General features: G+C 43.0%; 2 protein-coding genes and 2 pseudogenes across 2 annotated transcripts; all 4 read left to right on the forward strand.

The window, feature by feature from the left end:
* Positions 1–19,065: 19,065 nt before the first annotated feature.
* On the forward strand, positions 19,066–20,106 carry LOC118104628 (annotated as a pseudogene).
* Positions 20,107–23,820: 3,714 nt separating this feature from the next.
* LOC124851577 (tripartite motif-containing protein 16-like) lies at positions 23,821–25,650 on the forward strand. The gene is given in 2 exon segments (XM_047339453.1): positions 23,821–25,319; positions 25,321–25,650. Coding segments are annotated over 2 exon segments (1,671 nt in total). The 5' UTR covers positions 23,821–23,978.
* A 4,390-nt stretch (positions 25,651–30,040) lies between these two features.
* On the forward strand, positions 30,041–32,055 carry LOC124851134 (tripartite motif-containing protein 16-like). Its single transcript, XM_047339452.1, has 2 exons — positions 30,041–31,225; positions 31,289–32,055. The coding sequence occupies exons 1-2, from the start codon at positions 30,175–30,177 to the stop codon at positions 31,846–31,848; spliced, it is 1,611 nt and encodes a 536-aa protein (XP_047195408.1). The 5' UTR covers positions 30,041–30,174; the 3' UTR covers positions 31,849–32,055.
* Positions 32,056–34,940: 2,885 nt separating this feature from the next.
* Positions 34,941–36,862, forward strand: LOC124851576 (annotated as a pseudogene).
* The last annotated feature ends 16,586 nt before the right edge of the window (positions 36,863–53,448 follow it).

Consider the following 53,448-nt stretch of genomic DNA (forward strand, 5'->3'; position numbering starts at 1 on the left):
ACAGTCCCACATCTTACACAGGTCCTGAACACCGCCTTGTGGAGGACATTGATTATATCTGGGGACATGTTCAAGTCAATGTCCTGACTCCCCCGCCCATGTTTTTCAAACAGGTATTGAGTGAGGTGTATTGGATTCGCCACAGAACAAGTTCACTTTGGACTTTGCAAACACTGAGTGACGAACTGTCAATGACGAGATTGGATATACATCTTTATGGGTTTCGTCTGCTCTGTTGCACTGTTGATCTCTGAGACCGAGATCCTACGATGGGCTCAATCTCATTAAAGCGGAGGTCACCTCTGGTGTAGTCACCGCCTGTTTTGAGAACCACCAGTTCATCAATGGCAGGAAATTCATCACTTTCCTTTATGTCCGTTACATATCCGTGCTTAGGACTTAGAACAGACACTTTTGTCACTCAGCTGACTCGCCACTAAAGGGTCAGTTGTGACGCACCCATAGAGTGACATCGGTAAGGACAGGGGCGTTTGCAGGTGAAACTCTGTCCTTGGTCTCTGTCAGAAGTAGAGACTTACACTATCCATCAGAGACTTTGACTGACTCACTGCCTGGACTTAGCCCCCACTGAACTTCTTCCTGACTGTGTCCTCATCTTGCGTGAGCATCGATGCGTGGCTAAAAACTTTGCAAAAGCTTCTTGATCCTCTTGCCCACTCCTTTCCAACACTTCTTGTGGCTCTTTGAGGATTTGGAGCTCTCTACTCGAATTAAGGATCTGACGCTTTCTCCTCACTAATTATCTGATAGATTTTCATCTGCAGCAGCTTTAAACTCCAGAGAAGATTCAGATATCAGCCCACTCAGGTCAGATTCTGACATTTCGTCCACAAGGGGTTGGGCCTGATGATGTCGCTCACCTCCTTCCCGATGATTTCCTGGACGGCCTCTACTTGTCCTATAGTCACTGCTGCACTGATGATCTGAGATGATGTCTGTCACACTGTCTGAAGAGGTTATGTTGTTTCTACCAGAAGCTTTGTTTAAAGATCAAACGTCTTTTGACTATGCAGTCTTGGCTTGAACGCAGCTCCCCGATGTCACAGATTTCTTCAACACTTTGCAAAGACAACTGACCATTTTCTCAGCTTGTTGGGTGTGGTCTGGTGACACTGTGGCGTGTCCAGCAGATTCTGTGCTGGTGGAGCTGGAATGCAGGCTGGCGTTGACCCTCTCTGTCACCTCCTGCAACAACTCTGTGAATTGATCCAAACTCTCAGAGCTGGTTGAGCTGCCCGGGTGCTAAACTTTCTTAGCAGAGTGCGCTTCCAGACTGGACAAGACCTTTTTCACAGTCACGGATATTGCCATATCCAAGAGTCGTAGCAGTTTGGAGGACACAGTCGATGTCATGTTCATCACAAGTTCTGCCAACAGAAACTTTGTGGCATTGTTCGGTGCTCCCTTTAATTTTAACTCGCCCACTCGTCCGGGCAGTAAGCTTGGTGAAGACATTATCAGTCGTGCGGCTGAATAGCTTTGACTGTTATGTCGGGTAGCTCCAATTCAGTAGATGTATCCATTGTGAAGCTGAATCTTCTGGGCGAAACTCAGAAACTAAAATCGCATCTCCATTTATTGCAAGTCTTACAAGCTCTTCTTAATTAATCCTCTTCTTAGTTTGGTTTGTAGGCCAGTGGCAACTAACATCTAGGATATTACCACCACTATCAAAGGCATGTTAAAGGTCATAGCCAACGGCCTTTAGTCTGGCCTTTAGCTGTGCCATGTGGTAATATACACCTTTGATCACCTTGTTGGTTCAACTATCTGCCTGCATTTGTCATATGGTATTCCCATTGCCCTATGATAATGCAAAGTTAGTAGTATGCACTCACATTGGTTGACTGACACCTACCAATAAACCGAACAAAGAAGCAGCAGCAACGGGATTTTATCTTCATTTCAATGAAATGCAGAAATCTGCATATAACAATACAATAATAGTAGAATAAAATGAAGATTTATTGAAATAAACTGCTTCAGTTCTGTTTTGTATGAAGCAGCTAAACACTCCACGAGTGTTTCAGACACAATGGAATCCAGACATTTTCCTGAAATCTTCCCAAGGGGCTGTGTTTGAGAAAGCAATGTAATTGGCCTGTTGTTCCACATTTTCTGAACTTTTTCCTCCCAGACCCCAAAGAGTCCTTGTGAAAAATAATAGCTGAGAAGATAGCGGGTGAGCGTGTTGATGACGCCTTCGTACAGGCGACAGACGTAAATTGGAAACATCAAATATAAAATATCCCAGGATTGAAATGAGAAACCATACATGTAGAAACACAAACGAAGTTGTAAATCAAAGAAAGACAAGATTCAAGAGCATTTAGTAATAGGGGCTAACTTCGTGTCTATGGGCTCATAAAAACCACACATCCGTCATGTCCTGCTTCCTGCTGCTCTACGAGCCACCGCTCACCGGATATTTTCAATAATGTTCTGATCCCTGTTGAAGGTTAGAACACATCTGACCTGGACAATATCCACAAAGCTAGAGAGGAAAAGTAAAGTCTCAGAAATCTGTCCAGACCCAAGTTTGGGGTATATTATTAAAAAATAGAATGTCTGATTTGTCATATCATCTCTTTCTTTGTAGGGTCTGGAAACGTAAGTGTTTTATAACTGGACTATATCAGCAAATTAAAACCAAAATCAATTAGCATTTCGCTTGGCAGAATGATTCCCACAATAAATGGTTTGTATTTATATAGCGCTTTTAGCCCTGATGACAACTCAAAGCGCTTTACAGTTCAGTTTCACATTCCCGTCTCACAGACACATTCATACAGTGCATCTTTATGGGTGCACTTTCATTCCATGAGGGGAAATCTGGGGTTCAGCATCTTGCCTAAGAAATATATCGGTATGCAGATGGGGGAAGACTGGGATCGAGACGCCAACCTTCTGGTTAGAGGACGAAGGTTTTGATTCTCAGCTACAGACGCCCAAAAGCACTGCATTCATTACTAGTCAACAGAAGCCTTCTTCAATGACACTCACCTCATACTTGTCAAATATGAGAATATCCTATCGAAGTGGACACCAGACAGAGCCGAGTTTAGAAAATATTAAATCATCCATCATTGACAATATGTCAGGAGAGCAAATGTTAAATCTGTCTTTTAATGCTATGAAAGGGACAATGTTGTAAATATTCAAAGACATTTTCACTCAACTGCAAATTTGGGTTTGAACTAATTGTGATGCACGTTACTTTATTTTAGAGAGAAGCTGCAGCTAATAATTCATCATTGAAGTCGTCAGATGTTTCATACGATGATATTCAATCAACTGTTAATCATGTGACCAAAAACACTGATTGATCCCATTTGAAAACTATTTATTTAAATGATTATTTTACAATCAGAATAATTGATTTTCTGTCCAGTTAAAGTATATTTGTAGATTTTCCAGTGAGTGACGGTTCAAAGTGGTTATGTGACTATTTATTATATGTATATGACGTGTATTCATCAACAGGTTTAATAAATGTCAGTATTAATGTTGACTTTGTACATTTTGCCTCTTTTATTTTTCAAGTTTAACTTAAGTTTCATCAGTTTTGTTTCCGTATATTCACACAAAATGTTTGGAGAGATAAAGTGTGATGTAACCTCAGCAATATAAAACCACCAGTCTGAATAATAGGTCTTTTTATTAACAGACATCATGTAAATGTCACAGAAACAAAAAATGTTGTAGTCCATTAAAAAAAGTGGGTTGGACTGACAAAGACTCTCCTACAAAATAACTTAATGAGGGAGGGGGTAAAAGACGGAGGTTGTGCTCGGGATACTCAAATGCTGCCATAGTCAGAAACTCCCTTCCGGTGGCATTTACTGTCGTAATGTTTAGATTAAGGGTCCTGCCATGGCAGCGCCGAGTCAAGGGAAGGGAGGGAATGTGTACATTTACACTGTACAAACGGGGCATGTCACAAAGCAGATCAGAGTTAGCCAAAAGCCTCCTACACACTTCCGAGACGCGCCGGAGACCGAGGAGACAGGAACACCTGACTCCTGCTAGTACACGCACAAGCCAGAGAGAGAGAGAGAAAGGTTTTCTTTGTCTACTACCACACAAGCCACACCTACAAAGTGTTTGAATAGCACACGTGAGCCGGGCACTTAGAGATCCAAGCCCATGACACCGAAACAGGCTGGTAGGCAACACAAGCAAACAGAACAGAAGCAGACACAGAAAGTGAAGCACCATCAGAAATAAGTGACAGTGGATTAAGAGAAAGAGAGGGTGGGTTATATAAGCAGAAGGGGGCTGTCAGTGTGTGCCTTCACAACAGCCACACAGGTCACCATGGCTACGTAGTTTTGCTTTTTTGCAACTGTTGCTTAGTGAAGAAGAAGACAGAGGGAGAGGTGTTGGAGCCGAGATGTTTCCCAGAGACATGGCCTCGAATCTGAAGGAACAGAGAGTGAAACTGAAAATATACGCCCTGCAGAAGGTGACTGAACTCTGCCTCGCCTTTAACTTCACGTCCTGAGATAGACACAGGTGACAGGGGAGGAGGGACATGAACAGTGTTACTGGACAGGGTTTCAACACACTGTAGTGTGTGTGATGTGTACACATATATATTCGTGTGTGTGTGTGTGGAATGCGCTCTCTGTAATGAGAGATATTATGTTTTCACACGACTCTTTATGGCAGCAGCTGCATCTCAGGCCTCGCTCTCCCGGCTGGAGACGTGCCCTGCACCCTCCAGGATGGGCACGATCAGGTTGTCTCCTTGGACATCAGGTCCAGCATGTGCTGGTTGTACAACAGCTCAGCTTAACACTGAGGGGGACAGAGTTTTAGAAATAAGAGTCTGAGACTCTGAAACAACTTCCTGAGGAAATATAGCAGGCCGAGTCAGAAGTTTCCTAAATCCAACCTTCAAACGTACTGTTATCGTACTCACGATTTGATCTAATTCTAGTTTTTAAAGTGTGGTCATGATTACATTTCTGTCACCTGCAGTGTTTTATACTTTTACTCTTCATATACGTATATTTTAATGTATTTTTACTTGTGTTTTTCATTTGTGAAGCTCCTTGTAAGTTGTTTTTATTCCATTGAAAAGATTCGTTTGCTTGAACTTTGAAATGTGGAATCTTTTACAACCTGTGCTGTTGTGAGCTGAAACGTGACAGTTCCCAGAGCAACTATTCACTTTGAAATGTGATAACACAGATAAAAACTCTCCAACAGCTCATCGTAGTGAAAAGCAGTAAATCCTGGAACACCAACAACTTCTTCCCCTCAAACACAAACCAGCCCTCCAGTCAGGATGTGCCTGTGTTCTCCTCCTCTTCACAGACGTGTCAGGTGTAGGGACCAGTGAACAACAAGCTGTGAACTGTGGGAGATGAGTCACTGCAGGGAGTGAACGAGAGGGGGAGGAGCAGAGATCTATTTCTGCTCAGAGGAGTGAAACTGTTCTACAGTCACTGGCAATTCAGCTGAAAATGGCGCAGCAAGAAAATCAACTGGACAGAGAAAGATTCTGCTGTTCGATCTGTCTGATCTACTGGAAGGATCCGGTGACTACTGTCTGTGGACACAGCTACTGTAAGAGAGCTGCATTAATACCCACTGGGACAAAGTGATAGAGAGGAAGCTACAGTTGCTCCTCAGTGTGACAGACCTTTCACACCGAGGCCTGTCCTGGGAAAAGCACTAGTTAGCTGGTTTAGTGGAGGAGCTGAAGAAGACTGGACTCAAGCTGCTCCTGCTGATCACTGCTATGCTGGACCTGGAAGATGTGGGCCTGTGATTTCTGCACTGGGAGAAAACGGAAAGCCTCAAGTCCTGTTTGGTTTGTTTGGCCTCTTATTGTGAAAAAACACTCAGCCTCATCTTCAGTCAGCTCCATTGAAGAAGCACAAGCTGGTGGGAGCCTCGGAGAAGCTCCAGGAGAACATCTGCTCTCATCACAATGAGGTGATGGGGATACCTGCCGCACTGACTGGTGTTATGTATCTGTTATCTCTGTCGGCGGATGAACATAAAGACCACTTACACAGTGTCACGCTGCAGTCGACTGAGAGGTGCAGAGAGCTCGGGCTGAGGAGACAAGCAATCCAGCAGAGACTCCAGGACACAGGAGAAAGATGTGAAGCGGTTTAACAGGAGGAGGAGGCTGTCAATGGTTCTGCTGATAAAGCAGTGGAGGACAGTGAGAAGATCTTCATTGAGCTAACTCGCCTGCTGGAGAAAGAAGCCTGATGAAGCAGCAGATCAGATCCCAGCAGGAAACTGAAGTGAGCTCGAGCCAGAGAGCTTCAGGAGAGACTGGAGCAGGAGATCACCGAGCTGAAGAGGAAAGACCATGAACTGAAGCAGCTCTCAGACACAGAGGATCACAACCAGGTTCTACACAACTACCCTCACTGTCACCACTCAGTAAATCTACACACTCATCCAGCATCAGGACTGGCCCTCTGAGGACCTTTGAGGACGTGACAGCAGCTAAAATACAGGTCAGAGGTCGACTTTACAGATATCTGAGGAGACAGAGACAGAGATTTTACAGATTGTGTCTCAAGTGGATGTTTTAATGCCACAACCAGAGCCAGACCAGAGCTGACTTCTTAAAATATTCACAGGAAATCACACTGGATCCAAACACAGCACACAGACATCTGTTGTTATCTGAGGGAACACAAAAGTAAAGTACATATGAGTGAAGATCAGTCTTATTCTAATCACCTGAGCAGATTCTGCACGACAAGGCCAGGTCCTGGGAGGGAGAGAGTCTCAATTGACGGGTTAATGGGAGGAAGGTGGGGGTGAGAGCAGTTGGTGGCAGTCACAAACAAGAATATCGCCAGTAGAGCAGGAGACTCACATGAATGTAGATTTGGATTCAGCTGATAAATCTGGATGTTAGTTTGTCATGGAAACAGTTATAACTTTTACAACAGACCAGTGACTCCAGTGTCAGGTCCCTGGTCCTCCAGAGTAGGAGTGTACCTGGATCACAGTGCAGGGGTGTTCTTGTCCTTCCTACAGAGTCTCTGAGCCACCATGACTCCTCCACAGAACCAGACCACATTCACTCAGCCTCTATGCTGGAAAGGCGGCTGGTTATGGATCCACATTTGAGTTCTGTAAACTCAACAGACTCGAGACATTAAAAGCAGTGGATTAGATTCTGTGTTTAAATCTTTAACTTCTTTGTCTCCACGCTTGTTGATCAAAGTTCGTCGCCGTAGGACGTTTGCTCTGTACAGAGATCAGCTGTCAATCAACACTGACTTTCCTTAATATCACACATATTCAGTTCTCACTTTGTAAAGACAGAAATCATAATTACACTGACATGAATGTGTTTGAATGAACTAATGCTTTTGCTGTTGTTTTCAAATCAATGTAGAAATCAGGCTGTGTGATGTTTTAGAAACTGTATTGATCCTGGATGCTCATCAACAGTTTCTGATTATTTGTTCTTTTCTTTTCCACATGGGAGATGAGGTGAAACAAACTGATTGTGTGTCCATGAACAACAGGTCAAGAGTCACTGAACAGACTTTACTTTGATGAAATGATCAATGAACTCAGAGCGCCAACATGTCCAAATAGATCAACTGCACTTTATTTCAGGCATTAATATGTTTATTAATCTAATTAATACATTGTAACAGTAGTAAAGTGTAAAGGTACCTTCCAGACATTCTGTGTTGCCCAGATACAAAGACCATAATATCCTAGTCATTTGCAGCATGGACCGCAGGAGCTTCAAACTCATGAGTGATCGTCTGTGCCAGTGGCTCTTGTTGATTCATGTATGATAGATTTGAATTGATCATTAAGGATTTAAGTTCTTCTTAATTCTCTTTTCTTTCTTTTTCTTTTAATTTTGTTGGGATTTTAATAAAGTTATTAAGAAATTCATTTTTTGTGTTTTTAATTATTTCATGTGTTCAGAGATTTAAACATGTCATTCACACAGTACATGTGACACTTCTTTAATATTAGGTTACTCTCTGCAAACAACTTTTAAACTTCATAATAAAACCACGGATGTATTTAGGTGAATAATTAGTAACAGTCTTTTTATTTGTCTCAGAAAAGTGAGGAGCCTCTCGACAGAACAGAACTCTGCTGCCAGGATTCTAACCAGAGTCAACAGGTTGAAACACGTCAGGGCCTGGTTTTAGCCCTTTACACTGACCTCAGCTTCTAACCAGTTGAAGCTCTAAAACGACTTGTAAAACTCTCAATGCTCTGACTGCTCAGTTTATCACAGATCTTAATCCTTGAGATCCTCTGGCAGGAGACTTGAACTGATCCAGATCTGTAGCTAAACACTAAGACAGAGTTTTTGAAATAAGGTTCAGAGATTGTGGAATAACCTGCCTGAGGAAAGTGCAGCCGCTTATTTAACTTCCTTTAATCAAAACTCAAACTTACTTTTTATCAAAGCACATTCCACATTTTACTCTAATTCTAGTTTTATTATTGTAATGTAGTCATAAGCCTAATTCTCAGTCATCTTTAAGATCATTGTCCTCTAGCGTCAGACTTTTAAACTAGTTGTAGCTCCTGGTGTATGGTGACACACACATTTTAATATATTTTAGTGTTGGGACATGGTATTTGTGAACAGTTCGGCCTACATGTGTAGTCAAAAGCCTAAGGCCGTGTCCGTTCTGAGAAAACCAGAGCAGGGTCTCCCAGGGTGTGGCAACGTCACACAGAGGTGGAAACGAAAAGCTTTCAACCTTATTAATACTCTGGGCTCCCATGATCTGAGTCACCAGGCCAATATAAGCCATGTCTACCCTTTCTTCATTCTCTTTCCAGACACCTCTCGAGAGGAGCACACCGCTTCTCTTCTACGCCATCTCGAGAGGGAGAAGGGTGTCCAGCCTCTTTCCGATCTTCCTCTTTTTCCATGAATCCTCTCAGAGGAGAAGGGTGGCGGTCCAGCTCACTCTTCAACTCAATCAATCCTCATGGAGGAGAGTGGTGCAGCTTGTGGCACATCTCATCAAAGGAAACCTCCCTCCCAATCTCTAGCTCTATCAACCTTCAAGCAGCGACACGCTACGTCCTGCCGCCGGAGAATTTCGAACAGCCACTGAGCTGCACAGCCCAACAGAACCACAAAGGCAGGAGCCACAAACCAGCAAGACGACTTCAGAACTTAACAGCACAGCAACTCTTTTTTCCTTCCATGGACGCAGTAATGACAAATCTGGGGCTTAATAATTATACTAGGCTAAGCAAAAGACTGTTTATCTGATTCCGTGATGTTTATAAGTTTGATTTGTGTTATTGTGATATTTTTGGTTATAAGTTTATTTGAAAGTTAATGTTAGTTTGTTATGCTCTTCACAGTCTTTTCTTGCATTTACTGTGTACACAATTTCTCTAACTTGGCACCAACACACACACAGAGTAGACACATCAGAAAGTAATCTATCTCTCTGACCTCGCTACATGTCGTGAACATCTTAAAGGGGGAGTCCACATTCTAGAGTGGCCAGCCGCCATTTTGAAGCAATGGACTCACACAGACAGCACACACACATACTCAGATACATATCTTTATTAGTAAGTACACTGTTAGTAATTTGTGTTTTTGTTAATTTTTATTATATTCATAATAAAATGCTTTTTTTTTCACAAATGTTTTCAATAATGCTGCATGGGCAATTCTCGCTAACCTCACACTGTCAAGAACCTCATATCCTCCAACTTAGCTAACTATCTATATGGTAATTTTGTTTAAAGTTATTAATTTTAATTATAACAGAGTTCCAAATTTGTAGTTAGTACTTATGAGACTTAATCAAATTGGCTATTCTTCCTCTTTGGAAGGGAGGTTCTTGAGGTACCTTAATCAATTAAAGTTATTATTTAATATTAATATTTTAAATACATTTAATGGCATCACGTTTAATGCATTATTGCACAACATTAGTAGTTTAACAAAGGACTAATGGATTCTTAGTGCCTTTTTATGTATTTATGTATTGTTATGATGTGTATGGGGTTCTGTGTGCATTGGGTTTGCAAACCAAAAGTCCCTCGGGACAAGGGGAAAGACTTTAATTTTAACCCAACTTAACATTTGGCTATAATTTTTTAGTTTTTCATTCTTCTATGAGTGAGTCAAGTTTTTGTTATTTTTACGAGTTTTTCTTTATTTGTTCTGAGATGTGCTTATAAATAAAGAAGTGATTTATTATTATTAAATGAATTTTACTTGATTTGATTTTAATTGTTACTGTGTGTTGTGAATGAAGGAGAACACTTGCCTTCTCACTGAAAGGCCTTCAACACCAAGTGTGAAATATACAGGCCACAGAAATGCAGTAAATCCTTGAAACACCAACAACTTCTTCCTCAAAAACACAACCAGCTCCTCCCAGTCAGGATGTGTCTGTGCTCCTCCTCACAGGTAAGTGTAAGAACCAGTGAACAACAAGCTGTGAACTGTGGGAGACAGCCACTGCAGGGAGGAACGAGAGGAGGAGCAGAGATCTGTTTCTGCCCAGAGGAGTGAACCTGTTCTACAGTCTCTGGCAGCAGCTGAAATGGCGCAGCAAGAAATTCAACCACAGAGAAAGTGATTCTGCTGTTCGATCTGTCTGCATCTGCTGAAGGATCCGGTGACTACTGTCTGTGGACACAGCTACTGTATGAGCTGTATTAACACCCACTGGGACAATGGGGAGGGAGAGAGGAAGCTACAGCTGCTCAGTGTAGAGCAGACTCTTCACTAAGGCCTTCCATCCTGGGAAAAACAATTTAAGTGTTAGCTGATCGAGGAGGAGCTGAAGAAGACTGACTCCAAGCTGCTCCTGCTGATCATCAGCAGGCGACCTAAGATGGGGCCTGTGATTTCTGCACTGGGAGAAAACTGAAAGCTTTCCTGTCCTGCTTCTGAATTGTTTGGCCTCTTATTGTGAAAAACACCTCAAGCCTCATTCCTAGTCAGCTCCCGATTTAAGAAGCACAAGCTGGTGGAGCCTCGGAGAAGCTCCAGGAGAACATCTGCTCGCCACGATGAGGTGATGAAGATGTTCTGCCGCACTGATCAGCAGTGTATCTGTTATCTCTGCTCTGTGGATGAACATAAAGACCACGACACAGTGTCAGCTGCAGCAGAAAGGACTGAGAGGCAGAGAGAGCCCGGGCTGAGGAGACAAACAATCCAGCAGAGAGTCCAGGACACAGAGAAAGATGTGAAGCTGCTTCAACAGGAGGAGGAGGCTCGCCAATGGCTCTGCTGATAAAGCAGTGGAGGACAGTGAGAAGATCTTCACTGAGCTGATCCGTCTGCTGAGAAAAGAAGCTCTGATGTGAAGCAGCAGATCAGATCCTGCAGGAAACTGGAAGTGAGTTTAGTCAGAGAGCTTCAGGAGAGACTGGAGCAGAGATCACTGAGCTGAAGAGGAAAGACCATGAATCTGAAGCAGCTCTCAGACACAGAGGATCACACCCAGTTTCTAAGCACAACTACCCCTCACTGTCACTAATTAGTGAATCTACACACTATCCAGCATCAGGATCCGTCCTCTGAGGTACTTTTGAGGATTTGACAGCAGCTGTGTCACAGGTCAGAGGTCTAATTCTACAGGACATTCTGAGTGAGACAGAGACAGAGATTTTACAGATTGTGTCTCAAGTGGATGTTTTACTGCCACAACCAGAGCCAGAGACCAGAGCTGACTTCTAAGATATTCACAGAAAATCACACTGGATCCAAACACAGTAAACAAACATCTGTTATTATCTGAGGGAAACAGAAAAGTAACATTTATGAGAGAAGATCAGTCTTATTCTAATCACCCAGACAGGACACTGTTTGGCCTCAGGTCCTGAGTAGAGAGAGTCTGACTGACGTTGTTGCAGCTGGGAGGTGGAGGTGGAGGTGGGGGACAGCAGTTGGTGTAGCAGTCACATCCAAGAATACTGCAGAGCAGGAAACTCAGGTGGAATGGATTTGGATCTAATGACAATCTTGGTCATTATTATCTTGTCATGAAAACAGTTATAACTTTTATTACATCAGCATCAAGACTCTGGTGTCAGGTCCTGTCCTTGGTGAGTAGGAGTGTGTTCTGGATCACCGTGCAGGTGTTCTGTCCTACAGAGTCTCTGACACCATGACTCGTCTCCACAGAGTCCAACTACATTCCACTAAACTCTCTCTATGCTGGAGTTCGGGTTTATTATCCTGAGACACAGCTGAGTCTGTAAACCCAATAGACTCGAGCCATTAAAAATGTGATTTAGGGATTCTGCGCTTTAAATCTGAACTTCTATTGTCTCCATGTTTGTTGATCAAAGTTCGTCGTGGTGACGCTTTGCTCCGCACAGAGATCAGCTGTCAATCAAACACTGACCTCCTTTATCACACATATTTAGTTCTCACTGGTAAGATAGAAATCTATACTTACAACTGACATGAATGTGTTTAAGATCAATAATGTTGCTGTTGTTTTCAAAATCAATGTAGAAACAGTTGCGATGTTTTAGAACCTGTATCGATCCTGATCTCATCAATGAGCTGATTATTTGTTCTTGTCTTTTTCCACATGTGAGATGGAGGTGAAACAAATCCGATTGTGTGTCCATGAAATCACTGAACAAGAGTCAACAACAGACTTTACTGATGAAATGATCAATGAACTCAGAGCGGCCAATATGCCCTAAATACACATCACCGCACCTGGTTGGATTTATGCGCATCAGTGTTATGGGGATGCTGGTCACATTGTAAATGGAACCTGTTTTTTTTTATCAATGCTCATCTCTGTAAAGGTGAATCCACTCGCCCTCATTGTATTTACATATTTAGTGAACGGGCATATTTATCTGCTAAGCCGCGTGAGGGTTTCGTTCTTTTGATTTTCATGGATCTGAACTAGCAGCCCCATTGAGAGTGTCCTGATCGAGTCCTCTGAGGGTTTGTTCTGCAGCCTCATCACATGTGCTTTATATATGTCTATATACATTTAAATTCTATATATGTATAAAGCAATAAAAATGAATGTGTGAAGAAGCTGGAAAGTTGAAATAAAGAATTAATCCAGTCTGTAAATTTGTTTGTTGCTGGTTGTTCTTGGGAGCTGAGAAAAGGGGAGACTCATGTCCGTTGCGACTGGGTTTTCTCCCATGGGTCAATATGGAATTGGGGGAATTGGTCCGGGTTCTTTTTTGGGTGCATTTTCGTTTCATTCGATAAGTGGTGGCAGATAATACACGTGTTCTTCTGGTTGCCAGTTTTTTTTGTTCATATTGATAGGATGGAGTTTCAATTGAATGATTGTGCCACAGATCCCTCTGTAAAAAAGTGGGATAATGTAAAAGCAGGGATCTTATGGATTGTGGCTTCGATTCTTTTCGAGGTAAGGAAGTACCTTTTAAATCCAAAAAAAGCTGATTTGTCAATGTTAAGTTAAAAACTAGGGAGAAGGGTGTGTTTCTGGAGTGCTTATGGCGCTGGGGAGATGGAGACAAAGTGATGCCACGTTCCCCACCTCACATGGATCCCATCATTAAGGCTGGCATGACGGCCGAGGAGCTCCACTTGGTGCCCCGTATTAAGGAGGTGGAGCTGAGGAACAAAGAGTTGGAGAGGGAACCCCCATTTGCGTCTGCCACCCCCATTCGGGTAACATCACCCACCCTCTTCCATCAGGATAGCTTTGATGTCAGCAGACATTGTGGCACTTGTTCCTCCGTTTAGAGAAACAGAGGTTGATTCTACTTTTGTGTATTTGAGCGTATTGCATCTGCTTCACGCTGGCCTAAGGATGTTTGGCCACATTGCTGCAATGCAACATAGTAGGTAAAGTGCAGGAAGTCTGTAATAGTCTTACTCTAGACCAGAGCCTAGATTATGGGAGGGTAAAATCTACCGCTTCTTCAGGGTATATGAATTAGTCTCCTGAGGCTTATCGCCACAATTTTAGGAACTAGAAGAACTGTCAACCAAAGTTATGGTGAGTTTGCACGTGAAAAGAGCAGATTATTTGATAGCCAGGTTGTGGCTAATAAACTAAGGATTTGTTCAGTTGCGAACTTGTGCTTCTTGAGGAGCTTAAGAAAATGCTTGTCGGAAAACATTGTGTTGTACAAAGGTGTCAATCTTTATCGCAAGGGGAGCAGTGTTGGCCGATGAATTTGCCTTTGACGATTAGGAATGTGCTTTCCATTCCAGTCCTGATGGGCTATTGTATGTGAAAGACAAAATCACCCTGGAGTCCCAGGCGCCCAGTTTCCCGGTGATAAGCGTGCTTGTTTTCACTGCCATGAAAGTGGACATTTTATCGCTGATTGTCTGGGTGTTAAAGAAGAAGGACCAGATTAAAGAGGTCAGAGAGTCCCTCCACTATCGCTGATTCAAACAGTGCCTAGGCAGCTCAAATGGTAGCTCAGATAGAACAGGAGGACGAAATGACGCTGACTTAAACCGTTTGTCCTAGATGGTTATGTGTTTATGCTGAGGGTGGAGCTAGCCTGAAAGCCCATAAAGACACAGATACCGGTGCGAAACATTCTTCATTCTGCAAGGGTGTGCTACCTTTTCGGGCTAGCCCCAGGCTCAGATATATACTGTGTTGGCATGGTTTTTGTGAAACAGTCGGGCCTACATGGGTAGTCAAAAGCCTGAAGTCATGATGTCCTTTGTTCTGAGAAAACCAACAGAGCCTCTTGAACCTGGGGTCTCCCAGGGGCCTCAACGCGCTTTCAGAGGTGAAACCTAAATTAGAGACATAAGGCTGCAGCTCCCATTGGTCACTTCTGGGCCCTATGACCTGTGAGGTCACCAAATAATATAAGGCCAGGTCTCCTTTCTTCAATCTCTTCATGCGACTCACGAGGAGAGAAGTTTGGCTTCTCCAGCTCACATCTTTCTCTTCCATTCACGCCTTCGAGAGATGCACACCCGCCCCTCTTCCCACTAATCCTCTCAGAGGAGAAGGGCACGTCCAGCTTCACTCTCCTTTCAACTCAAATCGTTCTATGGAGGAGAGGCTGGTGGCACATCTCAACAAGGAAACCTCCTCCCAATCCAAGCTTCTATCAACCTTCAAGCACATGCAATGTCCTGCCGGAGAATCAACAGCCACTGAGGCTTGGGCAATTCTACAACAGAACTATTGGGTGCAAAGGCAGGAGCTACAAACCAGCAAGACGACTTCACAGAACACTAACAGCACAGCAACTCTTTTTCCCTTTCCATGGACGAGTAACACAACTTGGGGCTTAATAATTATACTAGGCTAAGCAAAGACTGTTTATTCGATCTGCAGATGCTTATAAGTTTGATTTGTGTTGTTGTGATATTTTGTTACAAGTTTATTTGAAAGCATAGTTTGTCATGCTTCTTCACAGCTTTTCTTTGCATTCACTCTACACTCTTCTTAACTTGGCACCAACACACACAGACACGATATCGCAGCACTATCTCTCTCTGACCCCCACATGTCGTAAACATTCCAAAGGGGGAGTCCAGCACTTAGAGTGGCCAGCCGCCATTTTGGGCACGCTGACTCACACAGACAAACACACACACATACTCAGATACATATCTTTATTTGGTAAGTATACTGTCAGAATTTTTGCTTTTATACTTTATTATGTTCATAATAGAAGTTTTCTTTCACAAATGTTTTTCATTAAAGTTGCATAAGTGAATTTTGCCAACCTCTACACTGTCAAGAACTCCATATCCTTCAACTTAGCTAACTATCTAGATGGTAATTTTGGTTATAGTTATTAATTTAATTGTTGATCAGAGTTCCAAATTTGTAGTTAGTACTTTTATGAGACTTAATCAATAAATTGGCTATCTTTCCCTTCCTTTGAAGGGTGGTGCCCCAAGGTAACTTTAATCAATTAAAGTTATTATTCAATATTAATATTTTGAACCCTTGTGTTGTCCCTGCTTCCCCGGCTTTTGGCCCCTCACATAGCCCACCCCATATTAGGACGCACACGTAGCGCAATAGACAAGTGAGCAGCCCTTGCAGATGTATTTGTTACACCCGCGGCACATGGTGTGAGTTTTACAGTCCTTTTTCATGGGGCATCTGACACCTCTTCCTCTTACTCGCCCCGAGCGGGGCTGCTGCGTCGTAGTCAACAGCTCTCTGTGCGGCGGCGGCTTTTACAGCCTTCACAACCGCGGCGGACGCGTCTGTGCGGGGGATGCGCTCCCTTCGTGCGATGAACGGAGTCACGAGAGCCTTCCCAGCTGCTCTAGGAACACCCTCCGCTTGTTCCGCTTGCCCGGCATCCAGTCTGGGTTGATCTCGCTCCATATCACGAAGGCGCTGTAGGAAGAGACGCCAAGAATGTTGTGAAAGACGACCAGGGCCAGCGCGGTCATCCTCCTGCAGCTGTATGTTCCGATCACCTTGTCTAGGTTGTCCACGCCACCTTTGTTGCGGTTGTAGTCCAGGACGATGACCGGTTTCCCGTCCTCGCGGTCGCTGATGTCGGCCTCAGGGTGCCGTGTGCTCAGGAGCACCACATTCCTGTTTTTCTTTGGGATGTAGGACACAAGAGTGGCAGTGGGCGTGAATGCGAACTTGGATGAGAACACCTCTCTTCCCTTGACCGCGAGCAGCCCGGTCGGGAGCTCGGGCTTGTTCTTCCGAACAGTGCCGACCACGGTGAGCTTCCTCTCCAGGAGCTGCCGCGCGAGTTCGTAGGAGGTGAAGTAATTGTCGCACGTGACATTACGACCGTGCAGTCCCTCCGTTACATCGAGCACTACCCGCAACCCCTGGTTCCGTTCTGGGCGTCCGCCGCTCGGCTTTCCGGTGTACACTTGCATCTTCCAAGCGTAGCTTGATTTCGCATCGCAGGCCACCCACAACTTGATCCCGTATTTTGCCGGCTTGCTGGGCATGTACTGACGGAATGGACACCGGCCTAGGGAGAAAAACAGGAGGAGAAGAGATGAGAGGAGATGAGATGAGGACGAGGACTAGCAGCCGCTATCTACATAACATAACATAACATAACTAACATAACATAACATAACATAACATAACATAACATAACATAAAAATAATATTAAAAAAAAAAGACTAACCTCTGAACGGAACCAGTTGCTCGTCCACGGTCACTTCGGGCCCCGGGTTGTAGAGGTGCGGTAGCCGCGACACCCACGCATCCCAGACCTCTCGCACGGCTGCCAATTTGTCCGTGGCTCATCTCGTCTCGCGGTCGTCGAAGCGCAGCAGTCTGGAGTACGTGTGGAAGAGTTTTAGGGGCATCGTGGCACGAAATATCGCCCGGCCGCTCTCGGCGGCCCACAGGCTGGCGGCGGCCTCGCCCCGGGACCTGTACATGCCCGCTAAGATCAGCAGCCCTACGTAGGCGCGCAGGTCGGTCTCGTCCATCCCTTTCCATTCGTCACCGTATTTTCGACGACCCTCCTGATTCGTCATCTCCAGGATGATGTTCTCTACCGTCGGTGTGATGAACAGGTGGAACGTCGAGGCTAGGTCACCGGTGCGGGACGTCGCGTGGATCGTGGGGCCCTGGGGGACCCCGCTTTGAGCCGCAGCAGAGGAGGAGGAAGAGGAAGAGGAGGAGGAGGTGGAGCAGTGGCCCTCCTCTCGGCCGTACGCCCTCGAGGACCATGTTATTTCCCCGTTTCTTGAGGGGAAGGTCTCTCTTTCCACGAGTCCGGTGGTGGTGGTGTCGCCGTGGTCTTGTCCTCCTTCTTCTTCTTCTTCTTCTTCTTCTTCTTCTTCCAAGGATGAAGAATCTGCAGAAGCATCACCCACTGGGTCTCAGTCTTCGCCACCATCGTTGTCTTCGTAGTCACCGCGCCCTCTCTGTCTTCTTCTCGGTCTGCTTCTCCATCTCCTTGTCCGTCCGCTTGTCGTTCTGGCTCTTCGCCTCCTCTTCGGGTTCAGAGGATGGTTGCTGGGAGAATAGCTGTTGGGAACCTGTTCTCTGGTGAAACGCTCCTGACGCGACATCGTGCGATGGTCCGTGAGAGAGTGGCACACTGAGACTTATATGTGGGTCTAATGTACCCCCTTGATTTCAATTGGAATCAGGTGTGGGTCTAAATGACCCCACAGAGCACCACAGCGCCCTCTCTGGGTCTAAATGACCCTCCCATGACAATCGAGAATGACAATCCATTGGTCTCAATTACCCCAGGAGAATTGGATAATGACAATCCTTGGGTCACCCTAACCCGAACCCTGACTGCCAGGGCTTGCGTATGATCACACGCACGCACTCACGCACGCACACGCACACACACACACACACACACAGACACACAGACACACACACACACACTCTGGGTCAATTCGACCCAGGAACAACACAAGGGTTAATATTAATATTCAATATTTGATTTTGATAACCAAATTTGTTGAATGCCGAAATGTTATCACGTTTAATGCATTATTGCACAACATTACTATTTTAACAAAGGACTAATGGATGTTTAATGCTGTTTTTATGTATTTATGTATTGTTATGATGTGTATGGGTTGTGTGTGACTACTGTTTACAAACCAAATGGCCCCTCGGGGACAGTAAAGACGACCTTAACCTTAACTTAACCTTTATTCTACATTTTAGTTTTCATTCTTCTATGAGTGTGTTTGTTTTTCTAATTTTTGCGAATTTTTCTTTATTTGTTCTGACATGTGCTTTATGAATAAAGATCTGATTTATTATTATTAAATGCATCTATTTGATTTGACTTTAATTGTTACTGTATGTTGTGAATGAAGGATAACACACTCTGCCTCTCACTGAATCTCCTCTTAACACCAAGTGTGAACAGGCCGCTGTGAAATGCAGTAAATCCTGAAACACCAACAACTTCTTCCTCAAACACAACCAGCTCCTCCCAGTCAGGATGTGTCTGTGTCTCCTCCCTTCACAGACGTGTAAGTGTAAGAACCAGTGAACAACAAGCTGTGAACTGTGGGAGATGAGTCACTGCAGGGAGTGAATGAGAGGGGGAGGAGCAGAGATCTGTTTCTGCTCAGAGGGAGTGAAACTGTTCTACAGTCACTGACACCAGCTGAAATGGCGCAGCAAGAAAATCAACTGGACAGAGAAAGATTCTGCTGTTCGATCTGTCTGGATCTACTGAAGGATCCGGTGACTACTGGCTGTGGACACAGCTACTGTATGAGCTGTATTAACACCCACTGGGACAATGGGGATGAGAGAGGAAGCTACAGCTGCCCTCAGTGTGGACAGACCTTCACACCGAGGCCTGTCCTGGTGAAAAACACCATGTTAGCTGATTTAGTGGAGGAGCTGAAGAAGACTGGACTCCAAGCTGCTCCTGCTGATCACTGCTATGCTGGACCTGAAGATGTGGCCTGTGATTTCTGCACTGGGAGAAAACGGAAAGCTCTAAAGTCCTGTTTGGTTTGTTTGGTCTCTTATTGTGAAAACACCTCCAGCCTCATTTCCAGTCAGCTCCATTTAAGAAGCACAAGCTGGTGGAGCCCTCGGAGAAGCTCCAGGAGAACATCTGCTCTCGTCACGATGAGGTGATGAAGATGTTCTGCCGCACTGATCAGCAGTGTATCTGTTATCTCTGCTCTATGGATGAACATAAAGACCACGACACAGTGTCAGCTGCAGCAGAAAGGACTGAGAGGCAGAGAGAGCTCGGGCTGAGGAGACAAACAATCCAGCAGAGACTCCAGGACACAGAGAAAGATGTGAAGCTGCTTCAACAGGAGGAGGAGGCCGTCAATGGCTCTGCTGATAAAGCAGTGGAGGACAGTGAGAAGATCTTCACTGAGCTGATCCGTCTGCTGCAGAAAAGAAGCTCTGATGTGAAGCAGCAGATCAGATCCCAGCAGGAAACTGAAGTGAGTCGAGTCAGAGAGCTTCAGGAGAGACTGGAGCAGGAGATCACTGAGCTGAAGAGGAAAGACCATGAACTGAAGCAGCTCTCACACAGAGGATCACACCCAGTTTTCACACAACTACCCCTCACTGTCACCACTCAGTGAATCTACACACTCATCCAGCATCAGGATCCGTCCTCTGAGGTACTTTGAGGACGTGACAGCAGCTGTGTCACAGGTCAGAGGTCGACTACAGGACATTCTGAGTGAGACAGAGACAGAGATTTTACAGATTGTGTCTCAAGTGGATGTTTTACTGCCACAACCAGAGCCAGAGACCAGAGCTGACTTCTTAAAATATTCACAGGAAATCACACTGGATCCAAACACAGCACACAGACATCTGTTATTATCTGAGGGAAACAGAAAAGTAACAGGTATGAGAGTAGAACAGTCTTATTCTAATCACCCAGACAGATTCACTGATTGGCGTCAGGTCCTGAGTGGAGAGAGTCTGACTGGACGTGGTTACTGGGAGGTGGAGGTGGGGGAGAGCAGTTGGTGTAGCAGTCACATACAAGAATATCAGCAGAGCAGGAAACTCATATGAATGTAGATTTGGATTCAATGATAAATCTTGGTCATTATATTGTTATGAAAACAGATATGAATTTTATTACAACAGCATCAGGACTCCAGTGTCAGGTCCTCGGTCCTCCAGAGTAGGAGTGTACCTGGATCACAGTGCAGGTGTTCTGTCCTTCTACAGAGTCTCTGACACCATGACTCTCCTCCACAGAGTCCAGACCACAATCACTCAGTCTCTCTATGCTGGAGTTGCGGCTGGTTATGGATCCACAGCTGAGTTGTGTAAACTCAAATAGACTCGAGTCATTAAAAGCAGTGATTTAGATTCTGTGTTTAAATCTTTAACTTCTTTTGTCTCCATGTTTGTTGATCAAAGTTCGTCGTGGTGACGTTTCTGCTCCGCACAGAGATCAGCTGTCAATCAAACACTGACCTTCCTTTATCACACATATTTAGTTCTCACTTTGTAAAGACAGAAATCTATAATTACACTGACATGAATGTGTTTGAAAGAACTAATGTTGCTGTTGTTTTCTAAATCAATGTAGAAATCAGGTTCTGTGATGTTTTAGAACCTGTATTGATCCTGATCCTCATCAATGAGCTGATTATTTGTTCTTGTCTTTTCCACATGTGAGATGGAGGTGAAACAAACTGATTGTGTGTCCATGAAATCACTGAACAAGAGTCACTGAACAGACTTTACTGATGAAATGATCAATGAACTCAGAGCGTCAACATGTCCAACAGATCAACTGCACTTTATTTCAGGCATTAATATCTTTATTAATCTAATTAATACATTATAACAGTAGTAAAGTGTAATGTACCTTCCAGACATTCTGTGTTGCCCAGATACCAAAGACCATTATATCCTTTAGTCATTTGTAAAGCATGTTCTGAGATGTGCTTTATGAATAAAGATCTGATTTCTTATTATTAAATGCATCTATTTGATTTGACTTTAATTGTTACTGTATGTTGTGAATGAAGGATAACACACTCTGCCTCTCACTGAAAGCTCCTCTTAACACCAAGTGTGAACAGGCCGCTGTGAAATGCAATAAATCCTGAAACACCAACAACAACTTCTTCCTCAAACACAACCAGCTCCTCCCAGTCAGGATGTGTCTTTGTCTCCTCCTTTAACAAACTTTATTTTCGACTGTCAACATACAAAGTCAACATACAGTGTTAAAACAGAAGGATCGGATGGTCACAGATATACACTCAGATATTGTGTTGCTTGCACTCAGATATTTTGTGCAAGTGGCAGATGAAAAGCCCTCGCACCAAGGTCGGGCCTAAAATTGACACAGGCTGGGACTCACAAACATCCGGTCAATAAGAAGCTGACATCAGGGACAGTTTCATAAATGTCTCTGTCTCAAACCGGATCCTGATCTGAACTCGGCACCATCCAGACGGCCGTCACAAAAGATAAAGTTTAAGAAAAAACGTATTTAGCTGATGCTAGCTTGGCCTTTCAGACCCGGCCATCCCAGACCGACAGTATCACTCATAAAGGACCATGGGGGACGACAGACCTGACGCCTACTTTTCCTCAAAACTTGACTCTGTTGTGATCACAGTTCCAACTTCTCTTGAAGCTGCAGCAGCCGCTGACTATCTATGACAGCATCATGTGACACTGTAGGTTATGCTGACTTGACATTGTTGGTATAACATCAATTATTCCAACAGCTGAGCTTCTCAGATTCACCAGTTTTGCTTGAAATGCCAATGCACTGTTCTTAACCCTTCCTCCACACATCATGTGACGGACAGCCACATGATTGTGTTGCAGTAATAACTGAAGCTTGTTCTCTCGAAGACTTAAAGGGTCAGACCAATGGCCAATGCAGATTTGGAACTGTTTGTGGACAGCTCAGCCTCAAGAGACCCAGCAATTGGTAATAAATCGAACAATTTGTGCAATACACCATCCTAGAATTCCTCTGCACAGACAGCAGAGTTGGTTGCATTGACAAAACATGTTAAAGATAAGAGTGATCATACACAGACGCAGGTTTGGGGTGTGGCTCATGAGTTTGGACGACTCAATAGGATTTTTGTCAACATCCACAGGCAAACCTATAACCCTCTACACCCTGATTGGCTGACCTACTGGATTCTGTGTTGTTGCCAAAACAACAATGAGCTTGAGTTTCACAGGGACACCAGAGATAAGTACTCGATGCTGCTCCCTGACTCATTAACACCCACAGGTGACGTACAGGTACTGCAAGGATCTAGGAAGCCAGGAGGAGAAAGCCAACTGATTGCTCAGTCAATGGTAAAAGTAGGTTTGGTCCAACAGTAAATGATGTGTAATTATATAGATCTTTTCTATTCTTGACCACTCAAAGCGCTTTACAGCACAGTTTTCCCATTCACGCATTCACACACACTTTCATACAGTGTGATTTACAGTCAAATGTATGGAATAATTTAATGACGCTTGAAAATACAACTGCAAGAACAGACGTAAGAGACGAGGAGAGCCTGGAGACTGAAGCTGTGTGAGTGTTTTAATCCTCAGAGACGTTAACAGACTTTGGTGTGAAGCAGTTGATCCCAACAGAAAACATCAGTCAGATACAGACAGTCCATCGATTCATTCATTTATGGAAACATTAATATGTTTATTAATCTAATTAATACATTGTAACAGTAGTAAAGTGTAATGTACCTTCAAGACATTCTGTGTTGCCCAGATACCAAAGACCATTATATATATATAAAGTAGAAATGATTTTCTGTGTTTTTAATTATTTCGTGTGTTCAGAGTATTTAAACATTTCATTCACACAGTACATGACACTTCTTTAAATATTGTGTTACTCTGCAAACAACTTTTTAAACTTCATAATAAAACCAGGTGATGTATTTAGGTGAATAATTAGTGCAACAGTCTTTTTATTTGTCTCTATAGAAAAGTGAGGAGCCTCCTCAGACAGAACAGAACTCTGCTGCCAGGATTCTAACCAGAGTCAACAGGTTGGAACACGTCAGCCTGGTTTTAGCCTCTTTACACTGACTCTCAGTTTCTAACCAGTTGAAGCTTCTTTAAATGACTTGTAAAACTCTCAATGCTCTGACTGCTCAGTTTATCACAGATCTTTAATCCTTGAGATCCTCTGGCAGGAGACTTTGAACTGATCCAGATTCTCAGTGATTTATTATTATTAAATGCATCTATTTGATTTGAATTTAATTGTTACTGTGTGTTGTGAATGAAGGATAACACACTCTGCCTCTCACTGAATCTCCTCTTAACACCAAGTGTGAACAGGCCGCTGTGAAATGCAGTAAATCCTGAAACACAAACAACTTCTTCCTCAAACACAACCAGCTCCTCCCAGTCAGGATATGTCTGTGTCTCCTCCCTTCACAGGTGTGTAAGTGTTAGGACCAGTGAACAACAAGCTGTGAACTGTGGGAGATGAGTCACTGCAGGAAGTGAACGAGAGGGGGAGGAGCAGAGATCTATTTCTGCTCAGAGGGAGTGAAACTGTTCTACAGTCACTGACACCAGCTGAAATGGCGCAGCAAGAAAATCAACTGGACAGAGAAAGATTCTGCTGTTCGATCTGTCTGGATCTACTGAAGGATCCGGTGACTACTGTCTGTGGACACAGCTACTGTATGAGCTGTATTAACACCCACTGGGACAAAGAGGAGGAGAGAGGAAGCTACAGCTGCCCTCAGTGTAGACAGACCTTCACACCGAGGCCTGTCCTGAGGAAAAACACCATGTTAGCTGGTTTAGTGGAGGAGCTGAAGAAGACTGGACTCCAAGCTGCTCCTGCTGATCACTGCTATGCTGGACCTGAAGATGTGGCCTGTGATGTCTGCACTGGGAGAAAACTGAAAGCTCTCAAGTCCTGTTTGAATTGTTTGGCCTCTTATTGTGAAAAACACCTCCAGCCTCATCTTCAGTCAGCTCCATTGAAGAAGCACAAGCTGGTGGAGCCCTCGGAGAAGCTCCAGGAGAACATCTGCTCTCGTCACGATGAGGTGATGAAGATATTCTGCCGCACTGATCAGCAGTGTATCTGTTATCTCTGCTCTATGGATGAACATAAAGACCACGACACAGTGTCAGCTGCAGCAGAAAGGACTGAGAGGCAGAGAGAGCCTGGGCTGAGGAGACAAACAATCCAGCAAGGACTCCAGGACACAGAGAAAGATGTGAAGCTGCTTCAACAGGAGGAGGAGGCCGTCAATGGCTCTGCTGATAAAGCAGTGGAGGACAGTGAGAAGATCTTCACTGAGCTGATCCGTCTGCTGGAGAAAAGAAGCTCTGATGTGAAGCAGCAGATCAGATCCCAGCAGCAAACTGAAGTGAGTCGAGTCAGAGAGCTTCAGGAGAGACTGGAGCAGGAGATCACTGAGCTGAAGAGGAAAGACCATGAACTGAAGCAGCTCTCAGACACAGAGGATCACACCCAGTTTCTACACAACTACCCCTCACTGTCACCACTCAGTGAATCTACACACTCATCCAGCATCAGGATCCGTCCTCTGAGGTACTTTGAGGACGTGACAGCAGCTGTGTCACAGGTCAGAGGTCGACTACAGGACATTCTGAGTGAGACAGAGACAGAGATTTTACAGATTGTGTCTCAAGTGGATGTTTTACTGCCACAACCAGAGCCAGAGACCAGAGCTGACTTCTTAAAATATTCACAGGAAATCACACTGGATCCAAACACAGCAAACAAACATCTGTTATTATCTGAGGGAAACAGAAAAGTAACACGTATGAGAGAAGAACAGTCTTATTCTAATCACCCAGACAGATTCACTGATTGGCCTCAGGTCCTGAGTAGAGAGAGTCTGACTGGACGTTGTTACTGGGAGGTGGAGGTGGGGGAGAGCAGTTGGTGTAGCAGTCACATACAAGAATATCAGCAGAGCAGTGAACTCACATAAATGTGGTTTTGGATCAAATGATAAATCTTGGTCATTATATTGTGAGGTAAACAGTTATACCTTTCATTACAACAGGATCATGACTCCAGTGTCAGGTCCTCGGTCCTCCAGAGTAGGAGTGTACCTGGATCACAGTGCAGGTGTTCTGTCCTTCTACAGAGTCTCTGACACCATGACTCTCCTCCACAGAGTCCAGACCACATTCACTCAGCCTCTCTATGCTGGAGTTAGGGTTTATTATCCTGGAGACACAGCTGAGTTGTGTAAACTCAAATAGACTCGAGTCATTAAAAGCAGTGATTTAGATTCTGTGTTTAAATCTTGAACTTCTTTTATCTCCATGTTTGTTGATCAAAGTTCGTCGTGGTGACGTTTCTGCTCCGCACAGAGATCAGCTGTCAATCAAACACTGACCTTCCTTTATCACACATATTTAGTTCTCACTTTGTAAAGACAGAAATCTATAATTACACTGACATGAATGTGTTTGAATGAACTAATGTTGCTGTTGTTTTCTAAATCAATGTAGAAATCAGGTTGTGTGATGTTTTAGAACCTGTATTGATCCTGATCCTCATCAATGAGCTGATTATTTGTTCTTTTCTTTTCCACATGTGAGATGGAGGTGAAACAAACTGATTGTGTGTCCATGAAATCACTGAACAAGAGTCACTGAACAGACTTTACTGATGAAATGATCAATGAACTCAGAGCGTCAACATGTCCAACAGATCAACTGCACTTTATTTCAGGCATTAATATGTTTATTAATCTAATTAATACATTGTAACAGTAGTAAAGTGTAATGTAGCTTCAAGACATTCTGTGTTGCCCAGATACCAAAGACCATTATATCCTTTAGTCATTTGTAAAGCATGGACCGTGCAGGAGCTTCTCCAAACTCATGAGTGACTGTTCAGGTGCCAGTGGCCTCTGTTGGATTCATGTATGACAGATTTGAATTAATCATTAAGGATTTAAATTCCTTTCCTCAATTGTTTTTCTTTTTCTTTTAATTTTGTTGGGATTTTAATAAAGTTATTAAGAAATTCATTTTTTGTGTTTTTAATTATTTCATGTGTTCAGAGTATTTAAACATTTCATTCACACAGTACATGACACTTCTTTAAATATTGTTTTACTCTGCAACAACTTTTTAAACTTCATAATAAAACCACGTGATGTATTCAGGTGAATAATTAGTGCAACAGTCTTTTTATTTGTCTCTATAGAAAAGTGAGGAGCCTCCTCAGACAGAACAGAACTCTGCTGCCAGGATTCTAACCAGAGTCAACAGGTTGGAACACGTCAGCCTGGTTTTAGCCTCTTTACACTGACTCTCAGTTTCTAACCAGTTGAAGCTTCTTTAAATGACTTGTAAAACTCTCAATGCTCTGACTGCTCAGTTTATCACAGATCTTTAATCCTTGAGATCCTCTGGCAGGAGACTTTGAACTGATCCAGATTCTCAGCTAAACACTAAGACAGAGTTTTAGAAATAAGGTTCAGAGACTGTGGAACAACCTGCCTGAGGAAATGCAGCCGGCTGAGTCGGTGACTTCCTTTAAATCAAAACCTAAAACCTCCTTTTATCGAACTGCATTCCATGATTTTACCTAATTCTAGTTTTATTATTGTAATGTGTGGTCATGCTTCAATTTCTGTCATCTTTAAGATCATTGTCCCCTCAGCGGTCGGACTTTTAAACCAGCTGTAGCCCTGGTGTATGGCACACACACATTTTAATATATTTTAGTGTTGGGACATGGTATTTGTGAACAACAGTTCGGCCTACATGTGTAGTCAAAATCCTAAGGCCGCATGTCCTTTGTTCTGGAGAAACCAGAGCCTCCAGAACTCAGTCTCCCAGGGTGCCTCAACGTCACACAGGTGTGAAAACCCACCAGAGACACAAGGGTCAACTCCTATTGGTCACTCTGGGCCCCATGACCTGTGAGGTCACCGAGCCAATATAAGGCCAGGTCTCCCTTTCTTCAATCTCTTTCCATGCGACCCGTCGAGGGGAGAAGTTTGGCTTCTCCAGCTCACATCTTTCTCTTTCCATTCACCTCTTCGAGAGGAGCACACCGCTCCTTCCACGAATCCTCTCAGAGGAGAAGGGCGACGGTCCAGCTCACTCTTTCAACTCAAATCAACTTCATGGAGGTGAGTTGCAGCTTCCAACTCATCTCACCAAGGAAACCTCCTCCCAATCCAAGCTCTACCAACCTCTAAGCTGCGACGTGTTGTCCTGCAGGAGAACTTCAAACAGCAACTGAGCTGCACAGCACAACAGAACCACGAAGGCAGGAGCCACAAACCAGCAAGACGACTTCACAGAACTGCGAACTGCAGAGCAACTCTTTTCCCCTTTCCACAGACAGGTAACACAACTGGGCTTAAACCCAATAACCAAATTTATTGAATGCCGAAAGGCACACCATTTTATGGTATCACGTTTAATACATTATTGCACAACATAATGGTGCCCGTGTGAGGCAGAGTACAGTTGGCAAAAATTCATAATTATGCAATTTTAATTTTAATTTTCTTTTTTTTCCATTTTTGGCCAACGCCAGAAAAAGTGGAATGTTGAACTTTCAGTCAAGCCAAGGTTTGAATTCAATTCCACTAGTCTGCCACCGGAGTAGACATTCAACCGTACTTACAAACAAGTGCATTGTGGTGACATTTAATTTATTCATAAATTAAATGTTTATTAATAATTAATTATTCATAACTACCACTTTAAGTCCTCATATTGTTACGCTACAGATTGCTATCATTGCTGATAACTCCAGTTGAATATTCTTTGTTGAAATTTTAAGAATTTCGTTAAACATTTGATTATCACATATTCAATGTTAACTGGTCAAGCTGTGAAATTTCCTGTAACTGTTAAGTGCTTTGAACTAAGACATAGCGTGCCACCGTCCTATGTAACAGAGCTTGTACCTGGCTGTTACTGCCAAGCATTTCAGCCCAAGTTGGATAAGAGAACCTGAGGAAGAGCCACAGCGTGCTTCCAGCCCTGTGAATTTATAGAACCCTAACTTTTACTGCCCTGCATATTAGTTAGTGATTAAACATTTTGGTAATCTGATTCACCCACAATAGTTTTGGTTAGGCTAGTGTACGATCAAACCCACACTACAAGGTGTCTGCCAGTGCAACACCAAAGCCAACCACACTGCTTTGTCGATTTATAAACTTGTGAATCTAATCTTTCAATTTCAGACCAAACAATGGAGAACCCTGTGTAGAACAGTTTGTTTCTTCCCTAGCACAGAGTCTGACCCCTGGCTATCCTGAATTATCCAAACGAGCGATAATGCAGCAGGAAGTTGAGTATCTCCTCCAGAATGGATTTGCTGTGCCTAGCTCCAGTGCGTGGAGTTCTCCATCCTTGTTGGTACCAAAATCAGATCAAAGTTTCCGATTTTGTAATGACTTTAGAATGCTTAATGCTATCACCGAACCAGATTTTTAATTATTTCATGTGTTCAGAGTATTTTAACATTTCATTCACACAGTACTTGACAATTCTTTAAATATTGTGTTACTCTACAAACAACTTTTTAAACTTCATAATAAAACCAGGTGATGTATTTAGGTGAATAATTAGTGCAACAGTCTTTTTATTTGTCTCTATAGAAAAGTGAGGAGCCTCCTCAGACAGAACAGAACTCTGCTGCCAGGATTCTAACCAGAGTCAACAGGTTGGAACACGTCAGCCTGGTTTTAGCCTCTTTACACTGACTCTCAGTTTCTAACCAGTTGAAGCTTCTTTAAATGACTTGTAAAACTCTCAATGCTCTGACTGCTCAGTTTATCACAGATCTTTAATCCTTGAGATCCTCTGGCAGGAGACGTTGAACTGATCCAGATTCTCAGCTAAACACTAAGACAGAGTTTTAGAAATAAGGTTCAGAGACTGTGGAACAACCTGCCTGAGGAAATGCAGCCGGCTGAGTCGGTAACTTCCTTTATATCAAAACCTAAAACCTCCTTTTATCAAAGCACATTCCATGATTTTACCTAATTCTAGTTTTATTATTGTAATGTGTGGTCATGCTTCAATTTCTGTCATCTTTAAGATCATTGTCCCCTCAGCGGTCAGACTTTTAAACCAGCTGTAGCCCTGGTGTATGGCACACACACATTTTAATATATTTTAGTATTTTACCAAAGGACTAATGGATTCTTAATGCTCTTTTTATGTATTTATGTATTGTTATGATGTGTATGGGTTGTGTGTGACTACTGTTTGCAAACCAAATGGCCCCTCGGAGACAGTAAAGACAACCTTAACCTTAACTTAACCTTTATTCTACTTTGTTAGTTTTTCATTCTTCTATGAGTGAGTTTGTATTTCTTATTTTTACGAGTTTTTCTTTATTTGTTCTGAGATGTGCTTTATAAATAAAGATGTGATTTATTAATATTAAATGCATCTATTTTATTTGACTTTAGTTGTTACTGTATGTTGTGAATGAAGGATAACACACTTTGCCTCTCACTGAAAGCTCCTTTTAACACCAAGTGTGAACAGGCCGCTGTGAAATGCAGTAAATCCTGAAAAAAAAAAAAAAGTCTTCCTCAAACACAACCAGCTCCTCCCAGTCAGGATGTGTTTGTGTCTCCTCCCTTCACAGACGTGTCAGTGTAAGAACCAGTGAACAACAAGCTGTGAACTGTGGGAGCTGAGTCACTGCAGGGAGTGAATGAGAGGGGGAGGAGCAGAGATCTATTTCTGCTCAGAGGGAGTGAAACTGTTCTACAGTCACTGGCACCAGCTGAAATGGCGCAGCAAGAAAATCAACTGGACAGAGAAAGATTCTGCTGTTCGATCTGTCTGGATCTACTGAAGGATCCGGTGACTACTGTCTGTGGACACAGCTACTGTATGAGCTGTATTAACACCCACTGGGACAATGGGGAGGAGAGAGGAAGCTACAGCTGCCCTCAGTGTAGACAGACCTTCACACCGAGGCCTGTCCTGGGGAAAAGCACCATGTTAGCTGGTTTAGTGGAGGAGCTGAAGAAGACTGGACTCCAAGCTTCTCCTGCTGATCACTGCTATGCTGGACCTGAAGATGTGGCCTGTGATTTCTGCACTGGGAGAAAACGGAAAGCTCTCAAGTCCTGTTTGGTTTGTTTGGCCTCTTATTGTGAAAAACACCTCCAGCCTCATCTTCAGTCAGCTCAATTGAAGAAGCACAAGCTGGTGGAGCCCTCGGAGAAGCTCCAGGAGAACATCTGCTCTCGTCACGATGAGGTGATGAAGATATTCTGCCGCACTGATCAGCAGTGTATCTGTTATCTCTGCTCTATGGATGAACATAAAGACCACGACACAGTGACAGCTGTAGCAGAAAGGACTGAGAGGCAGAGAGAGCTCGGGCTGAGGAGACAAACAATCCAGCAGAGACTCCAGGACACAGAGAAAGATGTGAAGCTGCTTCAACAGGAGGAGGAGGCCGTCAATGGCTCTGCTGATAAAGCAGTGGAGGACAGTGAGAAGATCTTCACTGAGCTGATCCGTCTGCTGGAGAAAAGAAGCTCTGATGTGAAGCAGCAGATCAGATCCCAGCAGGAAACTGAAGTGAGTCGAGTCAGAGAGCTTCAGGAGAGACTGGAGCAGGAGATCACTGAGCTGAAGAGGAAAGACCATGAACTGAAGCAGCTCTCAGACACAGAGGATCACACCCAGTTTCTACACAACTACCCCTCACTGTCACCACTCAGTGAATCTACACTATCATCCAGCATCAGGATCCGTCCTCTGAGGTACTTTGAGGACGTGACAGCAGCTGTGTCACAGGTCAGAGGTCGACTACAGGACATTCTGAGTGAGACAGAGACAGAGATTTTACAGATTGTGTCTCAAGTGGATGTTTTACTGCCACAACCAGAGCCAGAGACCAGAGCTGACTTCTTAAAATATTCACAGGAAATCACACTGGATCCAAACACAGCATACAAACATCTGTTATTATCTGAGGGAAACAGAAAAGTAACAGGTATGAGAGTAGAACAGTCTTATTCTAATCACCCAGACAGATTCACTTATTGGCGTCAGGTCCTGAGTAGAGAGAGTCTGACTGGACGTTGTTACTGGGAGGTGGAGGTGGGGGGGAGAGCAGTTGGTGTAGCAGTCACATACAAGAATATCAGCAGAGCAGGAAACTCGGATGAATGTAAATTTGGATACAATGATAAATCTTGGATGTTATATTGTTATGAAAACAGATATGAATTTTATTACAACAGCATCAGGACTCCAGTGTCAGGTCCTTGGTCCTCCAGAGTAGGAGTGTACCTGGATCACCGTGCAGGTGTTCTGTCCTTCTACAGAGTCTCTGACACCATGACTCTCCTCCACAGAGTCCAGACCACATTCACTCAGCCTCTCTATGCTGGAGTTTGGGTTTGTTATTATGGAGACACAGCTGAGTTGTGCAAACTCAAATAGACTCGAGTCATTAAAAGCAGTGATTTAGATTTGATCTGAACTAGCAGTTCCATTGGAGAGTGTCCTGATCGAGTCCCTCTGAGGGTTTGTTCTGCAGCTCTCATCACATGTGTTTCTTATACATGTCTATATACATTTAAATATCTTATATATGTATGAAGCAATAAAAATGTATTGTGTGAAGAAGCTGAAAGTTGAAATAAAGAATAGATCCAGTCGTTTCTTTTGTCTTCATTCCAGGATCTCATTCAAAGCTGATGGAGACAAAGTGAAACTCCTGTGAGAGAATAACTGAGGCAGTTTCCTCCTGAAACTCCACAAACCTCAGTGTTCATGTTCAGTCTCTGTCTTTTCAGAGCAGATCACAAAAATACTCAAGTTCTGATAAAAGTGCTCTGTTAAAACTGCACATTTCTCATTGTCATTTCAGTTTTCTCCTGATGTTCAGATTTCCTCGACCATGATGAAAGATCAAATACTTCTTATTCACCATTTGCAGAGTTTGATCTCACACAGCAATCATTAAACTTCCTCAGCAGATCCAGTGTGTTTGGATTTATTCCAAATGAAGTCAGTTTTCTCTGTGAAGTGCATGAGTCTGTCGACAGCTCAGAGACACTGAGGACAGCTCAGAGACACTGAGGACGATGGACAGTTTCTGCAGCTGATCCAGTGAAGGTCAAAGGTCAGAACTTATCAGGAGTGTGTTTCTGGATGAGATCAGCTCTTTGGTTTCCACCTCCATGTGTCTCACACACTCCTCACAGCACGGCTGCAGAGAACTCACATGATTAAATCCAGAGTGACCTTCGTCCTCCACACACACACACACACACACACACACACACACACACACACACACACACACACACACACACACACACACACACACACACACACACACACGTCCAACCAGTGTCGAAACCGTCGGCATCATTTGCTCAGTTCAGGTGTGAGATGGATGTTAGATGAATTCTGCAGGACTGCGTGTGTTCAACAAAAGGAGCTGAACTTGAGTACCTGCCTGCAGACAAGATGGCGGACCTCTGCGAGCACATGTGCAACAGCCAACTCCGCACTCGACAGGGAACGGTTGTCGGTCTTCTTCTGTGGTTTTCTCCCTCGTGAAGTTTTTATTCTTTAAGAGTGGAGACTTTTAATTCATTCATTTGTTTTCACAAACTTTATTTTAGACTGTCAACATACAAAGTCAACATACAGTGTTAAAACAGAAGGATCGGATGGTCACAAACTGCCACATGTAAATTATTCATTAAGAAAATCAAATGGAAGAAAGAATAGATTGTTAGTGAACTTACATTTGTGGAATCATGGAAACCAAATCCAAGACCCCGATAGTAAAATACAACGTCAGAAAAGTGTTTTCTTCTTCTCTTCAATCAAACTATTTGTGAATATCAGTGTTTATTCAACCATTGGACTGTAACTGACGTACACAGCACACGGCCTCTCTGAGAAATGATCTGCAAGTTTTTATACGGAAAAAAATTTGTTTTTAGTTTCAGATATTTTCTTACTTTAACATTATCTTGATTTTAATTTGATCAACTAGAAATCATAGTTTTAACAGAATAAATTCTTACTTTTGTATAAATTACTGTTAAATAAGCTCATTCAGTTATTAATTTCTGTCCTAGAGGATAAAATACTGTACATGCTTCACTGTTAGTAAATAAATGTATGTATTAAACAATATGTATTGATAATTATATCATGGTTATGTTATTTTTTGTACTTTGTATTTAAACCATTTGTTTTCTTGTTGTGCAGCATAAAACACATTAAAACATGTTTTTAACATGTTTAAGTAATAATTCATGCAACAGAGGGTTAATGTGGAAAGAGCGTCAGTGTGAAGCATTTATTTTAAGGAGCAGCTGTGTAAATGGAATCATCATTTTCAGCGAATTATTATTGATGCACATAAACGAGGAGTCAGCTCACATCAGATGTAAAGGAGATGAAATGTGTTTTATTTTTATGTTTAATGTCTTTATTAAAAATACTTTATTTTATACTTTGCAAAGTTACCGTTCAGACAAATGTTTGAAGTGAAAAGAGAAGCACGGTGAACTCAACAGGAGTCGGTGAGAAGTTGAAGCTGCTGGAGGAAACTCCGTCGTCTTGTGTGCAGCGGGTGGACGCTCTCTGTTTCTCAGGATGTTGATCAGAGAGAGTCCACAGCAGCAAACCAGACTCTTCACCATCAGCAGCGTGTAGAGCAGACACAGCAGCTTCACCTGCAGCTGAGACCAGGCCCAGGCTGCTGGAGGCGTCGGTGCTGGAGGCGTCGGTGCTGGAGGCGTCGGTGCTGGAGGCGTCGGTGCTGGAGGCGTCGGTGCTGCAGGCGTCGGTCCTGGAGTTGTCGGTGCTGGAAGAGCACAAACCTCTGAAAGAATTCAAGAAGTCAGGCTTTTTCAGAGCATGGTCTTTCAGTTTGAGGGCAGAACTTAGCTCATCTTATCTTTCATGTTCAGATGTTATAATGCTTTCACTCAAAACTCCACATTCACTCTCAGACAGACCCTGCTTGTGCTCAAACTATGTGTTTGCACTCAGATATTTTGTGGCTATGACAGCTCCAGCTTCAGCTTCTCCTCGTGTTCACGTTGCTTCTGTTCACGTGAAACTTCTGCTCTCAGATTGGTTTTTGCAACAAATCTGTCAAAATTTCCCGACGAACAGAATTCCAGGTGTAATATTGACAACCAGCTGCGCACCATTCCTTTGTTCACCTTAATCTGCTCCGGCCTCACCCTGCCAGGACCTTTGGACCCCACTGCCTGCCACCTCCACTCCAGCTCCAGCTATTGAACAATAAACCTGTTTTACTACCATCTTCCTGCTGTGTTTGTGTTCTGCACTCTGGGTTCACAAGAAAAAGATCATAACAAGATAAACTTTGCGTGAGGGCTGACTAGTTAAAATTTTGTAGTTTGACCAATTGAGCCATTTTGCCACAGCCACTGAATATTGACATACATGTGTTAAGGCCAGACTCTCGAAAAAAAACTTCTTCCTCAAACACAACCAGCTCCTCCCAGTCAGGATGTGTCTGTGTCTCCTCCCTTCACAGACGTGTCAGTGTAAGAACCAGTGAACAACAAGCTGTGAACTGTGGGAGATGAGTCACTGCAGGGAGTGAACGAGAGGGGGAGGAGCAGAGATCTGTTTCTGCTCAGAGGGAGTGAACCTGTTCTACAGTCTCTGGCACCAGCTGAAATGGCGCAGCAAGAAATTCAACTGGACAGAGAAAGATTCTGCTGTTCGATCTGTCTGGATCTACTGAAGGATCCGGTGACTACTGTCTGTGGACACAGCTACTGTATGAGCTGTATTAACACCCACTGGGACAAAGAGGAGGAGAGAGGAAGCTACAGCTGCCTCAGTTAGACAGACCTTCACACCGAGGCCTGTCCTGGGAAAAACACCATGTTAGCTGATTTAGTGGAGGAGCTGAAGAAGACTGGACTCCAAGCTGCTCCTGCTGATCACTGCTATGCTGGACCTGAAGATGTGGCCTGTGATTTCTGCACTGGGAGAAAACGGAAAGCTCTCAAGTCCTGTTTGGTTTGTTTGGCCTCTTATTGTGAAAAACACCTCCAGCCTCATCTTCAGTCAGCTCCATTGAAGAAGCACAAGCTGGTGGAGCCCTCGGAGAAGCTCCAGGAGAACATCTGCTCTCATCACAATGAGGTGATGAAGATGTTCTGCCGCACTGATCAGCAGTGTATCTGTTATCTCTGCTCTATGGATGAACATAAAGACCACGACACAGTGTCAGCTGCAGCAGAAAGGACTGAGAGGCAGAGAGAGCTCGGGCTGAGGAGACAAACAATCCAGCAGAGAGTCCAGGACAGAGAGAAAGATGTGAAGCTGCTTCAACAGGAGGAGGAGGCCGTCAATGGCTCTGCTGATAAAGCAGTGGAGGACAGTGAGAAGATCTTCACTGAGCTGATCCGTCTGCTGCAGAAAAGAAGCTCTGATGTGAAGCAGCAGATCAGATCCCAGCAGGAAACTGAAGTGAGTCGAGTCAGAGAGCTTCAGGAGAGACTGGAGCAGGAGATCACTGAGCTGAAGAGGAAAGACCATGAACTGAAGCAGCTCTCAGACACAGAGGATCACAACCAGGTTCTACACAACTACCCCTCACTGTCACCACTCAGTAAATCTACACACTCATCCAGCATCAGGATCCGTCCTCTGAGGACCTTTGAGGACGTGACAGCAGCTGTGTCACAGGTCAGAGGTCGACTACAGGACATTCTGAGTGAGACAGAGACAGAGATTTTACAGATTGTGTCTCAAGTGGATGTTTTACTGCCACAACCAGAGCCAGAGACCAGAGCTGACTTCTTAAAATATTCACAGGAAATCACACTGGATCCAAACACAGCACACAGACATCTGTTATTATCTGAGGGAAAAAGAAAAGTAACATTTATGAGTAAAGATCAGTCTTATTCTAATCACCCAGACAGATTCACTCATTGGCGTCAGGTCCTGAGTAGAGAGAGTCTGACTGGACGTTGTTACTGGGAGGTGGAGGTGGGGGTGAGAGCAGTTGGTGTAGCAGTCACAAACAAGAATATCAGCAGAGCAGGAGACTCACATGAATGTAGATTTGGATTCAATGATAAATCTTGGATGTTAGTTTGTCATGGAAACAGTTATAACTTTTATTACAACAGCATCAAGACTCCAGTGTCAGGTCCTCTGTCCTCCAGAGTAGGAGTGTACCTGGATCACAGTGCAGGTGTTCTGTCCTTCTACAGAGTCTCTGACACCATGACTCTCCTCCACAGAGTCCAGACCACATTCACTCAGCCTCTCTATGCTGGAGTTGCGGCTGGTTATGGATCCACATTTGAGTTCTGTAAACTCAAATAGACTCGAGACATTAAAAGCAGTGATTTAGATTCTGTGTTTAAATCTTTAACTTCTTTTGTCTCCATGTTTGTTGATCAAAGTTCGTCGTGGTGACGTTTCTGCTCCGCACAGAGATCAGCTGTCAATCAAACACTGACCTTCCTTTATCACACATATTTAGTTCTCACTTTGTAAAGACAGAAATCTATAATTACACTGACATGAATGTGTTTGAATGAACTAATGTTGCTGTTGTTTTCTAAATCAATGTAGAAATCAGGTTGTGTGATGTTTTAGAACCTGTATTGATCCTGATCCTCATCAATGAGCTGATTATTTGTTCTTGTCTTTTCCACATGTGAGATGGAGGTGAAACAAACTGATTGTGTGTCCATGAAATCACTGAACAAGAGTCACTGAACAGACTTTACTGATGAAATGATCAATGAACTCAGAGCGTCAACATGTCCAACAGACCAACTGCACTTTATTTCAGGCATTAATATGTTTATTAATCTAATTAATACATTATAACAGTAATAAAGTGTAATGTACCTTCAAGACATTCTGTGTTGCCCAGATACCAAAGACCATTATATCCTTTAGTCATTTGTAAAGCATGGACCGTGCAGGAGCTTCTCCAAACTCATGAGTGACTGTTCAGGTGCCAGTGGCCTCTGTTGGATTCATGTATGACAGATTTGAATTAATCATTAAGGATTTAAATTCCTTTCCTCAATTGTTTTTCTTTTTCTTTTAATTTTGTTGGGATTTTAATAAAGTTATTAAGAAATTCATTTTTTGTGTTTTTAATTATTTCGTGTGTTCAGAGTATTTAAACATTTCATTCACACAGTACATGACACTTCTTTAAATATTGTGTTACAATGCAAACAACTTTTTAAACTTCAGAATAAAACCAGGTGATGTATTTAGGTGAATAATTAGTGCAACAGTCTTTTTATTTGTCTCTATAGAAAAGTGAGGAGCCTCCTCAGACAGAACAGAACTCTGCTGCCAGGATTCTAACCAGAGTCAACAGGTTGGAACACGTCAGCCTGGTTTTAGCCTCTTTACACTGACTCTCAGTTTCTAACCAGTTGAAGCTTCTTTAAATGACTTGTAAAACTCTCAATGCTCTGACTGCTCAGTTTATCACAGATCTTTAATCCTTGAGATCCTCTGGCAGGAGACTTTGAACTGATCCAGATTCTCAGCTAAACACTAAGACAGAGTTTTAGAAATAAGGTTCAGAGACTGTGGAACAACCTGCCTGAGGAAATGCAGCCGGCTGAGTCGGTGACTTCCTTTAAATCAAAACCTAAAACCTCCTTTTATCGAACTGCATTCCATGATTTTACCTAATTCTAGTTTTATTATTTTAATGTGTGGTCATGCTTCTATTTCTGTCATCTTTAAGATCATTGTCCCCTCAGCGGTCGGACTTTTAAACCAGCTGTAGCCCTGGTGTATGGCACACACACATTTTAATATATTTTAGTGTTGGGACATGGTATTTGTGAACAACAGTTCGGCCTACATGTGTAGTCAAAAGCCTAAGGCCACATGTCCTTTGTTCTGGAGAAAACCAGAGCCTCCAGAACTCAGTCTCCCAGGGTGCCTCAACGTCACACAGAGGTGTGAAAACCCACCAGAGACACAAGGGTCAACTCCTATTGGTCACTCTGGGCCCCATGACCTGTGAGGTCACCGAGCCAATATAAGGCCAGGTCTCCTTTCTTCAGTCTTTTCCATGCGACCCGTCCAGGGGAGAAGTTTGGCTTCTCCAGCTCACATCTTTCTCTTTCCATTCACCTCTTCGAGAGGAGCACACCGCTCCTTCCACGAATCCTCTCAGAGGAGAAGGGCGACGGTCCAGCTCACTCTTTCAACTCAAATCAACTTCATGGAGGAGAGTTGCAGCTTCCAGCTCATCTCACCAAGGAAACCTCCTCGCAATCCAAGCTCTACCAACCTCTAAGCTGCGACGTGTTGTCCTGCAGGAGAACTTCAAACAGCAACTGAGCTGCACAGCACAACAGAACCACGAAGGCAGGAGCCACAAACCAGCAAGACGACTTCACAGAACTGCGAACTGCAGAGCAACTCTTTTCCCCTTTCCACAGACAGGTAACACAACTGGGCTTAAACCCAATAACCAAATTTATTGAATGCCGAAAGGCACACCATTTTATGGTATCACGTTTAATACATTATTGCACAACATAATGGTGCCCGTGTGAGGCAGAGTACAGTTGGCAAAAATTCATAATTATGCAATTTTAATTTTAATTTTCTTTTTTTCCATTTTTTGCCAACGCCAGAAAAAGTGGAATGTTGAACTTTCAGTCAAGCCAAAGGTTTGAATTCAGTTCCACTAGTCTGCCACCGGAGTAGACATTCAACCGTATTTACAAACAAGTGCATTGTGGTGAAATTTAATTTATTCATAAATTAAATGTTTATTAATAATTAATTATTCATAACTACCACTTTAAGTCCTGATAGTGTTATGCTAAAGATTGCTATCGTTGCTAATAACTCCAGTTGAATATTCTTTGTTAAAATTTTAAGAATTTCGTTAAACATTTGAATATCACATATTCAATGTTAACTGGTCAAGCTGTGAAATTTCCTGTAACTGTTAAGTGCTTTTGAACTAAGACATAGCGTGCCACCGGCCCTATGTAACAGAGCTTGTACCTGGCTGTTACTGCCAAGCATTTCAGCCCAAGTTGGATAAGAGAACCTGAGAAAGAGCCACAGCGTGCTTCCAGCCCTGTGAATTTATAGAACCCCTAACTTTTACTGCCCTGCATATTAGTTAGTGATTAAACATTTTGGTAATCTGATTCACCCACCATAGTTTTGGTTAGGCTAGTGTACGATCAAACCCACACTACAAGGTGTCTGCCAGTGCAACACCAAAGCCAACCACACTGCTTTGTCGATTTATAAACTTGTGAATCTAATCTTTCAATTTCAGACCAAACAATGGAGAACCCCTGTGTAGAACAGTTTGTTTCTTCCCTAGCACAGAGTCTGACCCCTGGCTATCCTGAATTATCCAAACGAGCGATAATGCAGCAGGAAGTTGAGTATCTCCTCCAGAATGGATTTGCTGTGCCTAGCTCCAGTGCGTGGAGTTCTCCATCCTTGTTGGTACCAAAATCAGATCAAAGTTTCCGATTTTGTAATGACTTTAGAATGCTTAATGCTATCACCGAACCAGATTTTTAATTATTTCATGTGTTCAGAGTATTTTAACATTTCATTCACACAGTACATGACAATTCTTTAAATATTGTGTTACTCTACAAACAACTTTTTAAACTTCATAATAAAACCAGGTGATGTATTTAGGTGAATAATTATTGCAACAGTCTTTTTATTTGTCTCTATAGAAAAGTGAGGAGCCTCCTCAGACAGAACAGAACAGAACTCTGCTGCCAGGATTCTAACCAGAGTCAACAGGTTGGAACACGTCAGCCTGGTTTTAGCCTCTTTACACTGACTCTCAGTTTCTAACCAGTTGAAGCTTCTTTAAATGACTTGTAAAACTCTCAATGCTCTGACTGCTCAGTTTATCACAGATCTTTAATCCGTGAGATCCACTGGCAGGAGACTTTGAACTGATCCAGATTCTCAGCTAAACACTAAGACAGAGTTTTAGAAATAAGGTTCAGAGACTGTGGAACAACCTGCCTGAGGAAATGCAGCCGGCTGAGTCGGTAACTTCCTTTAAATCAAAACCTAAAACCTCCTTTTATCAAAGCACATTCCATGATTTTACCTAATTCTAGTTTTATTATTGTAATGTGTGGTCATGCTTCAATTTCTGTCATCTTTAAGATCATTGTCCCTCAGTGGTCGGACTTTTAAACCAGCTGTAGCCCTGGTGTATGGCACACACACATTTTAATATATTTTAGTTTAACAAAGGACTAATGGATTCTTATTGCTCTTTTTATGTATTTATGTATTGTTATGATGTGTATGGGTTGTGTGTGACTACTGTTTACAAACCAAATGGCCCCTCGGGAACAGTAAAGGCGACCTTAACCTTAACTTAACCTTCATTCTACTTTTTAGTTTTCATTCTTGTATAGGTAAAGTTTGTATTTGTTATTTTCTGAGTTTTCTTTATTAGTTTGAAATGTGCTTTATAAATAAAGATGTGATTTATTATTATTAAATGCATCTATTTGATTTGACTTTAGTTGTTACTGTATGTTGTGAATGAAGGATAACACACTCTGCCCTCTCACTTTGAATCTCCTCTTAACACCAAGTGTGAACAGGCCGCTGTGAAATGCGGTAAAACCTGAAAAAAACCAACAACTTCTTCCTCAAACACAACCAGCTCCTCCCCAGTCAGGATGTCTGTGTCTCCTCCCTTCACAGGCGTGTAGGGTGGCAGAACCAGTGAACAACAAGCTGTGAACTGTGGGATATGAGTCACTGCAGGGGAGTGAACGAGAGAGGAGGAGCAGAGATCTGTTTCTGCTCAGGGAAGTGAATCTGTTCTACAGTCACTGACACCAGCTGAAATGGCGCAGCAAGAAAATCAACTGGACAGAGAAAGATTCTGCTGTTCGATCTGTCTGGATCTACTGGAAGGATCCGGTGACTACTGTCTGTGGACACAGCTACTGTATGAGCTGTATTAACACCCACTGGGACAAAGAGGGAGGAGAGAGGAAGCTACAGCTGCCCTCAGTGTAGACCAGACCTTCACACGGGAGCCTGTCTGAGAAAAACACCATGTTAGCTGATTTAGTGGAGGAGCTGAAGACTGGACTCCAAGCTGCTCCTGCTGATCACTGCTATGCTGGACCTGAAGATGTGGCCTGTGATTTCTGCACTGGGAGAGAAAACTGAAAGCTCTCAAGTCCTGTTTGGTTTTGTTTGGTCTCTTATTGTGAAAAACACCTCCAGCCTCATCTTCAGTCAGCTCCATTTAAGAAGCACAAGCTGGTGGAGCCCTCGGAGAGAAGCTCAGGGAGAACACTGCTCTCGTCACGGCCAGAGGTGATGAAGTTGTTCTGCGCGCACGATGGCAGTGTATCTGTTATCTCTGCTCTGTGGAGGGAACATAAAGACCATGACACAGTGTCAGCTGCAGCAGGAAAGGACTGAGAGGCAGAGAGCTCGGGCTGAGGAGACAAACAATCCAGCAGAGTCCAGGACACAGAGAAAGATGTGAAGCTGCTTCAACAGGAGGAGGAGGCCGTCAATGGCTCTGCTATTAAAGCAGTGGAGGAGGACAGTGAGAGGATCTTCACTGAGCTGATCCGTCTGCTGGAGAAAAGAAGCTCTGATGTGAAGCAGCAGATCAGATCCCCAGAGAGGTAACTGAAGTGAGTGGAGTCAGAGAGCTTCAGGAGAGACTGGAGCAGGAGATCACTGAGCTAGAGAAAGACCATGAACTGAAGCAGCTCTCACACACAGAGGATACAACCAGGTTCTACTAACTACCCCTCACTGTCACCACTCAGTGAATCTACTATCATCAGCATCAGGATCCGTCCTCTGAGGACCTTTGAGGGCAGTGACAGCAGCTGTGTCACAGGTCAGAATTCGACTACAGGACATTCTGAGTGAGACAGAACAGAAGATTTTACAGATTGTGTCTCAAGTGGATGTTTACTGCCACAACCAGAGCCAGAGACCAGAGCTGACTTCTTAAGATATTCACAGGAAATCACACTGGATCAAACACAGCATACAAACATCTGTTATTATCTGAGGGAAAAAGAAAAGTAACATTTATGAGTAAAGAACAGTCTTATTCTAATCACCCAGACAGATTCACTCATTGGCGTCAGGTCCTGAGTAGAGAGAGTCTGACTGGACGTTGTTACTGGGAGGTGGAGGTGGGGGTGAGAGCAGTTGGTGTAGGAGTCACATACAAGAATATCAGCAGAGCAGGAGACTCACATGAATGTAGATTTGGATTCAATGATAAATCTTGGATGTTAGTTTGTCATGGAAACAGTTACCAACTTTTATTACAACAGCATCAACACTCAGTGTTAGGTCCTCGGTCCTCAGAGTAGGAGTGTACCTGGATCACCAGTGCAGGTGTTCTGTCCCTTCTACAGAGTCTCTGACACTGTGACTCTCACTCACAGAGTCAGACCACATTCCTCAGCCTCTCTATGCTGGGTTAGGCTGGTTATGGAGCCACAGTTGAGTTGTGCAAACTTAAATAGACTCGAGACATTAAAAACGATGATTTAGATTCTCTGTTTAAATCTTGAACTTCTTTTATCTCCATGTTTGTTGATCAAAGTTAGTATTGATGACGTTTCTGCTCGCACAGAGATCAGCTATCAATCAAACACTGACCTTCCTTTATCACACATATTTGGATTCTCACTTTGTAAAGACAGAAATCTATAATTACACTGACATGAATGTGTTTGAATGAACTAATGCTGCTGTTGTTTCTAAATCCAATGTAGAAATCAGGTTCTGTGATGTTTTAGAACCTGTGTTGATCCCCCGATCCTCATCAATGAGCTGATTATTTGTTCTTGTCTTTTCCACATGTAGAGATGGAGGTGAAACAAACTGATTGTGTGTCCATGAAATCACTGAACAAGTCACTGAACAGACTTTACTGATGAAATGATCAATGAACTCAGAAGCGTCAACATGTCCAACAGATCAACTACACTTTATTTCAGGCATTAATATGTTTATTAATCTAATTAATACATTGTAACAGTAGTAAGTGTAATGTACCTTCAAGACATTCTGTGTTGCCCAGTGCAAAGACCACCATTATATCCACTTTAGTCATTTGCAAGCATGGACCCAGTGGGAGCTTCTCCAAACTCATGAGTGACTGTTCAGGTGCCAGTGGCCTCTGTTGGATTCATGTATGACAGATTTGAATTAATCATTAAGGATTTAAATTCCTTTCCTCAATTGTTTTTCTTTTCTTTTAATTTTGTTGGGATTTTAATAAAGTTATTAAGAAATTCATTTTTGTATTTTTTAATTATTTCATGTGTTCAGAGTATTTAAACATTTCATTCTGATACATGACACTTCTTTAAATATTGTTTTACTCTGCAACAACTTTTAAACTTCATAAATAAACCATTGATGTATTCAGGTGAATAATTATTGCAACAGTCTTTTATTTGTCTCTATAGAAAAGTAGAGCCTCCTCAGACAGAACAGAACTCTGCTGCCAGGATTCTAACCAGAGTCAACAGGTTGGAACCGTCAGCCTGGTTTTAACCTCTTTACACTGACTCTCAGTTTCTAACCAGTTGAAGCTTCTTTAAATGACTTGTAAAACTCTCAATGCTCTGGCTTCTCAGTTTATCACAGATCTTTAATCCTTGAGATCCTCTGGCAGAGCGTTGAACTGATCCAGATTCTCAGCTAAACACTAAGACAGAGTTTTAGAAATAAGGTTCAGAGACTGTGGAACAACCTGCCTGAGGAAATGCAGCCGGCTGGTCGGTAACTTCCTTTAAATCAAAACCTAAAACCTCCTTTTATCCAATCAACATTGTGATTTTACCTAATTCTAGTTTTATTATTGTAATGTGTGGTCATGCTTCAATTTTCTGTCATCTTTAAGATCATTGTCCCCTCAGGGTCAGACTTTTAAGTAGCTGTAGCCTAGTGTATAGCACACACATTTAATATATTTTAGTATTTTAACAAAGGACTAATGGATTCTTAATGCTTTCTTTTTATGTATTTATGTATTGTTATGATGTGTATGGGTTGTGTTGACTACTGTTTGCAAACCAAATGGCCCTGGGGGACAGTAAAACGACCTTAACCTTAACTTAACCTTCATTCTACTTTGTTAGTTTTTTCATTCTTCTATAGGTAGTTGTATTTGTTATTTTTAAAGTTTTTACTTTATTTGTTCTGGGAATGTGCTTTATAAATAAAGATGTGATTTATTAATATTAAATGCATCTATTTGATTTGACTTTAGTTGTTACTGTATGTTGTGAATGAAGGATAACACACTCTGCCTCTCACTGAAGCTCTTTTAACACCAAGTGGGAACAGGCCGCTGTGAAATGCAGTAAATCCCTGAAAAAAAAAAGTCTTCCCTCAGACACAACCAGCTCCTCCCAGTCAGGATGTGCTGTCTCTCCTCCCTTCACAGGTGTGTAGAGTGTAAGAACCAGTAGACAAGAAGCTGTGAACTGTGGGAGGCAGTCACTGCAGGAAGTGAGCGAGAGGGGAGGAGCAGAGATCTATTTCTGCTCAGAGAGTGAACCTGTTCTACAGTCACTGGCACCAGCTGAAATAGAGCGCAGCAAGAAAATCAACTGGACAGAAAGATTCTGCTGTTGATCTGTCTGGATCTACTGAAGGATCCGGTGACTACTGTCTGTGGACACAGCTACTGTATGACTGTATTAACAACCACTGGAACAATAGGAGGAGAGGAAGCTACAGCTGCCCTCAGGTGTAGACAGACCTTCACACCGAGGCCTGTCTCCTGGGGAAAAGCACATGTTAGGTGGTTTAGTGGAGGAGCTGAAGAAGACTGGACTCCAAGCTGCTCCTGCTGATCACTGCTATGCTGGACCTGAAGATGGCAGCCTGTGATTTCTGCACTGGGAGAAAGCGGAAGCTCTCAAGTCCTGTTTGGTTTGTTTTTGGCCTCTTATTGTGAAAAACACCTCAGCCTCATCTTCAGTCAGCTCAATTGAAGAAGCACAAGCTGGGTGGAGCCCTCGGAGAAGCTCAGGAGAACATCTGCTCTCGTCACGATGAGGTGATGAAGATGTCTGCCGCACTGATCAGCCAGTGTATCTGTTATCTGCTCCTGGATGAACATAAAGACCACGACACGAGTGACAGCTGTAGCAGAAAGGACTGAGAGGCAGAGAGAGCTGGGAGCTGAGGAGACAAACAATCAGCAGAGACTCCAGGACACAGAGAAAGATGTGAAACTGCTTCAACAGAGGAGGAGGAGGCCGTCAATGGCTCTGGATGAAAACTGATGGAGGACAGTGAGAAGATCTTCACTGAGCTGATCCGTCTGCTGGAGAAAGAAGCTCTGATGTGAAGCAGCAGATCAGATCCCAACCAGGAAACTGAAGTGAGTCGAGTCAGAGAGCTTCCCAGGAGAGACTGGAGCAGGAGATCACTGAGCTGAAGAGGAAAGACCATGAACTGAGCACCTCTCAGACACAGAGGATCACACCCAGTTTCTACACAGCTACCTCACTGTGCCACTCAGTGAATCTACACACTCATCCAGCATCAGGATCCAGATCCTCTGAAGTGCTTTGAGGACGTGACAGCAGCTGTGTCACAGGTCAGTCGACTACAGGACATTCTGAGTGAGACAAGGAGACAGAGATTTTACAGATTGTGTCTCAAAATTGGATGTTTTACTGCCACAGCCAGGCCAGAGACCAGAGCTGACTTCTTAAAATATTCACAGGAAATCACACTGGATCTAACACAGCAAAGATCTGTTATTATCACAGGGAAACAGAAAAGTAACAGGTATGAGTAGAACAGTCTTATTCTAATCACCCAGACAGATTCCTTATTGGCGTCAAGGTCCTGAGTAGAGAGAGTCTGACTGGACGTTGTTACTGGGAGGTGGAGGTGGGGGAGAGCAGTTGGTGTAGCAGTCACATACAAAGAATATCCAGCAGAGCAGGAAACTCGGATGAATGTAAATTTGGATACAATGATAAATCTTGGATGTTATATTGTTATCCAAAACAGATATGAATTTTATTACAACAGCATCAGGACTCCAGTGTCAGGTCCTTGGTCCTCCAGAGTAGAAGTGTACCTGGATCACAGTGCAGGTGTTTCTGTCCTTCTGGGAGTCTCTGACACATGACTCTCCTCCACAGAGTCAGACCACATTCACTCCAGCCTCTCTATGCTGGAGTTTGGGTTTTGTTATTATGGAACACAGCTGAGTTATTACAAACTCAAATAGACTTCATTTCGAGCAGTGATTTAGATTTGATCTGAACTAGCAGTTCATTGGAGAGTGTCCTGATGAGTCCTTTTGAGGTTGTTCTGCAGCTCTCATCACATGTGTTTCTTATACATGTCTATATACATTTAAATATCTTATATATGTATGAAGCAATAAAAATGTATTGTGTGAAGAAGCTGAAAGTTGAAATAAAGAATAGATCCCGGTCGTTTCTTTTGTCTTCATTCCAGGATCTCATTCAAAGCTGATGGAGACAAAAATTGAAACTCCTGTGAAGAAGCACTAAGGGCAGTTTCCTCCTGAAACTCCACAAACCTCAGTGTTCCATGTTCAGTCTCTGTCTTTTCCAAACAGATCTAAAAAATACTCAAGTTCTGATAAAGTGCTCTGTTAAAACTGCACATTTTCTCATTGTCATTTCAGTTTTCTCCTGATGTTCAGATTTCCTTTCGGCCGTGATGAAAGATCAAATACTTCTTATTCACCATTTGCAGGTTTGATCTCACACAGCAATCATTAAACTTCCTCAGCAGATCCAGTGTGTTTGGATTTATTCCAAATGAAGTCAGTTTTCTCTGTGAAGTGCACGAGTCTGTCGACAGCTCAGAGACACTGAGGACAGCTCAGAACACTGAGGACGAGTGGACAGTTTCTGCAGCTGATCCAGTGAAGGTCAAGGTCAAGAACTTATCAGGAGTGTGTTTCTGGATGAGATCAACTCTTTGGTTTCCACCTCCATGTGTCTCACACACTCCTCACAGCACGGCTGCAGAGAACTCACATGATTAAATCCAAGTGACCTTCGTCCTCCACACACACACACACACACACACACACACACACACACACACACACACACACACACACACACACACACACACACACACACACACACACACACACACACACACACACACACACACACATGTCCAACCAGTGCCGAACCGTCGGCATCATTTGCTCAGTTCAGGTGTGAGATGGATGTTAGATGAATTCTGCAGGACTGCGTGTGTTCAACAAAAGGAGCTGAACTTGAGTACATGCCTGCAGACAAGATGGCGGACCTCTGGGAGCAGCACATGCGCAGCAGCCAGCCTCCGCCTCGACAGGGAGCGATTATCCAGGTCTTCTTCTGGTTTTCTCCTAGGCAGTTTTTATTCTTTAAGAGTGGAGACTTTTAATTCATTCATTTGTTTTCACAAACTTTATTTTAGACTGCTCAACATACAAAGTCAACATACAGTGTTAAAACAGAGGATCAGGATGGTCTAAACTGCCACATGTAAATTATTCATTAAGAAAATCAAATGGAAGAAGAATAGATTGTTAGTGAACTTGCATTTGTGGAATCATCAGGCAAATCCAAGACCCGATAGTAAAATACAACGTCAGAAAGTGTTTTCTTCTTCTCTTCAATCAAACTATTTGTGAATATAAGTGTTTATTCAACCATTGGACTGTAACTAGCGTACACAGCACCACGGCCCTCTGAAATGATCTGCAAGTTTTATACGGGAAAAAAATTTGTTTTTAGTTTCAGATATTTTCTTACTTTAACATTATCTTGAAGATTTTAATTTATCAACTAGAAATCATAGTTTAACAGAATAAATTCTTACTTTTGTATAAATACTGTTAAACTAAGCTCATTCAGTTATTAATTTCTGTCCTAGGATAAAATGTAATACATGCTTCACTGTTAGTAAAATAAAAATGTATGTGACCAAACAATATGTATTGATAATTATATTATGGTTATGTTATTTTGTACTTTGTATTTAAACCATTTGTTTTCTTGTTGTGCAGCATAAAACACATTAAAACATGTTTTAACATGTTTAAGTAATAATTCATGCAACAGAGGTTAATGTGGAAAGAGCGTCAGTGCTGAAGCATTTATTTTAAGACAGCTGTGTAAATGGAATCATCATTTCAATAATTATTATTGATGCACATAAGCGAGGAGTCAGCTCACATCAGATGTAAAGGAGATGAGGAAATGTGTTTATTTTTATGTTTAATGTCTTCAGCATAAAAAAATACTTTATTTTATACTTTGCAAGTTACCGTTCAAACAAATGTTTGAAGTGAAAGAAACACGGTGAACTCAACAGGAGTCGGTGAGAAGTTTGAAGCTGCTGGAGAGAGCTCCGTCGTCTTGTGTGCAGCGAATTGGACGCTCTCTGTTTCTCCAGGATGTTTGATCAGAGAGAGTCAGAGCAGTAAACCAGACTCTTCACCATCAGCAGCGTGTAGAGCAGACACAGCAGCTTCACCTGCAGCTGAGACCAGGCCCAGGCTGCTGGGCGTCGGTGCTGGAGCGTCGATTGCTGGAGCGTCGGTGCTGGAGCGCGGTCCTGGAGTTGTCGGTGCTGGAAGAGCACAAAAAACCTCTGAAAGAATTCAGAAGTCCCAGGCTTTTTCAGAGCATGGTCTTTCAGTTTGAGGCAGAACAGCTCATCTTATCTTTCATGTTCAGATGTTATAATGCTTTCATAAAACTCCACATTCACTCTCAGACAGACCCTGCTTGTGCTCAAACTATGTGCTTGCACTCTCAGATATTTTATTAGCTATGACAGCTCCAGCTTCAGCTTCTCCTCGATATTCACGTTGCTTTGTTCCATTAAAACTTCTGCTCTCAGATTGGTTTGCAACAAATCTGTCAAAATTTCCCGACGAACAGAATTCCAGGTGTAATATTGACAGCCAGCTGCCGCACCATTCCTTTGTTCACCTTAATCTTCTCGGCCTCACCCTGCCAGGACCTTTGGACCCCACTGCCTGCACCACTCAGCTCAGCTATTAAACAATAAACCTTTTTTACTACCATCTTCCTGCTGTGTTTGTGTTCTGCACTCTGGGTTCACAAGAAAAGATCATAACAAAATAAACTTTGCGTGAGGGCTGACTAGTTAAAATGTTGTAGTTTGACCAATTAGACCATTTGCCACAGCCACTGAATATTGACATGTACATGTGTTAAAAGGCCAGACTCTAGAAAAAAGCTTCTTCCTCAAACAGAACCAGCTCCTCCCAGTCAGGATGTGTCTGTGTCTCCTCCCTTCACAGACGTGGCAGTGCCAAGGACCAGTGAACAACAAGCTGTGAACTGTGGGAGATAGAAGTCACTGCAGGGGAGTGAGCTTGAGAGGGGGAGAGACAGAGATCTATTTCTGCTCAGAGGGAGTGAACCTGTTCTGATCTCTGGCACCAGCTGAAATGGCGCAGCAAATTCCAACTGGACAGAGAAAGATTCTGCTGTTCGATCTGTCTGGATCTACTGAAGGATCCGGTGACTACTGTCTGTGGACACAGCTACTGTATGAGCTGTGTAACACCCACTGGGACAAAGAGGAGGAGAGAGAGGAAGCTACGGCTGCCCTCAGTGTAGACAGACCTTCACACGAGGCCCTGTCCTGAGGAAAAACACCATGTTAGCTGATTTAGTGGAGGAGCTGAAGAGAAGACTGGACTCCAAGCTGCTCTGCTGATCACTGCTATGCTGGGCTAGAATGTGGCCTGTGATGTCTGCACTGGGAGAAAACTGAAAGCTCTCAAGTCCTGTTTTGGTTTGTTTGGCCTCTTATTGTGAAAAACACCTCCAGCCTCACATCTTCAGTCAACTCCATTGAAGAAGCACAAGCTGGTGGAGCCTCGGAGAAGCTCAGGAGAACATCTGCTCTCATCACAATGAGGTGATGAAGATGTTCTGCGCACTGATCAGCAGTGTATCTGTTATCTCTGCTCTATGGATGAACATAAGAGACCACGACACAGTGTCAGCTGCCAGCAGAAAGGACTGAGAGGCAGAGAGCTCGGGCTGAGGAGACAAACAATCCAGCAGGGACTCCAGGACAGAGAGAAAGATGTAGAGCTGCTTCAACAGGAGGAGGCGTCAATGGCTCTGCTGATAAAAACGGTGGAGGACAGTGAGAAGATCTTCATAGGCCTGATCCGTCTGCTGCTGCAGAAAGAAGCTCTGATGGCGAAACGCAGCAGATCAGTCCCAGCAGCAAACTGGAAGTGAGTCGAGGTCAGAGAGCTTCAGGGGAGACTGGAACAGGAGATCACTGAGCTGAAGAGGAAGACACTTGAACTGAAGCAGCTCTCAGACACGGAAAGGATCACAACCAGGTTCTACACAACTACCCCTCACTGTCACAACTCAGTAAAATCTACACACTCATCCAGCATCAGGATCAGTCCTCTGAGGGACCTTTGAGGGACGTGACAGCAGCTGTGTCACAGGTCAGAGTCGACTACAGGACATTCTGAGTGAGACAGGGACAGAGATTTTACAGTTATTGTCTCAAGTGGATGTTTTACTGCCACAGCCAGAGCCAGAGACCAGACTGACTTCTTAAAATATTCACAGGAAATCACACTGGATCCAAACACAGCACACAGACATCTATTATCTGAGGGAAACAGAAAAGTAGCACATATGAGCAAAGACCAGTCTTATTCTAATCACCGAACAGATTCACTCATTGGCGTCAGGTCCTGGTGGAGAGAGTCTGACTGGACGTTGTTACTGGGAGGTGGGGGTGGGGGGACAGCAGTTGGTGTAGCAGGTACATACAAGAATATCAGCAGGCAGGAGAATCACATGAATATAGATTTGGATTCAATGATAAATCTTGGATGTTAGTTTGTCATGGAAACAGTTATAACATTACAGCATCAAGACTCAGTTTCAGGTCTCTGTCCTCCAGAGTAGGTGTACCCTGGATCACAGTGCAGGTGTTCTGTCCTTCTACAGTCTCTGACACCATGACTCGCCTCCACCCAGGTCAGGCCCACATTCACTCAGCCTCTGTATGCTGGAGTTGCGGCTGGTTATGGATCCACATTTGAGTTCTGTAAACTCAAATAGACTGGTTTATTAAGCAGTGATTTAGATTCTGTGTTTAAATCTTGAACTTCTTTTGTCTCCATGTTTGTTGATCAGGATTCGTCGTGGTGACGTTTCTGCTCACTGAGATCAGCTGTCAATCAAACACTGACCTTCCTTCATCACACATATTTAGTTCTCACTTTGTAAAGACAGAAATCTATAATTACACTGACATGAATGTGTTTGAAAGAACTAATGCTGCTGTTGTTTTCTAAATCAATGTAGAAATCAGGTTGTGTGATGTTTTAGAACCTGTATTGATCTGATCACCATCCAATGACTGATTATTTGTTCTCTTTCTCATGTAGAATGGAAGTGAAACAAACTGATTGTGTGTCCATGAAATCACTGAACAAGTCACTGAACAGACTTTACTGATGAAATGATCAATGATCTCAGAGCATCAACATGTCCAACACATCAACTGCACTTTATTTCAGGCATTAATATGTTTGTTAATCTAATTAATACATTATAACAGTAGTAAAGTGTAGTGTAGCTCAAGACATTCTGTGTTGCCCAGATACCAAAGACCATTTATATCCTTTAGTCGTTTGTAAAGCATGGACCGTGCAGACTTCCAAACTCATGAGTGACTGTTCAGGTGCCAGTGGCCTCTGTTGGATTCATGTATGACAGATTTGAATTAATCATTAAGGATTTAAATTCCTTCCTCAATTGTTTCTTTTTCTTTTAATTTTGTTGGGATTTTAATAAAGTTATTAAGAATTCATTTTTGTCTTTTTAATTATTTCGTGTGTTCCAAGGTATTTAAACATTTTCATTCACACAGTACATGACACTTCTTTAAATATTGTGTTACTCTGCAAACAACTTTTTAAACTTCATAATAGAACCGCGTGATGTATTTAGGTGAATAATTAGTGCAACAGTCTTTTTATTTGTCTCTATGAAAAGTGAGGGCCTCCTCCAGACAGAACAGAACTCTGCTGCCAGGATTCTAACCAGAGTCAACAGGTTGGAACCACGTCAGCCTGGTTTAGCCTCTTTACACTGACTCTCAGTTTCTAACCAGTTGAAGCTTCTTTAAATGACTTGTAAAACTCTCAATGCTCTGACTAACAGTTTATCACAGATCTTTAATCCTTGAGATCCTCTGGCAGAGACTTGAACTGATCCAGATTCTGAGCTAAACACTAAGACAGAGTTTTAGAAATAAAGGTTCAGAGACTGTGGAACAACCTGCCTGAGAAATGCATGCCCGGCTAGTCGGTAACTTCTTTAAATCAAAACCTAAAACCTCCTTTTATCGAACCACATTTAGCAATTTTACTAATTCTGGTTTTATTGTTATGTGTGGTCATGCTTCAATTTCATCATCTTTAAGATCATTGTCCCCTCAGCGGTCGGACTTTTAAACCAGCTGTAGCCTGGTGTATAGCACACACACATTTAATATATTTTAGTATTTTGCAAAGGACTAATGGATTCTTATGCTCTTTTTTATGTATTTATGTATTGTTATGATGTGTATGGGTTGTGTGTGACTACATTTGCAAACCAAATGACCTCAGGGGACAGTAAAGGCGACCTTAACCTTAACGCCTTTATTCTACTTTTGTTAGTTTTCATTCTTCTATGAGGTTGTTTTCTTATTTTTCACAGGTTTTACTTTATTTGTTCTGAAGATGTGCTTTATGAATAAAGTTTTGATTTATTATTATTAAATGCCTCTATTTTATTTGACTTTAGTTGTTACTGTGTGTGAATGAAGGATAACACACTCTGCCTCTCACTGAAAGCTCCTCTTAACACTAAGTGTGAACAGACCGCTGTGAAATGCAGTAAATCTTGAAAAACCCAACAACAACACAACCAGCTCCTCCCA

The sequence above is a fragment of the Hippoglossus stenolepis genome, chromosome 3 (genome assembly GCF_022539355.2).
Source record: "Hippoglossus stenolepis isolate QCI-W04-F060 chromosome 3, HSTE1.2, whole genome shotgun sequence".
NCBI classification, from domain to species: Eukaryota; Metazoa; Chordata; class Actinopteri; order Pleuronectiformes; family Pleuronectidae; genus Hippoglossus; species Hippoglossus stenolepis.

Bases quoted from the DNA above. Each gene is read 5' to 3' on its own strand.
- LOC124851134 (XM_047339452.1), top strand. From the start codon at position 30,175: ATGGCGCAGCAAGAAAATCAACTGGACAGAGAAAGATTCTGCTGTTCG. The intron at 31,226-31,288 runs GTGAGACAGAGA...TGCCACAACCAG, and splicing joins TCGACTACAGGACATTCTGA to AGCCAGAGACCAGAGCTGAC.